We start from the raw sequence: 72,089 nt of genomic DNA, 5'->3' as shown, positions 1-72,089 counted from the left end.
GCCCCAGATGAGGGAGAACACTGGGATCTTCTGGCAGCCGTGATGATAGAGAGCCCTTGAAATGCCGAATTCAGCTACTAGGGCTTCAGCAAAACTTGGAGTGAATGAAAACAAAATGGTTAAAGTTATTTTGTGATCAAAGTCCTTTAGGCTGATTTAATGCATTGGGTCCTTATTTGCTTCTACATTTAAATCTAAGGTAGAAATGGATGATAAGTGCTATTAATTCCTCTTCTCATAAGTTTCTCAGGGAATTATCCCAATGAAAAAAGGCTACAGGTAGGGAACTCTGTTCCTAGGACAGATTTCCCAGCAGTTTCCCACTGGTGAGACAATTTATATTTACAACAGTTGACTCAAGTCACTGATGTTCTTGCAAGTCAAGAAAATACTGCTGTGCCTTTGTTCCTTTATTAAAAAGGAGGCTTAGGACCTTATTGAATTATTGGGGTATTGGAGATCCAGCAACTTTCTTTTAACTGATGATATATTTTGTTGATTTTTATCTCTGAACAAACAAGATAGCTTTCAGAGAAAAAATTTCTTGGACTTTTGGAACTTAGGCTACTTTTGATATGGCTACTAGATCTGCTACTTTAAAAGCAGCTCCTCACTTTCTACAGTGCTCTTGTTGAAAAGCAGTGCTTGACTTACAGAGGCCTGACAACTTGGGGGTGACTTTAGTTAGGACTTCATGACTAGTAAAACAGGAACAGCCCCAAAAGCCTCATTTGTCAAATGGACATGAATAACTGAGTAATGTGGCTACCTAATCCTCAGGGAAATGATGACTTTGCGAGAAAAAATGGCAGCTATTTCTGCGGGTAAAACATGACTCCCAATTCACTGTCTAAAGCAAAACCACTGGCTCAATAAGAAGTTAGGTTCACCGAAGGGTGCCTTTCATACCTGTGTTTTGTTTAAGGATGTTAAGCTAAATGAAAGCCCAGTGGTGTCTGCTGTAGCTGTTTCAGCCTCATCACCAGTTATGCTGGGATGTAAGAGGGCAGTCATTGTAATTCCCAATTGGAAGAACTCAGGCAGTAATATTACTGAAAATTATAGACACCCCTTCCTTACACTATGAACCATGAGACATCATGATTGCTGATCGGACTATCTGGGTTACTCTTGTAAATGACCATGGGAAGGGCCCATTCTCTGATGAGATTGAGTGGAATTGATAGCTTTCAGCCTGTGCTGTCCAGACTGTCATGATCATTCCATGGATTAATCACTGTACTAGACATGGCAACCTCTCCACCATCATAGACTCTATGTTTCTGATGCAGAGGCTACCACTGCCTGGCAGAATTGTGTCTCCTGCCAACAATTTGCCTGGTTATCTCAAGGTTGGAGAGGCCACATTCCAGATAGTGTGACTACCCGCTAACACACACGCTTATTTTGAGCAGACAACTTACATCAGATTGTTTCCATCTCAGGGCTATTGGTGGTATGTTGCTGTTATTAACACCTTTTTGGATTGTGAAATTGCTGTCCTACTCCAGACACATGACTTATAGTTGCACTATTGCAGCTCTGGAAACTATCTGAGTTTAGCTTTCTAAACTCTTGGAAGTCTGTCAATAATGTTTATTTTATAACAAAAGCCACTCAAGACCTTAGGCTGAAAGTCAAGGTATTCAATAGATATTCTGGGTTCATTACTATTCACAGACATAAGATATTATTGAGCATTGGAATGCTGCCTCAAAATTTCACCCAATATTATTTCTGTCTATACTTACTATGCATTTTCCTGGTAAACACAGACTAAATTAAGGCAACTTAGTCATTAAATGAAATCGTCCCCCAAAGGAGGTGATCTTTTCTAAGCTGTTTACTGACTAATAATCAGGATCATAAAAGTCTGATTTATAATGACTTATGTGAAAATTCAGAATTTAGTCCTAACCATTCCAGAGCATCATTTGCCATTTCTTATCTTAGAGGCAAATCTAAACCTAGCTATTTGGTAGCTTGACTAAAAAGGGCTTAGTGGATTTAAACCTAATTCCAGTTAAATCATCTAAAAATATTTTTGGTCCTCTTCTATTCAGCTATTCCAGATGAAAGGTCTAGGTAAAAGTTTGGGATGATTCTAAAAGAGGAGCAGGTGTAGTTACTAAAATGATACCAACAGAATTTGTACAGATAGAAGTGCAGAAAAATCCTTTGCAGCTGGGGAAGGATTATCATAGATTTTTGAATTATGGGGAAGGGGAGAAATTAATTCTTTTAATCTTTTAAAACCCCCTCTGGATCCTTCTTCTCAAAGGAAAACAGTGTGGTGGGACTCTTGCAAACTGTTGTGGAGACCTGTGGATTAAACTCTCCACTGAGTTTCTCATTCATAACCAGATGCCGCTGATAACAAAATAGCCTGTCCTGCACAAACAGTATCTCTACGTTGTTCCTATATTCATGCTTAGTTATTCCATGTGGGTCAATAAGTTGGTGTACTGGACAAGAAGGACACATTGAACTGACTGCTTTTAGATGATACCCTGCTTAAAAAAAACCCCACTGGAAGCATGAGAATGGCACTGTGAAGCTGTGGATATGGACTGATGTATATTTCACTTGGAAAGAAGGAGGAGACAGTTATAAAGAATAATTATTTCTAGAGCCACCACATATATCCTTGGGATTGCCCTTCTTGTATGAGAGTCAGTATTGACTTGCTTCTCTCACAAGAGATATGGTGATTTGTATGTTAGGGCATGTTAGTGACATTGGATTATTTAAAGAAAATGTACAAATGGATCATGTAGCCTACGGATAACTGAAGAGGTCTCTCAAAAATGAAGCTACGCTCAGATATTCTGGGAACTCCCCACATAGTACCAGACTCATTACTTGTACTATGTGGGCAGTTTTAACTACGATGGGAATCATTCAGTTATAAGGATATCATAAAATATGTCTGTGACTTAGGTAAAATGATCGATGACACCCTCCTAGCCATGGAAGGCATTTAAACCATCTTCAACTCATTGGACAGAAATATTATGAATGATATCAGTATTCTCACCTTCCACCAAAATGATCAAGAGGGAAGTAGCTATCATGCTATGACTTTGTTAATGCCTCAAACAAGTTGGAAAACTCATTACAGAAATCCATATGGAAAACTACCTGGCTTTCTGAAGTTGACCCTGAAGGTGTATGGTATTTGTTCATCTGTCTATATCAAGGCCCCTTGACATGGTTGAGTTCAATAGTATACGTTTGACACTAGTCTTAAATAAGTGTTACACAAGACAAGCTGATGAGCAGATTTGGTACCAGCCAGGGCAAATTATACTAGAGTAGTAGAGAGAGAGGGAAATAATTAGAAAAATTTGCCATGAACCAGGGCATTGTAAAACCAGGGCATTGTAAAACCAGGAAGTGGACATTTGGAGAGAAAATTCTTCTTGGGTTTCTCATATTCCATGCATTCTGGGCAGAGGAAATTGACAAACTATAGTAAAGATAGAAAACATCTACCCACACACTCTTTGGAACTGCATTTCAGGATTGTAAGAAACTAGAGACCTCCCCCTAGACTCATCAAAGAGAAATTGTTTAGTTTATAGAAGTAAAGATAAGGTTTTCATATATTTCCAGAGAAAACGGTGACAGAAATGCCAGCAGCCCCTATGTTAGCTCTGAATCTCATGATTTTGGAGTTCCTCCTTTATGTACAAACCCAATACATGTGCTGAACATCCACTCACCCTCACTGTTACTCTGTTGGAAATTGGGTGTGGGGAACTAATGACAAATACTACCCTGTCTTCTTTTTGTGCTCTGTGTAATAAAATGTTTGTTTTTTATAGAAACACAAGACCACTATAGAAGATAAAAGACTATTTATTACTCACAGCCAAAGAGTAGCTGGAGTGTGTACACAGGCACATACATAAGCATGTGAGTATGTGTATACACACACACAGTTTTGGTTAGCAGAATAAAACCACTTACATTTAAAAAAACTTTACATATAATTATAGGCATATATATTTATAAAAGATGGTAGAATTTAGCCAATTTTAGTGTGTACCTTTAGTTTTGAGTCCTTTGAAATTATATTTTAAAACCAGCTATCACATGAAACATATAGTCTCTTCTTAGCTAGGTATTATTACATTTCTGACAGATATATTTACACTTTTTACAAGATATGTCATCATATAATTTAATCATTAATTATTTGTAGGCACCCATTGAAATTCAAAAATATATAGCTACATTGATTATCTATTGCAGACTGGAAAAACATACAGTAAACATTGGAAATACAATTAAATAATTCACAAAGAAAATTAAATTTATAATTATTTCAGCTTGAGTCTGATTTCTTGATTACATTTTATTTGCTAAGAATAATGCTTCTATAATTAAATTTGTATTTTAAAAAATTCTACTTGATCTATCTTTACCTGTAAAGAACACGTAAGCTTTTTGGAAGAATTGTGTGCATCATTATTTATGTTTTTGAATCAACTCTAATTATAATTAAGGCTTTAATATATAAATGGTTATACAATTACCTTTTGCATCTTTCTAAATAATATGACCCCTATTCCCTGATCAAGGTCAACCTAATTATTACAGAAATTACTTTTTTGTTTCTAAGTCATTTTATATAAAGAAAGTAATGATAAATATTATTGACCTTCAAGAATCCATTTTGATTACTGTACAAAAATATTTTAGATGGCATAATTATTTAAAATTTCTTAGCAAAATATTCTATGCCATAAATCAATGCAATGACAAATATATCAAATAAGTTCAAATGTCCTAAGAATCCTCATTACAATTATCTACAAACTCAATGATTATCATGTCAAAGCAAATCACCCATCACATTCAACATTTTTGAAAATACTTAATTCAAATTTGCGCTCTTGCATGTCTATCCTAAAGAAATAAAGACTCATGTTCATACAAATACCTGTACACAAATGTCCATAGCAGCTTTATTCATAAAAACCAAAAACTGAAATCAGTCCTAATGTCTTTTCAACAGGTGAATGCCTAAACAAACGGCTGAAAATCTATAACATGAAATACATCTCAATAACAATACAGGAACTGGCTATAATTTGTACTCTACGTGAATGACTCGTCAGAGAATTATGCTGGTGAAAAAGTTTAATACCAGAATGTTACATAGTGTATAATTTCATTTACATGAATTTTTTAAAATTATAGTATAAATAAGAACCTAAGAAGTTAATTTGAAGGTTTTAGAAAAGTGTAATATATTTTTAAGATTTTTAAAAAGCAGATAATGCTTATGTAAACCTAGAAGTAGTATAGGTGTAGCAATGGTATTGTAAGTAGTTCTGAGGTTTGTAGCAGAAAAACCTTCCTCAATATTAAGATTTCCAGTGATCTATTCACCACCATGCCTCACTTACTTTTTTTTTTTTTTTAATTTTCGGCAGAGATGGGGTCTTGCTTTGCTACCTGTAGTTCTTGAACTCCTGGCCTCATGCAATCCTCCTGCCTCTGTCTCCCAAAGCACTGGAATTACAAGTGTGAGCCTCTGCACTCAGCCCATTTTCAAGAGATTTATGTCATATGATGCTTATATTAATTAATATTCACTCATAATTTCTAAAATTAACTTCTATTTAATAAAATAAATATAAAATGTTATTTTCAAAGATCAATATTAGAAATAGACTTAATTATTATTTTTAAATTACATTGTCATTATTCTTTTCTGCTTTTGTCCTTCCAATAATTTGGATTTCATAAAGAGAGCTTCCCTGAATGTTTTCAAAAGACAGATGGGAAACGTTGACTTTTTTTGCTCACACAATTTCCTATTGAGTGTGAAATTAGAAGGAACATTCTAAATTACTCTGCCTGATTATCAGTGGAACGTCATCACAGACAACCTTGAATAATGATTGGATATTATTAGTTTTAGGAAGTCTCAGAATAACTACATCTCTTCTAATTAAATTTTAGTTGTGTCAACTCTCTTATTCCAAAAATATAATTTTAATTTTAATTTTTTTCCAACCAGATAATATGTTTGAAGAATACACAGACATGTTTTATGACTCCTACATCTTGATACAAATATACTGAACTAAAATATTACAGCTTCTCAAAAAAGTAGATTTAAACCACAGTCTTGTTGCTGAGTGTTGACTGGGAGATTAGCTTTGGGGATGGTCCAGGCTGATTCAGCAGTCTTTGCAGATATGTTTTACTAGGGGGGTTGGGAATTAAAGACGAAAACAAATTATTTGTCACTTCTCTCATCAAGAAATGAAAAATATTTTTGCTTTCCTTAAATCTAGGCCGGACTTGTAACATACTTTGACTAACTGAATATATCGAAAGTGAAACTGTTTAACTTCTGAACCATTAAGAAAGATGAGGCTTCCACTTTTGCATGTTTGGAACCCACCTTTAAAGCTAGGAAAAGCATAAAAGACATGGTAGGCCGCAAGGAAAACAACAAGGATCTCTCGTCAACAGCTCTAGCTCAGTTCCTGGCCTGTGGTTAGCAACACCTGACAGTGATATTCAAAGTTATCTTGATCATTCTAGCACAGTTGAGCCTCCAGACGATTGCAGCCTCATTGAATAACACTTGGAGCAGAAGAATTGCTTAAGTGGGGCTAATTAACCTACAGAGTCATCCATAATAAGTAGTTCTTGTCTTAGCCTACTTAATTTTAGGGTAAACTGTTATACAGCAGTAGACAACTAGAACTGGAGAAATTGATTTTCTAAATTTCAACAACTCCTTTTATATTACTGGATACACTTGGACAACTTGGTTAATAGAGTGTCATAATGGGCAAAAGGCAGAAAAATCTAGAATATGAAATAAAGCATTCCCTCTCATAAGAAGACAACATACCCCTTCTGATGAGGTGATGGGTGCAAAGGAAAAACAGGGTAAGAATCACAGGAGGAGGCAAGGTAAGGGGCACTTGTAGAAACACTCAGGTCAGTTTAGCTCTCTGTGCACCTAATACTCAAACATCCATCATAAACACAATAGAATGGCACCAATCAAGAGAGATTTCTACAAAACAGGATAATTCTGCTGTTATTGTGCGTGAGACCAGTATTTTCTTACATACCCACAGGGGGTTATCAGAGAGCTAAGAGACAAATAAACAAGGCTGGGATCCAAAAATGGGGGATCCAGAAAGTGAAATCTCACCACCAAGAACTCAGGCTGAGAGAACAGGAGATACAGGTACATATACAGATGCTGAATGGAACCTGCTATGATCACCAGTGAACTCAATTAAGACATAGGTTAAAGCTCAGAGAAACAAGGATGACAAGGCAGCACAACCAAAGACCAGACAACATCAGGAGAAATGAGCATAAACAAAAAAGATCCTTCTCCTCAAAACTGCTATCATGAAGACATATAGACATTTTTCAAACACAGATTATGTCAAGGCATATTCTTTGTTCATTAGTTTCTGTATCACACTTAACTTACCTTAAAGAGATTCTGTTTATTTGACAGAGATGGGGATGCATTATGCTAAGTCTTGGCCACAACTGCTGTACATTTGTTAATACAAAGAAATCAAATCTAGAATCATTTAACTGGTGCAGTATTGGAGCTGCATAAACACAGGTGGATTCTTGAGGGATTCTGTGCTCCCACCTCAATTTAACACCGCAGAATAAGCAGAAGCCTCTGGTATCAGCCTTTCTCACCTTGGGTTTTCTCACTCCCTATAGACTGCAATAGTCATTAAAATGAAACATACTTAGGAAAAAAAAGCACAAACTTAGTCCACTCAATTGTCTATATACCTTTGTCATACATTTCTAAAGTGCTTGTCACCTTATGTGTAGTAAGTTAGAGCAAAAACAATTAATCCAAGTACTGGTCATCATTCTTTCCAATCATTGAAGGGAGGTAATATCTTTATGGTGTAGCTGAGCTTGTACTTTTACTGGTTAATATTAAATACTTCATATAACTTAGTATACCTGGAATGTTTTAAGAAGTTAAAGAAAATGATAAATGCTACATTTTTGTATTTGTACCTCTGAATTGTTCAATGTGATCTTACAGCTTATAAAATGAAAGTTCGTCACATTCTTTCAATATATACATTTTAAGTTTTGCAAACTGTATGATTCTTGCACTAAAATAGACGACCTTAGAGTATATAGCATAGAAGGCTAAAGGTTATAAGGCTAATGTTAACAAAGCCAAAATTCAATTTTAGGTTACTACATTCTAGGGTTATAATTATGAGTTTATTTTTCATCTGTAAGTAGAGGACAAAAATGTCTGTTTTTTGTCTCTTAAAGAGTAATGACAACATTTGAATAAGATAATTGATAACAACAATTTTTGGAGAACTTCTTAATAGGCGATATACTGCAGGAAATTGAGGCAGCAGAAGGTTAGAAGCCAGGAGACGGGAAGCAACATGACAGTGAGAGAGAAATTGTAGTCAGAATCCTCAGTAATCAGACATTCCTAGGTAAAACAAAGAGTAGGAAAGGCATCAGTAGTTGAATTGTGGAGAAGAGAAGCGGAGGTCTGAATAAACTACATCTCAATTATGGCATATTATTGACGGGGCATTGTAAGGAGAAATTCAGTTACCCAGGATATCTGAAGCTGGCACCGGAGAAAGATTTCTTCACTGCATTATTTCCCTTAGTAGCCTCAACATATATTCCCCTTCACATTATGTGAATGTAGAAAAATATCACATGTACACCAAAAATATATGTCTATTATATATCAATTAAAATGTCCATCAAGAAGAGAAGTGTGCCTTTTGCTTGCATAGAATTACAAAAATGTAATGTTGAGGGTAAGAAATGTGTAAATTATATATGTTTTAATAAGTTCTATGGCCTTTGACTTCAAAACTCATTCAGACTTCTATTAAAATTTTAGTTCCGTACTTTTAATTAGCTGGTTTAATGTGTATTTAATCCAGACTTAACCATAGAGTAGAAAAAAATTCTTGAAGCTCTAATAGTGGTTGTTAACAGGATTTCTGATTTGAATACAATCTTTCAGTCACCACCTTATACCATTACAAAAGCAACAAGGAAAATGACGAAATAAACTAAAAGAACATTTTCAGAACACAGACAAATCAAATACTCCAAATTTTGGTAGATTATTGAAAGAACTAAGATCAGGTAGAACTTCAGAAAGAAGTAAAGAAAACATGCTAAAGTGTTTAAAAAACCCAAAGGTAATGAATTTTAGAAAGAACCAGAAAAAATATACTTTATGAAGGTAAAATCTTGTCATGAAATGACCTTTTAATCCCTCTTTTCAAAGCAAGTTGAAAAGCGATGTGAATTTGAGCACTGTCAGAATGTTCCTGGGACCTTCTTTGGTTAGATAACAAATGGTTCAGCCTTATACTAATAATGACTCAGACAAGGTAGCTCAAATAAAAGTAATCTGTTTGACTCTGTAATTTGAAAGAAGTTTGCCTTTGGATTATTAATACTGAAAGGCTACTCTGCCTCTTCCTCTTCATGATTATCCCAAATTGCCTTCAAATATCTACTTTGAAAAGAATCTATTTTATGTATTTATTAGTAAAAAGTAAGATAAACTAGTACACATCGATACAGTAACATTATAAGGAAAAACAAATTTTAAATCATACCTGTAAATCATGCACACACAGTAGAAAAATGCTGAACTATTACCACAAAATGGTAGTTTTGCTGAAATAGGTTGCCATTAATGTTGATTAAAGTTAATGATGTAATGTTCTCTCTGAAAAATTACAAAGCAGACTAACATGAATGTAGCAAAAAATTAGTGAGACAAAGGGGATTAGAAGTGAGTACACAGAATTAAGTGGCATTAGAAAAAATATTGTTAATCATAAGAAGGGCAAGACAAAATGTAGGTAGAGAAATATACTGTGAGAAATGAAAATATAAAAGAGAACAATTTAAATAAATGGACTAAGTGAAATTGTGAAATAGAATTAAAGAGAAGCTTTACTTCAAGCAGTGGAGTGGTTTGTAAAAGAGAAATATTCTTGTTGAAAACAAAGTAAACAAAAATGAGCAACAAGAAAAAAACAGAAGAGAGAAGAGGAAGGGTACAGGGAAGAGAGTTCTTCAGAAAGACGAGGAAGAAGAGGAAAGAGCAAGGAGGCGATGAAGGTCAAGGACAATCCCAACAGCACCACCAGGTACACACACACACACACACACACACACTCTCATACACACACACACTCTCACACACACACTCACACATTCACCCTCACACACACAGATTCATGTTATGCATTAACTTATCTCTGCAAATGTTCACATGGAATGTCTGGCACTCAAAGCAAAAGTAGGTAAGCATAAAAGAAGCAGCAATTAATAAAAAATTTCAGAGATTAGCATAAAACTAAAAACCATAGAAGATGTAGATATTGGAGTGGCCAGACATGTAGATTAAAATAACTGTGAATGAAACATTTTTTAAAAAGACACATTAGATATCATAAACAATTACAGGAGATTCTGTAAGAATCAATGTTTAAAAATGGCAATTCAGCATTATTTGAATGGAATCGGCAACACTTAGAAAATAATTTAAAGAAAGTTAGTGATATGGAATACAGGTCAAGAAAAAAATCCAGATTTAAGCATAGAGTAGTATTATAATAGAACAAATGTAAAAAAGAAAAATATAAAACATGATGAAAGATGATTAATATATTTCTATTGAACGCTACAGAGAAAAAAAAAAAAAAGAATGGGGAAGTATCAAGTAGCCAAAGAGATCCTGGGTGTAAATTTTCAATACTAGTGAAAATCATCTGTCAACAAATCCTATACTCCCTTGCCTTAGTAAGGATAAATATAAAGAGAATAACTCATAGACATATGACAGAAAATGGTTAATTATTTTGATATTTACAATGAAAAAATCTTATAGTCAGAAAAAAAAATCCTTAAAGGACTATAGAACAGGAAGCTAAACTTTAAAAATATATATTAGTTTTTTCCTTGAAATATTGGTATGTAACCATTTCATAAAATCAGTGGTTTATTGCAACCATTCTTTATTTGTTCATTTCATGTGTCTTGTAAATCAGCTACAGTTCACCTAATCTCAGCAGGGCTTATCTGTTGGACCAGTGTGGACTGAAGACTTGCAGACAGGTAAGATCTACGCCCTGTGTTCTTTCTGGAGCCTTGTAAGAAGCAACAGCAGCTACAGGGAACAGATTTTTCTTATGATGGACCATTGAGGCAAGCCAAATCACACAAGTATTTAAAGCTTAACTTGTAGTCTTACTGGCTGACATTCGATTGGCTAAAGCAGACCTACATTAAATAGTTGGGAAAGTATACTTTGCCTACTGTAGTTGGGGGAAATTGTAAAGTCACAGGCAAAAACTCGTGGATGTATAATTCTACAGAGAAAGCATGTGAATTAATGGGAATAATTTCTCCTAACTACCACATAATGGAAGTTCTTAAACAATGAAATGAAATCTTTAATATGCTAAAAGAAAATGGCTTATAATTTACATTTCTTCTTTCATAGAACACGTCAAGAATATTTTACCTATTAACTCTTTTTGAAGAAATTATTTCAGATATAGTTTAGGCAACCAAGTAGTTACTAGGATACCATGACAGAAATACTGGCTTTGAACCCTGTATATGTTTAATCAAGTATATTTAAGTATAATATTTAAGTATAATAAAATTTAAATACAATACTTAAGTATAGTAATGTGGGAGTTAAAATTACTGAGCAAAAATGTAAATATTTAAACTCTAATTTTTTTGAAAACTCAGTAAAACCCTTTATTGAAGAAGAGAAAATAACTTGGCAACTATAATAAGTTTTATAACTGCCTGCTTTGTAATAACGGAGTATCAAAAGTATTAAAGCTGACAAATAAAGTATCAGTATTACCATATAGAACCATGGAAAGAAAAACAAATATATTATTATTGACAAAACATAGGTAATGGAAAAGAATATAATGATCTTCAGGGATAATTATAGATTATGCCTTTATAAACATAATATTAAAGGTATTATAGAACTTTATAATAAAACACAAAAACAAAAATATAAACCTTAGTAAATACAGAAATAAATGACTATGTTTCAGAAAAAAACAAAGAGATCAAGTCACAGACTTTGAGAAAAACAGTACAAGAGAAATAAAAGGCATAATGTGATATAATATGCCCCAGTACAATTATTATGTCATATACATAGAAACGAGTAAGTAATATTTAAAAAAAGAAGTTTGAGTCATGTAACAGAGACAGCTAGCCCCTCTCCAGTCTTACCTGTTCTATAACTCTTACGGGTGTGGTTAATGTTATGACCAATTGATGGGCAATGGAATGTGGGCAGGAATGATGTATTTCAGTTTCCAGCCCTGTTATCAAAAAGCTTCCATGCCTTTATTTGTTGTCTCATTCACAGAGCAACTTTGGAGGTCACATTTTCAAGATGGTGGAGCATTGTTAAGCCAATAAATAAATATAGATAATATATCATCTTCATAAGTAGTCCTGAAGCAATCATGAAAACTGATGAATTATTCCTATCTGGGATAAGCTTTATTAACTACATGGGAACTATTTGTAATGTCTAAAATGTTGTAACATACATTATTATTTGACAATTTTAGGAGAATAATTTACATGCAGGTCCATGAAAGAGGTTTCAGTCGCTTAAACATTGACCTTCCACAAATGTAGCAACAAAAATTTTTTGAAAATATGAGAAAATACTTTTATGGGCAAAGTATAGGAACTTTTTAGTTGGTTAGTCATTAGATCATATAAAGCAGATTTCTAAGCCTAGACACTAATATATTCAGTACTGTCTTGTCATATGCAATGATAGAAATAATGCTGCAATGACAAATTACTAAGAAATACAGACAGTAAAACAGTCTCAGTGCCTCCAACTCAACTGACTTCACACTATCAGATGTCAGTGGACACATGGGTTTGTAATTTTACAGGTTGAAAGTATAATTGTAATTATGACACTTGATTCTAACCAGTATTATTAAGTCTAACCCTTCAGTCATTTGACTTTTAGAAAGAATGTAAATAGCATGCAGATTAAATTGCATGCTAGTCATGCAAAGTAGGAAAATATAAGGAAAATTTTCTGAGGAAAAAGGATGGAAAGCCAATTAATTTACTTCACATTGAACATGAAAGCAATAGTAGCTACAGATGGAGGTAGACAAAACAGCATAAGTGGCTGAAAGTGCATGACTCTAAGGAGGAAATTTAAATGAGAAAAATTGGAGTTTAGGAGTATTCTTTTTAAGCTTTACAGAACTTGGGGGCTATTTCAAATAGCTTATTTCAAAAAGTCCAACATTAACAATTTTTTTAAAAAAACATTAACTTGAGATACAAATGCTTACAATTTTTTATCTTTGATGGCACAGTCTCTGGCACACACTGCAATTACAATTCTGGCTTCTTACCTCAGCTTTGTGAATATGGGCACATAATTAATCTTCTCTGTGGCTCAATTATCTTAATTATACCATTACAATAATAATAGTACCTACCTCATAGAATCTCATGCTTGAGTTAATATGCATATAAGTGATTCAAACTGTACTTTGCAGGTAATTAAGTTCTCAATAATTGTTAAACCTGTAATTGACAATGGTATTGATAGTTATGTAAAACATCTTTCTCTTACAGTTACAGTTTTCTGGGAGAAAAATAAACACCATGAAGACACCATTTGTATCCCCATTAATATATGCATTAATGTACATATATTATTCTTATACATTTGTTTCAAACAAGATCAGTGAGCCACATCTTTCTTTTTTCTTTTCTTTCTTTTTTTTTTTTTTTTTGAGACGGAGTTTCGCTCTTGTTACCCAGGCTGGAGTGCAATGGCGCGATCTCGGTTCACCGCAACCTCCGCCACCTGGGTTCAGGCAATTCTCCTGCCTCAGCCTCCTGAGTAGCTGGGATTACAGGCACGCACCACTATGCCTAGCTAATTTTTTGTATTATTAATAGGGACAGGGTTTCACCATGTTGACCAGGATGGTCTCGATCTCTTGACCTCGTGATCCACCCGCCTCGGCCTCCCAAAGTGCTGGGATTACAGGCTTGAGCCACCGTGCCCGGCTTGAGCCACATCTTTCTATAAGAGCTTCTTTCTTGCGGGTGCGGTGGCTCACGCCTGTAATCTCTTCTTTCATAAACATGATTCCATCTGTTTCTCTAGTAGGCCTAAATAAGGAGTATTGCTAAGAGTTTTGCAAGCGGAAGAGGAGACTGAAGTATCAACAAACCTTGGCCCTGGTGTCCAAACAGATTATGGTTCATATACAGTTTGGAAAAAATATATCTATTTTTCTTATTTTTTTGGTCACACTGTACAATGAAAAGTTTCACACTTTATTTTTAAAAAACAGGGTGAAAATCATGAGAAGAAATTGGCACAGGTTTAAAAAAGAAGTGTGTTTAAATCAATTAGAATTGCTGCAGTATGACCCTTATGCTCCTAGGAAGTTGGAAAAAATCACTTCCTTAAAGTTAATGACATAAAGATAGCTAGATAAATATTTAAAGAAATTCCAAAATAAGTTAATGTATAGCTAATTAAGCTACCATGCTATAGATGTTGTTGTTAAATAATACTCAGATTGCTGTCATACACATCAAAAAAACCTGGAGTCATTATTTGATGTCACATTTAGCTTTTTCATGATCTTTGGAAGCAGTTAAAACCTTTTTATACTCAGAAAAGAAAATGTAACCAAAACAGTGTGAATGTGAACCAAATGTAAGATATGGGGCATGACTTTAGAAAATAAAAAGATTTATTTTAATCATTATAATGTTAAAAGGCTAATTATATATCATAATAATTACCATAATACAAACAAATATATATATGTAATATGTATAATTTTCTGCTGAAAATGACAGAGGATACTGTTTAATTTATGATATTAGCGGACATTAAATTTGCTTTAAGTTCCTTTGAAACTGTCTTTACATATATATATATATATATTTTTTTTTTTTTTTAATTGTACTTTAGGTTCTGGGGTACATGTGCAGAGCATGCAGGATTGCTGCATAGGTACATACATGACAATGTGGTTTGCTGCCTCCATCCCCCGTCACCTATATCTGGCATTTTTCCCCATGTTATCCCTCCCCAACTCCCAACCCCCCACTGTCCCTCTCCTAGTTCCCCACTACAGACCCCAGTGTGTGATGTTCCCCTCCCTGTGTCCATGTCTTATTTTTAAAAGTAATGTTTTAAGCAACGCTTTCTTTCCTCACTGAAATTTTAAAAATTTCAGAATTTCAGAATTTTTCTTGGTCTATGGATTTTCTAAACTATCATTCTACTGTAAGAATATTTAAGAATCACCATTAGTATTACTATTCTAATTTTTAACAATATTTATTTTACAAATTTTTTACTGCTATTATTTTCTGCTGTGACAATGGATCAAACTGGTCAATTAAATTGTAATTGGCTCTCAGAAATAATTATGTAAAAACCAGAACTGTAACATATGCGATGAGTAAAAGCTTACTATTTCAGTAAAAATGGAAATGTGGGAAGTCCAATAAGAATAAAAATCTTATCAAAGTGCAGTTAGAATTGTATAACCATAGAAATTCCTCAGAACTTCAAACAACAAATGGATATATCTAAAACACCTTCTTAACTAACAAAAGATCAGGCATTAATACAGTATTTGTTAAAATGGGATTAAGGCTTGCTCTTAGCAAGTCTGAAAAATAATATAATTACAGTTTGTTGAGTACAGAAACAAAATGACCAGAAGAACCATTATAAAGGCAATAATTAAATAGTTATATAAAAACAAATAGCATTTTACAGACTTCTAGGAAAGAAAGAGCCTGTGAGTTCTGTTACTAGAATCGTGAATCCATCTATGCTTCTTTAGCAAATAAAACTATGAAATATGTTACTCTTAGAAGCGGATTCCTCCAGGCACTCTCTAGAAATCTTTCTCCATGTTTTGGACTATGAAATTGAATATATATATAGTTAGTCACTTCATTCTGTATTGTAAAGTTTAAATATTATCACTTCTTTTAGGTTCATTCTGAATACTCTTAATGATTCAATTATTACATTATATCCAATATGAAAATAACTATTATATATGTCTATAGAATATGTGTATATATTTATCCAAACAACTCAACTTTACAGTTAAATTTATCTTTTAGTGATACACTTATTTGGTGTAAACATGTCTTCCCAAATCTTCCTAGAAGGAAAAAAGTCACAGAAATCATGAACATATTAGTCTAAACATAAGTTAGACGATCTAGAATAGAGTCAACTTCCTTTTCTTTCACTATTAGTAATGTGTTAGAATATATAGATGTGATAGACTCACAAACAAGGATATTTGCCATGCTATGTTGTAAAGTCTAATAACACTGAAGAAAAGAGTCTGATCTTTGAAATTGTGTTACTACTATGAAAATTGAAATGACCTTGACTAGGGCTTTTAACATTGCCACACTTTGTTAATGTGCTTATAAGTTGCAAGATGACTGTGTCTTCTTTCCTTATGAATATAGCTACAAGCATATTACAGAGAGATTGTTTTGAATGGATTTTCAACTGCTAGCTTTGATTATCTTTGCCAAATAATCAACCCAATTGTAAAACTTACTTCAAAAAAGCTGAAATTAAAAGACTGACTTTGAATTAGTGTTTTGGGTTTAAAATAAGCAGAAAATAATAGGAAGTATTCCTCAGTAATAGGAAAAGAAATACAATAAAATATTTAGACAACATGTCTGACTAAATTGAAAAACTGCTAATATATCCAGAAACCTTGCTATCTTGAACACCTCAACTAATTTGTTGAAATATGGTTAACTTTAGTTAACTATGGGATAGTCCTTAATGTAAATATATACTTTTACTCCATATATTCATTTGTTTCAAACAAGATCAGTGACCAAACCAAGATTTTGATTATCGTCCAAGTAGAGTTCTACAAATAGAAAAAACAATATATACAAAATGTTGGCTTAATAATAATTCAATCAACTGAAAAGAACAAATGCAAACAAAATAAACCTAATTTTAAAATTTTGATTAACATAACTAAGAAAAAAAAAAGTAGAAACAGTTTCCATCTTTGCCCTGCATTCATTTTCTCTTATTGCTCCACTTTTTCCACTTGGTGATTTATACACCCATGTTAGTCACTGATTCCTCTATGCACAATCCCCAGAGAGAGGCATACCTTTAGACTAATTACATTGACTACAATATTAAACTAATATGTTCAATTGTGTGTGAATTACATAAGTGAATCTGAGACAAAGAGGCAAATTATAATTGTCAAACCCACAAATAAAATGGCAAAACCGGAAGTGGGCTGGAAAAAGGAAAACAATTACTAAGTGAAAAAATAAAGTCTCACAAAAGGAGTTACATCAGCTATTATATTTTACTTTATCTTAAAAATACTAGAGGAGCAAATAAGATTTTATTAAAGTTGAAATAGCACTTTAATGGAGAGAAACATTATTTTCCATTTACATGTCTGTTTCTATCTAAATTAGTTAGATGATAGGACATTTTTAACAAAATAGTAGACTTATAAGACATTTTTAATTATTTTATGATACTAATATATATACTTTATCAGTAAACATAAATGGTTGTTCACAAAGCTGAAAACAATGAGATATTAGCGATATCAAAAGTAAACTGTAATACCTCTTTAGAAAATTTTTTAAAAAGGCCTAAATATGTAAATGAACTAAATGTTCAAATTGTTTTTCTTTTTTTCTTCTTAAACATACAATGAGATTGAATATTATAAATTTCTTCATCTGAGAATGAAGTACCTAAAGGAGCATTTTTGTAACTAAGAAAAATCACTATATTTGCACATCAAAATAAAAACATAGAGAATATTAAAAATCATTTTGGGAAATAAGGGTAAAAGATCACTTAGGGCTTATGATATAAATACTTAACACTAGCTCTCATGAAAAAATGTAGGTAATTCAACAAAGTACATTTCAGAAAGAAAGGGAATCACAGCTATATTTAATAAGAAAAATAAAAACAAAAAACTCTTTTCCTATATGAAATGAACTGGCTTCTTGCAAAGGTCATCCTTTATTTTTCTAAGCTAGATCTCCTCCTCTTTTTTCCTTTAGATATAATTCTAGTGATGTTGCATTACATAGCCATATTATCAAATTTCTCAAGCAACACATTGCCCAGGTACTCACAGTTGTCCATTTCCTACCAACTAGGTTGTCTTGACCAAACTTTACTCAGCCTCTGTCTTTCCTATAAGCATCTAAACCAAGATTGAGCAGATTTACAAAAACTGAAATATGTCTCCCTTATCAGCTTTCTCTAAGAATCGGCTGGCCACAAAAAGCCCCTATTCCTGTTGACTCCACTGGTCATTTTCCCCTTGCTTGTCCAGCTTCTTCTTCATAGGTTCTGCTTATTTTTGCTTGCCATCTTATTAAATGAAGGAAAATCCATTTCTTTTTTTCTTTTTTTTACTCTCCCCCAAATAAATGGAGTCTCTCTCCCCATGCTGAACTGCTTGGGGTTGTGCAAGGGGTGAGACAAGCAACCTCTTGGTCACCACCACAAGGACCACACTGGGTAAGAACCAAAGCCAACACAAAACTGGATATATAGATGCATCATGCTAAGCCTTGTTATTATTGAAACTTTATACTAAAATAATTCTGATGAAATATGCATCCTGGTAGATGGAAATGCAGATGGCTTTGTTTGAAAATCAGTGTCATTGGAGAAATGTTCCAGATTGACAGTAAAATGTGTTGATAGAATAATTACCATTTGAATAATTTTACTGAGCAAATAAGAAAATGATAATAGAAAACTAAGAACTCTGATTATTTATTTATTTTTTGCACAGGATATTAATAAGTGAAATATTTTGTGCATATGATTGCACATGTATAACACATAAACATGAATGTTTTATCATAATTGAAAGAAGAATCATATATGACTCCTCACTTTATTATGAGTGCTTTGTTTAACTCCTTCATGCTTCTTGTGCTTAGATATATTTTCAATCTTGAAAATGTATGTGGTATCCTATAGATTGCTGCTTATCATGTTGAAAAAATAATAATTCTAGGTATATTTGCAGATTAAAAGCTATAGAGCAACTATTTGTAGAACATTGTAAGACTCAATAAATAAAATAGCTTCAGGGATAGATTGTGAATCTATATTTCCCTCTAATACATTTTACATTGTCACTATTTTGACTTAAGGGTAAGTCCTTTTGATACTTCTATATAAACATGTCTGGGCAAAGTTATAAGAATCTTTAGACAACAAACTCTGGGTATGGAAAATACTTTTGTTTCCAGCCATTGTAGAATAATGAAATCTAGACTGTCATCCCACCATATGCAACAACAACAACAACAAAAATCCTGGACAAAATATATGAAACAATTTTTACACGCATTAGGGAAAAAGGATCAGTTGTGAGATCCATAAAAAGAATAATCAAACAGGGTTAGTTATAGAGTCACTCTGGCTTTCTTCCTGAGGACACTCTTCCGATTTCAGTGCACAGATGGGAACTTGAGCAGAGCAGCATAGTTTGGATGAGGAGATGCAGAGGTCAGAATTCAAGGGATCTAAGGTGGCTGAAAATTGAAGGCAGAATGCCAGACAGGAGGGAGCTACTCTGAGAAAGAACTTGAGACATCTGCATAGAGGACAGCTTGTGTCTCTGGCTCATAGAAAATGGAACTATGTAAGGTGGTATTTTACGAGGCCAGGCAAAAACAGCAATGGGGGAAGAATGAGTACCAGTGAGGAAAAGCTAAAAAAAAATTCCAATACCTTGTAGGACAGGGAGACAAACAAGTTCTGACTATGCAGCATGGAGAGATTTGTTAAAACCTGGAAGTTTTAGTAGAGAACTGAAAAAGGTCACACTTATAGTAGAGGTTAATTAGACTTAAATTTAAGGCTATTACATAGGTGCTTCAGGTTTTCTAAATATGTGATAATGTCATCTGAATGCATCCATAATTTTACTTCTTCATTTCCAATTTGTGTATCTTTTATTTGTTAGAGGTAATAAACAAATTCAGTAGCATTACAGAATACAAAATCAGCATACAATAATTAGTTGAGTTTATATACCCTAGCAGTGAATTATGCAGAAAGAAAACAATTTCATTTACAAGAGCATCAAAATAATAATTATGATTAAACTTTGTTCTTAAGAACAAAGCCAGAGGCATTATACTCCATGATTTCAAAAGATAACCCCACACAAATACAGACAGCTGGCCTTTGCCAAGGCTGTCAAGACACACTATGGATGGAGAAAGGATAGTTTCTACAATGAATGATGTTGGAAAACTTTAATGTCTGCATGCAAAAGAATGAAAGCAAATACTTAGCTTATACTATACTCTAAAATCAACTCAAAATGGATTAATTACTTGCATGACCTTAAAATATAGTACTCCTAGAAAAACAATATAGGAAAAAAGCTTCTTGATGTTGGTCTTGGCTATGATTTTTTCGATACAATACCAAAAGCACAGACAACAAAAGCAAAAATAAACAAGAGAGAGTACATCAAAATAGAAAGCTTCTGCACAGAAAATGAAACAATCAAAATAATGAAAAGGGAACATATGGAATTGTAGAAAATATCTGTAAACCATATATCTGATGAGTATTTGATATCTAAAATATATAAAGAACTCTTCTAAATCAACAGTAAAATAAAAAATCATCTATTTTTTTGTAATAAATGGGCAAAGGACTTACTTCAAATAAGACACGTAAATGGACAACATGTGTATGAAAAGAAGTTCAGCCTCACTAATCATCAGGGTAATGCAAATAGAAACCATAATCAGATATCAGCTCAAACTTGTTAAGCTAGCTATTATTTTAAAATAAGAAAGAGAGAGAGATAAAAAGTGTTTATGAGGATATATAAAATTCAGAACTACTGTATATGGTTGTTGGAAATGCAAAATGGCACTGCCCCTATGTAAAATAGTATGGAGGTTCCTAAAAAATTATAAATAAACTTCTTTATGATCCAGGCATCCCACTTATGGGCAATAATTCAAAACAATTAAAATCAGGATCTCAAAGAGATATCTGTACTCCCATATTATGGCAGCATTATTGCCAGCAACAAAGATACAGAAACATCCAAAATGTCCATTGCTGGGTGAATGGATAAATAAAAGTAGTATGTAAATACATTGAAATGTTATTAAGCCTTAAAATGAAAAAATTGTGCCATATGCTACAACATGGATGAACTTTGGGGGCAGTATGCAAAGTAATACAAGTCACAGAAGAATAAAGGGGCGATTTATCCACACATATGTGAATGGTTCCAATTATATAAAAAAGTCAACAAAATGATCTAGTGTTAATGCTATTCCTATCAAAGTACCAATGACAGTCTTCACAGAAATAGAAAATGAAAACTAAAATTATAGGGAACCACAAAAGACCCCAAATACCCAAAGCAATCTTAAGCAATAATAACAAAATTGTTGCCATCACTCTACCAGATTTTAAAACGTACTACAAAGCCATCACAACAAAAGCAAATGGTACTTCCAGAGAAAGAGATACATAGACCAACAGAAAATCTTTAAATATATCAATGCATTTACAGGCAACTGAGTTTAGGTAAAAGTGTTAAATATACAGAATTGAGAGAGAAAAACCACTTCAATAAATGATGGTGAGAAAACTGTATATCCACATGCAGAAAAATAGAATTAGATTAGACCCTGTTTTCTTACTACATGAAAGTCAACAAAAATGGAATAACGATTTAACTGTAAGATCAACAACTACATAACTATTAGACAAGAACATAGTGGAAAAGTTCCATGAATTGGTCTAGGCAAATACTTATTTGGATAAAACTCCAAAAGCAGGTGCAATAAAAGCAAATATAGACAAATGGTGTTACATCAGCAAATGAAACACTCAACAGAGCAAAGAGACAACCTGTAGAATGGGAGAATATATTTGTCAACTTTATATCTGATAAGTAGTTAATATTCAAAATAGGTAAGCAGCAAAACAACGACAACAAAACAATCCAATTATAAATGGGCAAAAGACTCAAATAGATACATCTAAGAGAAGACATACAAATGGCCAATGGATATATGAAAAAAAGAATGCCCAATATCACTAATAATTAGAGATATGCAAATCAAAACTATAACAAGGTATCACCTTATCTTAGTTAGAATGACTACTTTTGAAAAATAAAAAAAAAAATGTGTTGGAGAGGACATACTAACAAAGGGAACCCTTACTCACTGCCTGCTTGTAGGAATGAAAATAAGTATAACCATGATGGAAAAAACTATGTAGCTTCTTCAAAAAATTAAATATAGAACTACTATGTGATCCAGCAATCCTACTTCTCAGTATCTCTCCAAAGGAAACACAATCACTATATGGAAAAGATATTTTCACTCCTATATTTATTACAGCACTTTTCACATTGGCCAAGATATGGAATCAACCTAAGAGTCCATCAACAAATGAATAAAGAAAACATGGTATATTTACACTATTGAATACTATTCAGCCACAAAAATAAATGAAATCTTGGCATTTGTGGGAACATAAATGAACCTGAAGGACATTGTGTTAAGTGAAATAAGCCAGGCACAGAGGAAGAAATACCACGTGATCTTATTTATATGTGAAATCTAAGTAAGTTGAATTCAAAAAAGTAAAGAGCAGAATAGTGATTACCAGAGGATGGGGAGGAGAAGGGAAAGAGGAGAGATTGGTCATCACGAAAAGCTACAGTTGGACATGAAAAATAAGTCTTGGTGTTCCATTCCATAGCAGGATGACTAGAGTAAATAATGTGATATATTGTATGTTAGTTTTGTAAAATCATGCAATATACAATACAATATATAATAAAACAGACAACATACAACACAATTTTAGTATTGTACAACCATCCAGTCATACAATTTAGTATTGTATAATCATATTGGATACTCATACACATGATTTAATTATATTGTATACTTATACACATGATTTAATTATATTGTATATACTCATACAATATAATTATAGAATACTAAACAGCTATTTGTATATTTCGAAATAGCTTTAAGAGAGGTTCTGGAATGTTCTCACTATCAATAAATGATAAATGATTAAGGTGATAGATATGCTAATTACCCTTATTTGATTTTTAAACAATAAATGCATATATTGAAATATGAAAAATACCTCATAATTATATACAATTATTATATGTCAATTATAAAATAAAACAACAGAGAGAGAACTCTATTGTAAACTTAGATTTTCTAAAGATAATATATCTCATGTTAAATGTAATTTCCACAATAAAAAGGTAAACCTATTCTAACTACACCTGAAGAAATTTAAAAGTCAGATTCTAAAGTATCCAATAAGAAATTTCCCCAATTTGATTAAAAATACAATGTTGAGAGGTTTATCACTTTTCCACTAAAATTTAAAAATAGACAACTTGCCTGCTTTCAATATCCTGTTCAGTTTTGTACTGCAGGTCCTTGAAAGTGAAATAAGGTAATGAAAATAAATGCACTACATACACATTTACAATAATTGTTTAAAGTGTGTCTACATATAATAATATATTTTGTAGAAAAAAACTAATAAGCAAAGAAGTGACTGAAAGGTGAATTTAGGACATATTCAACGTAAAAGGTGAACACTAAAATGTCAATTGCACTTCCATATGCTGGTAATTAATTGGAAATTGAAACAAAGTCTGCTACTGAAATAATATTGAGAATGGAAACACACACACAAACTGTGTACAAGTTCTATACATTGAAAACTACAGGACACTGCTGAAAGAAACTGAAGATTATAATTGAAGAGATATACAATGCTAATTAATTAGAAGGCTTATTTTTAACAACTTCATTGAGGTATATTTCCATACCATAGAACTGACACATTTACAAAGTACAATCTGCTGGTTTCCCAAATTTTCATAGACTTGTAAATATACCACCATAAGTAATTTTAGATTATTTTTTCATCTCACATTAATTAGCAATAATTCTGTACTTTTCATAACCCCAACTGTTCCTTACCCCCTTTTATAGTCCCAGTAATCTAATCTAATCTAATCTACTAATTTCTCTCTTTCTCTATAATTTTGTCTATTCTGTACATTTCATGTAAATGAAATACAATATTTGATTTTTTTGTGTGACTGGATATTTGTTAATCAATGTTTTCAAGGTTCATCCATGTAGTTTCTTATAACAGTACTTCATTTTTTTATTTCTAAAAAATATTCAATTGTATGGATATGCTACATTTTATGTATTTATTCACTTAACTATTAGAAATGGTGTTGCCATGATTATTCATGTACAAATGTCAAGGGTAGCTTTTTCCAATTATCTTGGGTATACGCCTAGGAGTGGAATTGCTGGATGATATATTAACTTAAGTTTAGCCTTTGATTTGTTGCCAGAATTATTTTACCAAAGTGAATGCATCATTTGGTATTACCACCAATAGTGTATAAGAGTTTCAGTGTAACTACTTCCTCAGCAATAGTTTTCTTTTTCTTTTCTTTTTTTTTTTTTTTTTTGAGATGGAGTTTCACTCTTTCACCCAGGCTGGCGTGCAGTGGCACATGGCACAATATCCACACACTGTAACCTCCACCTTCTGGTTTCAAGTGATTCTCCTGCCTCAGCCTTCCAAGTAGCTGGGATTAGAGGCACCCGCCACCATGCCCAGCTAATTTTTGTATTTTTAGTACAGACAGGATTTCACATCTTTTCGTTTGCTAATAGCCATCTCTGTGCATATGAGGTGGTATCTTACTGTGGTTTTGATTTTGCTTTGCATTTCCTTGATAGCTAATATCTTTTTAATTTCTTTACACAGTGTTTCTATTTTGCAGATTATATGTTTTGCACTTCTTTGGTTAAATGCATCCACAGTTACTTTACTCTTTGTCCTGCTATTATAAGAAAATTGTTTTCTTAATTTTTTTTCAGATTGTTCATTGTATGTAGAAATACAGTTGGCTTATTTATATTGACCATGTACCTTGAGACCTTTTCTAAACTCATGTATAAGTCCAATAGAATTTTAGTTGATATTTAACATTCTCTACATCCAAGATTATGTTATCTGGAAATAGAGGAGCTATTTTGTGTCTTTACAATCTATATGACTTTTAGTTCATCTTTTTACTGAATTGCCTTGTTGAAAACCTCCAAAGAAATTTTGGCTAACACTTGTGAAAGCAGAGACAATCTTGCCTTGTTATTAAATTTATGGACATGGTTTGAGGCTTCCCAAAACAATTACAGTAGTAACATTAAAGATCACTGATCACAGATCATCATCCCAGATATAATAATTTAAAAGTTCAAACTATTTCAAGAATTACAAAATGTGTCACACAACTAGTGATATGGCTTGGCTGTATCCCCACCCAAATCTCATCTTGAACTGTAATGTCCGTAATCCCCACATGTTGTGGGGAAAGACCCAGTGGGAAACAATTTAATTATGGGAGGAGTTGCCCTCATGCTGTTCTCATGATAGTGAGTGAGTTCTCACAAGATCTGATGGTTTTATAAAAGGCTTTTCCCCCTTTCAGTAAAGCAATTCTACTTCTTGTCACCTTGTAAAAAAGGACATGTTTGCTTCTGCTTCTGCCATGATTTTTAGTTTCCTGAAGCCTCTGCAGTCATACTGAATGGTGAGACAAACCTCTTTCCTTTAACAGTTACCCAGTCTTTTATATGTCTTTATTGGAAGCCTGAGAACAGAATAAATCAATAAATTGGTACTGATAGAGTGGGGTGCTGCTGTAAGAATACCTGAAAATGTGGAAGCAACTTTGGAATAGGCAAAGGTTGAAACAGTTTAGAGGTCTCAGAAGAAGAGAGAAAAATGCAGGAATGTTTGGACCTTCCTAGAGACTTGGAAGGCTAAGGAAAAAGGAATATGTAGGAAAGTTTGGACCTTCCTAGAGACTTGTTAGATGGCTTTAAACAAAATGCTGACAGTAATATGGACAATGAAGTCCAGGCTGAGGTGTCTCAGATAAAAAGGAGGCACTTTTTGGAAACTGGAATAAAGGTCGCTCTTGTTATATGAAGAGAAATGTGGCATTTTGCCTCTATCCTAGATATTTGTGGAACTTTGAACCTGAGAGAGATGATTTAGGTTATCTGGTGGAAGAAATTTCTAAGTGGCAAAATTTTCAAGAGAAAGCAGGGAAAAATAAGTCTGGAAATGTTGCAGCCTGATGACGCAATAGGAAAAAACAAAAATCACTTTCTGGGGAGAAATTCAAGCTGACTGCAGAAATTTCTATAAGTAATGAGGAGCCAAATTTTAATCGCCAAGACAATGGGAAAATGTCTCCAGGACATATCAGAGACTTTCATGGGAGCCCATCCCATCATAGATCCAGAGGCCTAGAAGGAAAAAATGGTTTTGTGAGGTGAACCAGGTCCAGGGCTTCCCCACCATGCTCTCTGCAGCCTCACCACATGGTACTCTGCATCCCATTGCTTCAACTCCAGCCATGACTAAAAGGGGCCAAGGTACAGCTAATGTCATTATTTCAGAGGGTGAAAGCCCCAAGCCTTGGCAGCTTCCACAAAGTGTTGGGTCTGCAGGTGTACAAAAGACTAGAACTGAGGTTTGGGAACCTGTGCCTAGATCAGATAACGTATGGAAACACCTGAATGTCCAGGCAGAAATGTACTGCAGGGGTAGAGCCCTCATGGCAAACCTCTGCTAAGGCAGTGTGGAAGGGATATATGGGGATGGAGTCCCACACAGAGTCCCCACTGGGACACTTCCTAGAGAAGCTGTGAAAAGAAGGCCACCATCCTCCAGACCCAAAAATGGCAGATCCATCAACAGCTTGCACCATGTGCATGGAAAAGCTGCAGATAACACCGGCCATGAAGGCAGCCAGCAGAAGACCTGTACCCTGCAAAACCACAAGGGCAGAGCTGTCCAAGGCTGTGGGAGCCCAACTCTTGCATCAGCATGACCTGGATTTGAGACATGAAGTCAAAGGAGATTATTTTGTAACTTTAAAATTTAATGACTGCCCTATAGGGTTTCAGACCCACGTTGTCTCACATGAGAATTTCGGGTTAAACTTTTGAGTTAATGCTAGAATGAGTTAAGATTTTGGGGGACTGTTGGAAGAGCATAATTGTATTTTTAAATGTGAAAACAGGAGATTTGAAAGGGGCCAGAGGCATAGTGATGGGATTTGGCTTCGTCCCTTCTCAAATGTCTTCTTGAATTTTAATGCCCATAATCCCCACATTTTGCAGGAGGAAACTGGTAGGAGGCAATTTAATCTTGGAAGCAGTTATCCTCATGCTGATTTCATGATAGTGAGTGAGGTCTCGTAGATCCGATGCTTTTATAAGGGGCTTTTCTCCCTTTTGGCTTAGCACTTCTCCTTCCAGCCACCACGTGAAGAAGGACGTCTTTAGTTTCCCTTCCATCATGATAGGAAGTTTTGTGCGCCCTCCCCAACCCTGTGGAGCTGTAAGTCAATTCAGCCTCTTTTCTTTGTAAATTATTCAGTCTCAGCTATGTCTTTATTAGCAGTGTGGAAATAGGCTAATACATATAGGAAATGAGCACATGTTGTTGAAAATCGGCTCCAATAGTCTTGCTTGATGCAGGAGTTGCTGCGAAACAATTTTTAATAAATGCAATATCTATGAAGCACAGTTAATCAAATTTAATAAGCGGAGGTATGCCTGTATTATTATTGAAGGCTGTAATTACTATTGTTGCCTTGTTCTTTTCACCCTTTATTTATGTCAGTTTTGCTTTATGTATTATGGAGTTCTATTGCTAGATACATGTAAGTTTGTTGGAAAATATATCATTTTTCATTTTAAGATGTTTTTCTTTGTTCGAGTAACAATATTCATCTTTAAGGCTCTGATATAAATACAGCCATTCCAGGTTTCTTTGGGTTTCTTATTTACTCTTTTTTACTTTTTGAGACTGGATCGTGCTCTGTCACTCAGGCTGAAGTGCAGTGGTGCAATCTCAGCTCCCGCAACCTCCACCTCCACGGCTCAAGCGATCCCACCACCTCAGCCTCCCAAGTAGCTGAAACTACATGCATGCACCACCATCCTGGCTAATTTTGTTGTATTTTTGGTAGAGACAGGTTGTTGCCATATTGCCCAGGCTGATCTCTAATTGGCGAGCTCATGTGATTCATGTACCTTGGCTTCCCAAAGTACATGGATCACATGCATGAGCCACTGTGCACAGCCTTTGTTTATTTTGGTTCCATGTTGCATGTTATGCATTTTTCTATCCTTTCACCTAGAACATATTTGTTTCATTAAATCTGAAATGTGGCTCCTGTAGCATATGGTTGAAACATATTCTAGTCTTTATTTGTTGTTTGAAACAATTTCAAAATCTCTACTTTTTGTTATATTTCTTAAACCATTTGCATTTAATATTATTGATATATGTGAGTTTAGTTTGCTATTTTTATCTTTGATTTCTCTATACATCATATTATTTTCATAAGACTTTATTTTTTTTACAGCAATTGTAGGTTTCACAGCAAAATTGAGAGGAGCGTAAAGAGATGCCCCATATACTCCCACACATGCATACCTCTACCATTATAAATATCTTTCACCAGAGTAGTACAATTGTTTAAAATTGATGAATATACATAAACACACAATTATCACCCAAAGCCCTAAGTTTATATCAGGATTGACTTTTGGTGGTATCTTTATATCATGTTTGTTTTTCTATTATTTTACTGCTTTATTATTCCTTAAAATAATATATTCTGTTGTATCATTATAATTTCTTAAATTATATTTCACTATCTTTGTTTGAATCTTTTACTTAGTGGTTGATCTTTAGCTTAAAATATACATTGTAAATTATCAGCTTCTGTTTTATACTAACGTAATTCCAGTGAAATGTATAAATGTTAATTCTATATAGCTCTATGTCTTTTTTCCTCTATTAATAACAAAGTTATTTATAAATATATAAAACTTGCATAGTCATGGCAAATTCAAAACTACAGTATGATTATTACTTTGTAAAATTTTATGCCATTTAAAGAAGCTCAAATTAGAAACAATATTTTTTAAATTCACTTTTAATATTTACTTTTTTCTCTTAATTTCTCTTAATTTCTTCATGCATATTTGAGTCAATATCTCAAACATTGTCATTTTTTTAATTCAGTTTTATTCCCACCACCTTCTTTGTACTGTTTTTGCTAAATATATTGTGTGTCTACACATTATAGACTTAATAATACATTCAGTGTAAATTATTTTATACAATTGCTTTCCAAATACATTAAAGATAGAAGAAATATACCTTTATGCCATCTTTCATTATTACAAAATTGTCTTCACTAGTGTTATGCTATGTGTCTTTTATTATATGGAATTGATCAGCCGTGAATAATTTTATTTTAGCCTGAAGAATTTTGTCAAGTATTTTTTGTAAGGGATATCTCCCAGCAACAAAATTTGGTTGTGCTTTTATTTTGCTCCCATTTTTGAAATATAGTTTTTCTAGGGTTTTTTGTTTATTTGTTTGTTTGCTTTCAAACTCTGTGTGTGTCAACTTACCTTTTGTAGCTTCCATTGTTTCTGATGAGATGTTACTTGTAAGTTTTACTGGCCTAAGTTTTATGCCATCAGTGACTGTTGACTTCATGCTTCCAAGATTTTTTTCTTTGCCTTTCACTTTTAACATTTCCACATTCAGATATATCTGAGTTTGGATCTTTTTGCTTTTCTTGGAGATCACTGAACTTCTTAGGTATGCAGATGAATGTTTTTCATCAGATGTTCATTTTCTGTCTATTTGTTTGAATACTTTTCTAATCAATTGCTCTCTTCATTTTTCATGAAACTCCAAGAACAGTTATATTAGTGTGCTTAATAAAGTACCACATTTTGCAAAGGCTCTGTTTCATACTCCTTGATTTACTTTTCTCTTTGTTGTCAAGATTGTATAGTTTCTATTAATCTGTCTTAATCTTTGCTGGTTTTTTCTTCTGCCAGTGCATTCTACTGTTAATCCTCTCTCATTTTTTAAATTTTTTAAATTTTATTACTCTGGAGTTTTAGTTTTTCTTTATCATTCCCATCTTTTTTGGTAATATACTCCATTTAATTGCACATTGCCATTGTACCTCTTCTTTAAGTCGGTCTCCTTTTAGTTAACTTACACATAATAGCTTTCTGAGATATTCATTTATCTGTTAAATTTGACAACTAGGACTTCTCAGTCATAGGGTTGACTGTATCATTTTCTTTGTGTATGGTTTATACTTTTTAGGTTTTTTCTTTTTGGACTTGTTATAAATTTGTGTTGACAATTGGCCCTTTAAATACTGCTTTGTAGCTACTCTGTATACTGATCCTCTTTTCTCCAAGACATCTTATTATTTTTGGTGACCGTTTATAGTTTCAGTTTCTTGGAGGGACTGTATCAGTGATTTCTCCAGACTATGCAGACTCTGATGTTCTTAAAGGCACAGTCTTGAGCATGTGTACAATTTCCTTGAGATGACAGTGGTCTTAGCAGAACTCTTGGTTTGTTTGTTTCTCTGATTTTATTTGTAACAGTGTCTCTCCTATTGCTATCACACCCAACTGAGAGCCATTTCCAGTTGAGTATTCCAATGTTTTTACTACTAATAATAATAATCTGGGGGAATAAATTTCCCATCAGTCTGTTCCAATTAAATGCAGTCCTCTTTGCAGAGATAAATATTAGGTCTATTCTCTTTCAGATCCCAGCAGGGCTTTTCTGTTAAGTGTCTAAACAGTTTAGGGTTTAGCTTCTAACTCTCATTTTGCTATAAGCCTCCTTTTAGTTGATTCTCAACAAAACACTTACTGTTTTCCACACCACACTTAGGTAGGTGTGAATTTCTCCATGATCTTCAAATAAACACAGTTCCTTCACTGAGGACTTTGGAGCTTATGGTTTTCATGTTTCCCCTCCCCTGAGCAAAACCTCTGTACCACCATTCCAGAGCTGAGTATGAGGGTAGTGGCATACTTATCTCAGAGTGACAACCCTGTTTTATAAGCAGAGTGCTGAATTGAAGCAGCGGCCTTTTAACTCTTGGCTTTTCTATTTGGGCATGAGACTTTCACCTTTAAAATGAGAATGTGAGAGGACAATTAGCACTCTAGTATTATTTGTCTACCATGCCTGGGACAGAGCTTTTATGGAGAAAGCGGGGCTGGATAGAGGAAGTAAGCCCCAGAAATCCCAGCTGTTTTTTTCCAGCAATAAAGGTTTTGAAATTTAAAACAAGGGGAATGTGAGAAATCTTGGTGGCGCATCTTTCCCAGGGACATGTCGTACTGCTAGAATGAAACCTGTGAACAGAGTGAGGCCTTTGTTCCTATCTGCATCAACCCATAGAGGAAGTTCATCACACTGAGCTGTGGCAAAAGAGAACAGGTCTTGTCTCAAGTGACATAGACTTTGGATGCTCTTTCCCAATTTAGTGTACATTCTTGAATAAATGTTTCTCATTTTCTGTGGAACAATAGGATTTCCAGATATTTTATTTTGTTTTATTGTTATATTCATGTGTAGTGATGGTTGTTTGGTTGGGGAGAGGTTAGATGCCACTTCTCATGCCACCTATCTACAATGCATTCTCCAAGATTAAATCCATAGTTTAGATGTCAGTAATATCTGCTCCAACTTAATTTTGTGGAGTTTGACAAATTGATTCTAAAAGTACTGTGTATAATAAAAACGACTAAAGTAGTCAAAAACTTTTAGAAAAAAGGACAAAGTTGGAGTAATTACTTAGTTTTAAGACTTGAAGTTTTAGTATTCAAGGCAGTATGTTTTTGGTATAATCATATGCATAAGATAGCATAACAGGATAAATGATGCAGAAATAGACCCCAAAAATATAGTCAACTTTTAATTAATGGAAGTACTAAGGTAAGCATTTTAAACAAATATTGCCAGAGCAAATCAATATCCACTTGGAACAAAATGAATGTCAACTGTTTTTACTTATAATATACAAAATTAATAAGATATTATTTATAAATCTAAATGAAAATGTTGAAAATGTTTACTTTCTAGAATCTGGCATAGGAGAAAATTTTAGTTACCTTAAAATGAGCAAAGCTTTATGATATTACATGCATACAGAAAGAACCTTCTGCTCTTTGAAAGAGCTAAGAAAATGTAAAGGTGCATTATGGCTTTATTGATGATTTATAATTTAGTGGTATGATTTCTCTATATATTCTAAGACCAATTTTTTTCAGATACATGTATTATCAATATATCCTCCAATTCTGTGTGGGAAATTCAAAATTATACACGTATTTTCTTAAAATTAAAATATATTCTTCAAAAAATGCACTTAAAATTGTTCAAATCAAATACTGGCACAAATGTGGAGAAAGATAAATTATTGTACACTTTTGATGGAGACATAAATTAGTACAGCCATTATGGAAAACAGTAAGGAAGTTTCTCTAAAATTAAAAATAGAACTGCCATATGATGCAGCAATCCCACTACATATTCAAAGGAGATGGTATCAGTGTGTCAAAGAGATATCTGCATTTCCATGTTCACTGCAGAACTATTCACAATAGCGAAGATATTAAATCAACCTAAATATCAACATGATAAAGAAAATGTGGTAAGCATGCACAAAGGACTACTATTCAGTCATAAAAATAAACAAAAGTTCTCATTTTGGGCGACATTAATGAACTTGGAGGACATTATGTTAAATGAAATTAGTCAGACAGAGAAAGACAGATACTAAATGATCCCACACATATATGGAATCTAAAGAACTTGAATCCATAGAAAGAGAGAGTAGAACAGTGATTACAAGAGGCTGAGAATGGTAGAGGACAGGATGGGAGAGGAAGAGATTGGTTACCAGGTACAAAGTTACAGTTAGATAGGATGAATAGACTCTGGTGTTCAATTGCTCAGTAGGGTGACAGTTGTTAATAATATTGTACTGGCCAGGCGCGGTGGCTCAAGCCTCTAATCCCAGCACTTTGGGAGGCCGAGGCAGGTGGATCACGAGGTCAAGATATCGAGACCATCCTGGTCAACATGGTGAAACCCCATCTCTACTAAAAATACAAAAAATTAGCTGGGCATGGTGGTGCGTGCCTGTAATCCCAGCTACTCAGGAGGCTGAGGCAGGAGAATTGCCTGAACCCAGGAGGCGGAGGTTGCGGTGAGCCGAGATCGCGCCATTGCACTCCAGCCTGGATAACAAGAGCGAAACTCTGTCTCAAAATAATAATAATAATAATAATAATGTACTGTGCATTTCAAAATAGCTAGAAGAGAGTGTTTTGCATATTATCACCTCAAAGAAATCATATTTGTATGAATATGCTAAAGACCTTGATTTGATCATACATATCAAAACACCACAATGTGCCCCATTCATATGTATAATGTTGTGTCAATTGGAAACAAAAATAAAAGAAATTAGACTACAAAAAAACCTTTGTCATTTAAAAATAAGAATCATTAACTCACAGGTGTTCATAATCATAGCCCCAAACTGGGGAAAGACAAACTATATCTTCATCAATTGATGAATGAGAGATCGTCATCCTATGTATTCACAATATGGAACAAAACTAAGCATTTAAAAAAAATAAATTAGAGATCTATTCAACAACATGAATTAATCTCAACAGCATTATTCTGAATCGAAGGATCCTTATGCAAATTAACAAATACTTATTTATTCCATTTGTATGAAACGTTAGAATAGTCAAAATTATGATAAATTAACAAAAAGCAGTTATTTGGTGGCTTGAGCCTGAGATGTGGAGGACTGACTCGAAAGTAAACTTTTGGTGATAGTGAAAATATCCTGTATCTTTATTATTGTGGTGATTAAAGGTTATTTACCCAAAGCAATTGTCAAAAACAAATGGGACTCCACAATTAAAACAAGTACATCTTATGTAAGTTATATTTCAATAATGATATTTCACAAAGAAAAAAATTAAAAAGTAAAAATAACAAATACTATGTCTAGATTACTTTTGGAATTAGTAGTGAAAAAAACGATAGTTATTGAATGTGTTACCATGTCAACAATATTTAATCGCTATGATTACAAACCACATTCAGAGAGAGAAAATTAACGACCATGCAATTCAGTGTGAGGAATTGAACATGAACACAGGAATTGTTTAAGCACACTTATGCGAACACTAAAAATATAAATTGGAACTTTGATTGAGTAAAGGAGTAATAAGATGAGTAAAGTGTTACAGACTCTTTAATCAGATTTCTCTTCTCCCTTTCTCCAAATATATAACTTTAAAATAAATAGCCAAAATGAGCTTTGAAACTTCAATGTCCTTAAAAATAATAAATATGAAAATAGTCAATGGTAACAAATTATAAAACAGCAATTTCATCATATTTGTATATAATTCAAAACATTTCCTTAAAATGTGTGACAATTTTAGTAAGCATATTGATTTAAAGAAACATAAATTATCATTTCAAAATATATGTCAAAGTACATCAAATTCTTAGGAGGAAACATGTTCTTCTGCTGAAAGGCAAAACAAAGGGATTAGTTTTATTTTCAAACAGAATACTGTTCCATTCATTTTACTTATAATGTCTAAGCTATAGTTCTTTGTTTTCAGTTTGGATGGTCTCCGAAATTCAATAACCAAGAGGGAAGTTTGTCACTGTCTTTTGAAAACCAACTTAAAACCTTTAGAAATGAAAAGTTATTTTTGCACTGAAGGTGGTAAGTAAAAAAAGTATTAATCCAAACAAGAACAAATTTTGAAATTGAATTATAACCATGATTGTTTATTATATCAGTCTTTCCATTTTTAAAATTATTTAATTTTGCGGTATTTTATTCAAACAAATGTCCAAAATATTTTTAAATAAATGACAATAAAGTATATAATAGTATAATTTAATATTTTAGAAAAGTAAAATAAAAGCTCTTACGTTCAAAATAATGAATGTGTTTTTAAAAATTCTATTTCAAAGGTACTTAAGACTTGGGAATAATTATCTTGCCTTACATGGAAACAGTAACTTCAAAAAAACCTTTTATCAGCAATCCACCCAGCTGTCGTCCCCACACTGAATACTAAATACCATTCTGCCACTACAGCATACATACAGCAGCATTAACACACTGCTTTCTGACTAGCAATATTATTCATGACCTTTCCCAATTAGTTGTACTTAAAAGGAAGACAGCTGTTAAAGTAGATTCTTTCATCATATACATATATTATTAAATTTGCTCCAAAATGGCAATAAAACTGTGAGTGATTTCCAAGGTGGAAGAACTCCTTAAGGAAACAAACACACACAGAAAACAAGCATTTATTGAGCCCTTTCTCTTAACCAAGCATTTTGCTAAGTATATGAGAATAAATTACCTCTAATCCTCAAAACAATACTTCAAGCCAGATATTTTCTGCATCTTAGAGAGAAATACTGAAGTGTTAAACAGAAATAGTTCCCCAATTTTAAACAGCTAGTATTGGCAAGAAAGGATGTATCTTTAGCCAGTTGGACTTCAATATCTAAGAGGTAACCACCATCCCTTGACCCCCTCCCCTTTTTCATTTCTCATGTATGGCTTGAAAGCTTAAAACCAAAAACTGAGAGAAGAAAAAATAACCAAGTAAATTCAGATGCTTCATATTTAGGAAAAATAGTAAAGATATTTATCAGACTGTGAATTCTATCAGAACCTGTTATCTCCTATTATTCATTTAGAAACGAGAGAAACATTAAATTTCGAATTTGGGGTTGAGTATTGATGAAAATATTATTGTGTTTCTGGATTAGTCAAGGAAAAGTTAATCATTTTCATCAAATGTCTAAGAAGTTAAGATTACAGGAAAATAACTGAATAGTGAAGATATCAAACAAGATTGAGAAAACTAAGTGTGTCGCATTAGAAAAATAGGTAGCTAACATTTATTATTTATATGCATGCAAGTAGATATTATCTATCTGCATAGTTAAAACCTTTTATTCTTAAAATACTTTATGTTGAAAGCATATAATAGAAGTAAAAAATGGGAGTGAAATCATTTGTTTGCTATTGAGAATTAGCTTAAAAGCAGAATTTAAAACAGAAAATTAATAGCCTGATTAAACACTTCGGTTTAATATGGTGTATTTTGGAGATCAGAAATTGTGCTACAGCATAAAACTTTTGAATTTGGCTGCTATATTTTATTACTGATAACACAATTATACAATATGCAAACATTTGGGAAATTGCCAATATTGTTATCAGTAAAAAAATATATATTTTAAAGCTGTTTTAGAGACAACAAATAAATATCCCACATATTGGTTTCCAAACACTTCACAAAACTTAAATTGCTATAATGAGTGTTTCAATTAAAATTTTCAAAGTCATTTTATTCTGTTAATACTCATTAAATAAACACTATTCTTCCTTATCTTCAATTTAGCAGGGAATAATCTTGGGCTTTCTATGTGAATTATGAAAAGGCCCAGAATACCTAAGACACCATATTGATTTCTTCTTAATTGGTATTCTTAAGATGCCATACTAATTAAGAACTACATATATGCACCCATTAGTGTGTGTGTATATGTACATACACTATATTACATATAATTATATACACTATGTGATTGTGTATATATAGATATATATTTTTTTATTTTTAGCTTATTTCATTTGTGTGTGTGTGTGTGTATGTGTACTAATGGAAGTACCAAATCTGCAATTGTCTAGTAGATGAGTTCATATATTAAGTACTCAAGACTAAAATTTTGATGAGAAAGATCTTAGCAAATGAAAACATTGTTCAAACTGTGATATTACTTTTCCTCTACATATATAGAAAGCCATTAATACCTAGAAAAAAAGTATTCCTATATTTTTTTATGCCAGAAAAAAAGTATGCTTTTTTTTAAATACACATTTGGCCCATATATTTGAATCGATTTTTTTTTAGGTCTAAATTTTAGTAGTAGATTAAATATAATGTGGCCTGATACCAAAAAAGCAGCTAACATACTACCTAGCATTTTCTTATTGCTGGATTTTCTTGTGGCAGGATCCATAAGAACTCATCTACTCATCCACCGTATAATTGTAGATTTGGTATTTCCATTAGTATCTCCTTTGGCAATGTTGTAAAAGATAGTGGCACATGATTAAACATGAATTATGAAAGCATTATTTTAAAGATAATACAGGAATGTTTTCAATTGAATATATGTAAAAAGAAGAACTAACAACTATCTTGTGGTTTAATATGATGTGATTATGCTATGAAACATTCAAGATGGTCAAGCCATCTCATGTCTAGATAATTTGCTGAATGCCCTTAGACTGATTCCAAGTCCTAGTACAGCTTAAAGGTTTAGATAGATAGTTTATCAAAATATGTATTCTGTATTCATAATCACAGATTCCTCCTCATTTGTATTTGTGACATAACCCACAGGACTCAAGAGATAAGAGAACAATTATCAGATTCTTGCAAACCATGCTTTTTGGCCAATAGTAATAATGATGTTTTGATAAAAAATAAAGTAAATTAAATTTAGTTCAATGAACATTGAGCACTTAACAAGAATAAGACACATGACGCTCTAAGGAAAAAAAGAATATCATAAAGCAAACAATTCACAGTGGAATGCCACCCTTTAAATTAGTTGATAGGTACGGAGATGAGAAAGAAAGAATAACTAGCTAACAGGAAAGAGACATTTATTTATCAGTTCCCAAAGACTGAGTCAAGGAGATTGGGAGGTGCTTTTCTACTTTTGACAACCATGAAATCCCTACCATCTGAGCCTCCAAATTACCTTTCACACTCAACTATACCTCAAAGTTTTCCACACCATCCTCTGTTGGTCTGAACTATTGTCATTTGTCAGGTAGATATCTCCCTTAACCTGCTATCTAGTCTGCCAAAAACCTTCAGTCTCCCAATCTCCAGCACATTTCTAAATTGCCTCAAGAACTATCTTTCCTTTCATCTAAATTAAAACATATCCATCTTCATTGCATGATATACCATCTCATTTTCAGGAAAGACTGTTTTATCCTCCTTGACTGAATCAATTTCCCCTAAAAGAGGCTTTACTGCATTATGAACTTCCTTGAAATAACACTTTTTTAAGTTTATTTTTTATGAGTATTAGTCTCTTCCATTATATTATAATCTCAACACTGGCAACGGTCTGTTATGAACTCAACTTTGCACCATAAATGAGCCTTAAAATGATTTTTACCCTCATTGGGCTTATTGTTAATCAATTGTCAAGAGAAAAAGTGACTAGAGAGGCCCTTGCACTTAGCTATTACTAAATAAATAAATATATATATATATTTGTGTATGTGTGTGTGTATACACACACGCATATACACACACATTGATATAGACATTTGGTGTGTGTATACCTCCACTTCAATATATACACTATAATGAAGTAAAATAAACTAAATAATTCTAGCATATATCTACACACTAAACTGAAATAAACTAAAAATAAAAAATATATATACTATATATACACACTCATATAGTATTTATAATTATATATAATGGTGAGTATACATATATACACAAATGGGTGTATATATAGTTTTTTATTTTTAGTTTATTTCAGTTTATTATATCTATATATAGATAGATAGATATACTCATTTTTACTTTTTTTTTTTGAGATGGAGTTTCGCTCTTGTTACCCAGGTTGGAATGCAATAGAGCAGTCTTGGCTCACCGCAACCTCTGTCTCCCGGGTTCAAGCAATTCTCCTGCCTCAGCCTCCGAGTACCTGGGACTACAGGTGAGCGCCACCATGCTCACCTAATTTCATTTTTACTTTTATATCGTAAAATGTTTTTTTATTTAATATAGCTTACTAAGTATATATTATGAATGAAAAAAATGAATAGCCACTAAATACCTTACTGAAACATGGTATGATTTATGCAAGAATTTAGGCTTGACTTTTTAACTCATACAAATAAAACCCAAAAGAAAATTAATAATTTAAAGCTATCACTTTTATATATTTATCTTAGATATAACTGCAAGACCTACTAAAAATACCTTTACAGAAGCCACAATATTAGGAAGTGAAGAAATTGCTAATCAGCAAACTACAGTGACAGTCCAAGGTATGTTGAAAACATTATTTATTCCAGAGGAATATGAAGTGGGTGCTTTAGGAATGACAGTGGTGACAAAGTGACAAAGTACTGATATGGCTGGGGTAAAACCAGGAGCAAAAAATCCCAGGAAAGAAAGGACTAACATATTTTTCAATATTGTACACTCCAGGCACTACCTAAGTTTTATAACTGAGTTCCTGGCTGAAATAAAATACTCCTTTTTTTTGTTTTGTTTTGTTTTTCTTTTCTGAGACAGAGTCTTACTCTGTTGCTCAGGCTGCTGGAGTGTAGTGGCATGATCTCAGCTCACTTCGACCTCCACCTCCTGGTGGAGGTGAGATAATTGTCCTGCCTCTGCCTCCTGAGTAGCGGGACCACAGTGCCAAGACCCCTGACTATACATACTCTCTAAATCCCATTCTTAAGTCTTTAAATGACCAGCAATAACTAGAATTAACTGGGTGACTGCACAGAGTAATTCCTGTAGAGAGTTCAGGAAAGGAAGAGTTGCACTAGTGATAAGGGGCAGGAGACAGCCAAATGTTGTCCAGGTTATGGTGCACACAGGGCTTGCCTAAACATGCTCACAGTGAAAACTTCTGTTCCTTAACACATGTGCAGTAATGGCTCAAACTCACGGCCCACATGCACACTGGAAGAATGGGGTGTAACCACCAGGAATTCCACCTTATGCTGGGGAGGAGCCTAGCCTCTTCAGCTCATGTGTGGTAGTTTCGTGAAGTGGATAACCTGCGTGCACGATCCCTCTTTTTGTTGATAGTGTGCATTTCACTTAATAAATTCCGCCCTCCTCCTCTTTCAAGGTATCCACATGCCTAATTTTTCCTGGTCATGAGACAAGAATCCAGATTTTAGCTGAACCTAAGGAGCAAAAAAATCTTGCATCATTTTGTTGGCTTGTATGGGGACATGAGGAAGGGTGAGTAAAATGTGGACCCCAAAATCTCTTTCCCTTTTGCTTCTGAGCTTTCTCATTCACAGACATTTTCTGAGGGTTGGGTAAACTGTACCCCCCCACCACTGTCCCTCTCAGAGGCTGAGAATGTTGGCCTTGATCCAACCCAGTCTTTTATATGGCATTTTCCTTCTTTTAGGGGAATATAATGGCACCTGTGTTTTCTTTTACAGTATTTTGGGTGTTCCACCCCAACCGCAATGACAAGTGCATATGGTGGATGGATGGGCAAGGGTCAGCTCCCCACCCCCTTTTCCTCCCAGCTGTGGAACAGGGCTGTTCCTGCCACATGTGCATGCAGTGTCCAATGGCTACACAGGGCAGGAATGAGCCACAGCCACTGCCCAGACCCCAGGATGGCCTTGGGGACACATGCTCCACATGGCCGGCTGGCCACTGTTCCTTGCCATTGTCTACAGTGTTTTCCCCCTTTTCCAGCTGGCCTTGGGGACGCATGCTGCACATAGCCGGCTGGCCACTGTTCCTTGCCATTGTCTACAGTGTTTTCCCCCTTTTCCAGCTGAAAGATCCAGAATCCAGCTCAGTCTGACAGCAATTAAAAGTTTCTCTTCCTGTTGGAGAAGCCCATTTGCATAAGAATAAGAGATTTCTTTTCTAGGCATCTTTTTTTTTTCCCTCTCCAATCTGTCAGCAATTAACACAGCTCTGTACTTAAGCTGTTTTTTTTTTTTTTGTTTGCTTGTTTTATTTTCTCCATCCTGTCAGGAGTTAATACAGCCCTGCATTTAAGTTGTTTTTTTTTTTTTCTTCACCAGGTCAGGGAGTCATTGAATACGTAGAAAGTAGTTGTCTTTCTTCGTATTAATAAGAATGGCAGGGACCTCGATTACTCTTGCACCAACATAATAACACAGCCCTCTTCACTATGCTGGAGGCTTTTGTTTCTCCTTCTTTTCTTTTGGAATGTGTCTTATTAGGCTACGACACCTATTCACAAGACACCCTTTCTCTCCAGTGTTTAGGAGGCGGGGAAGGAGCAACCCCACTGGCTGCTGGCTTCAGTTTGCTGAGAGACACCTGGGGCTTGACCAGTCCATGCACCCCCCTGAGGCAGTTGTTTTATCCCAAACTAAATTCCAAGCTTCAGGTAGAAGCCCTGTGAAAGAAAACTGGATCTGACAGATCCAGAGGCAGACAACAGAAATTAATAGGTACAGCACAGCTGAGCATGGCTAATTCCTGCGGATTAAGCCAAGCCTCCCATTTCATGGATAAAGGTCATGCTAGTATCCTATCTGTGGCATAAATGAGGTCTAGGAAACTAGAAAGCTATTGGCAGCAGGAAGAAAGGCAGCACATGGGTAAGAGTGAATAATTGCACCCTCTAGGCCCCCTGTTAGCCTGGGTGAAAGCTGCATGGGCACCCATGGGCAACACCCTGTTGATTTCACTGAGACTCAAGGATATAAGAATGGAGGAAGGAAAGAGGATGTCTTTTCGTTCTCCCCCTCACGTACTCTGGGCATTCACTAGGAAGAGAAAGGAAACAGGGATTCTTGGCTCCCCTCTTTCTAGATGAGTAGCCATTTATGAGCAATCTGTCCCCCTTTCAAATGCATCTTGAACACCTGGAACATACAGAAAAGAGGTAAACTAAGATTACCTGATGTGTTCAGGTGCTTGGATTGCCAGAATGATGTTTAATATTCTTCAGGCTATATTTTAGTAAAATATATATATATATTACAAAATGTATGGGATTTCTAAAATTCTAATGTCTGAGCATATGCTATCAATCACAATTAAGGGTGTTAAGTTATTGTAAACCACAGAGATAACCAAATGTCTTTGTCAATTGTGTTTTTGATTGTAACAACATTGGACATTTTTTTTATTTGCAAACAATTGTTGTCTTGTTTTTATCCTCTTCAAAAAATGGTTTATAATCAGCTATAGAACTTTGACAGGTACTCTCAAATGCAGGTTTCTGATAACTTTAGAGATTTTGACATTGGAATAAAAGAAAAACAGGCAGGACTCATGAAGAGCTGAAATTTTCATAAATATCAAGCACAACAAGAGTTGACTGAATGGAGTGAACTAATAGAAAACTGAGATAATCTTTTTTTAACTTTTGCTTAAAACATTGCTAATCCTTGTTTTGCTTTTCAGAGCCAAGACAACTTTTATTTTGAGTTATTTCCAGTCCTTAATAACTGAGTAAGGTATATTCCTTTAAACAAAAGTTTGAGCATGTTTGCTTCTCTATGCCAGCTTCCATTAGAATTTGGAAACTATCATTGAGTATTCTAAACTTATGGCAATGCAGTTATTTGCATCAGTGCAATAAGAATTCATTTTCTTTGGCAGCAGGATACAATTGGAGAAACTTGTTGTTTTACCAAGGCTTTGACTAGAAGGGTGTGTTTTCCTTTAAGGAATCTGATTTGCAGAGCCAATAAAAGCCTCTTGGGAAAACTGACCTCATACATTGTTTACACAGTCTCTGTATAAGGTTTCTAATCTGTATGAGTAAAGAATGTGACTAACAGGCCCAGGAATCGCATGTTCTTGGGACCTCAAAAAGAAGAGTTTACTCAACTCATAGGTATTTGAGGGTACAATCCCATGGGGCTTGGCTTTAAAATATCTTATCTAACATTCCTTGTGGAAAAGACTTCCATCAAAGTTAATTTAATGGCCTATGTAAAAATAATTATTCTTGCTGTACTTTATGCAAATAAGCACGCTAAGTATAAGACTAAAGTTTATTTTGCAGACAACTCACTGATATCTTGATTTGTTATTTAAAAAAATGAGGACTGGAGAGAGAGAAATTATGTTTCAAAACTTACACATTTGTCATTAAATTCTAGACTCAGTTGTTTTTAAGTTTCTGTCCTACATTTTAGACTTATCCTGTTTATTCCTGTGAACCAACCAGTGATCTCTGACTGCAGCTCAGAAGAAACAAATGGGATGGGTAATGTAAAATTTGGATCAATATTCTAGTTCTGGACAATTATCCTACAAACTCTGCCAGGTGATAGGAATAAATATGGTGAACATAACCCAGAGGTTTATTTGTTGAGAAAATAAGACCAAGAGAGCTAACAAGAGCCAAGTCCCATGGACACTAATCTTAGCAAAAGTATAGCCAAGTATAGCCACCAGATTATCTGGATGTGATGGCAGCCTCGGGATTTCTGAACTATCCTTACCCACCCACCCCTTGTTTCTTTTTGACACATTTATTCTAATAACGCAGTTGTGTCTTCTCACGTTTATGTCATTGAAATCCAAACAGTCATGCAACCAGAGCCTCTAATAATTAGCTCCTTTAACCAGGGACCCTTAGATAGGCCTCTGAGGGAGATCTGACTGTCATTTTACTAAACAGCACCCCTGTCAGCAGGAAGCAGTTAAGATAAGCATAGTCCTTATTCTTATCCTTATCCTTTTGTCTCTATCCTTATTCTTATCCTAAAGGGAATTAGATGTACTAATTCAGAGTGGGGAATGATAGAGGCAGGAGACAGCCAAATGTTTACGCAGATAAGGAAGGGTCCCTGGAGAACCTCCAACCGCCCAGGTCATTGTGCACAGGGGGCTTGCCTGAACATGCCCATGGTGAAAAATTTTATACTTAACACAAGTACAGTAAGGGAATTAAATCAATGTGGAGAGTTCAGAGTAAAAGCCCAAATGTGCTCTGGAAGAATGGGGTAAAGTCATAGGGAATTCATGCCTTATGCTGGGCAGGAGCCTAGCCTCTTCAGCTCGTGTTTAGTGTTCTGGTATTCAGCTTTGTGAGGAGGAAAATCTGTTACAGAAACTCTTTTTGATGAGAGCTTTCCTTTTGTTTAATAAAATCTGTCCTCCTCATCTTTCAGCGTATCTGCTTGCCTAATTATTCCTTGTCATGAGACAAGAACCTGGATTTTAGCTGAACCAAGGAACAAAAGATACTACATCACTAATATCAAATACTATATGCATATGGGAAAGCCAGAGTGGAAGAATATGCTATGCACATCTTTCCAACTTCTTTCCAACTATATTTCTTCAAGTCAATGCTCTCAGAAGGTAGAAGCAGAAATCTTTAAGGAGGTAAAATTTCACATATATCTACATGTAAATTGTATATTTTTCCTATAAAAAAGTCACAGATACAAAAAATATTACACCAAATTTTCCCTCAATATTAATCATTATTAAAAATCATACTCATCCCTCAGAAGACTTACAAAGTCAGAAAAATATAATTGGTCATTTTGATGTTTAGTTTAATTAATTTGGTTAAATTAAATTTTCTAATCATGATAGGGAAATAGACAGCAATATTATCCACCATTAATTGCTAATTAGGGTTCATTTACTGTCCCTTTTGCTTTATAACAAAATTTGTTTTATTTTTTGTTTTTTTACTTTTTATTTTTCCTAGGAATCCACTTTCTCCCATAATCATATCCTCAGGAGAATCGTTTCTCACTCAGAGCCAAGAGTGGGACAGAGAATAAGCATGTCCACGATTTGAGAAACGAAGTGGAAGTAAATTTTGCCATTACATTTTGAAGTTAAGTATAATATATGCCTATAAAAACAACAATACAGGAGAAAAAAAAACTGACGACTTGACTGAAGATGGTTACAGTGGGAATACAAGAGAGAAAATGTAGGAACCACTAAAAAGGATAGATTTAGCAGAAAGTACTTATTAGTAATTTATGTAAGGTCTAAGGAAAGTGAAATATAAAGGTGACTCTCAGATTTCTCTCCATATGGCTAAAGTGATATCCTATCAAATAAAATCACACAGATTATCACAAGAGATTTGGGAATGCAGAATTTGAATATAAGAAATTTTCTAAAGATGATGATAAACCTTGGGATGTAGATGCTCTGTGTTGAAAATCAGCATTGTGGTAATGTGGGACATTAACATGAGATGTAGTAATAAAACAGACACAGGACACAATCATACAGAGAATAAAAATAATTATGATGGAAGAAGAGAGGAATGAAAAGTCTGAGAAGTCAGTTAGTCAACTGACAAAGAAATAAAAAAGATAAAGATGAAGAAAAGCAGACAGAAAAAATTATTTACTGAATTTGGAAATTGTTTGTTGATGGAAATATACACAAAATTCAGGAAGGTTAGGATGAGGAAAGGTCGTTGGGTTTCTTAGCTAAAAAATGAAAAGCAAATTTCTACTGTGTATTTCAGTTGAGGTTTTATGAAGACAATTTTACTTGCATCTCACAAAAAAAATGATTCTCATAATAAAATATGTTAGACATTTGGGGAATAAAATTAAGAAACACAGATGAGGGAAATGTGTAGAAAGTATATGGCATATTCTTCAGGTTTATAGTGGCCATATTTTGGACGACTCTAATTTTATATTGTGAACACAGAAATGTGTTAATCAGAAGTGTTATCCCAGCCAATATCCCCAAGCATGTGATGTAAACAAATGTGGAATTGAATTAATAGAAACATATTTTCAAACTTTGCTGAACTAGCAACAGCTGCATAAGAGAAATGGCTTGAGGAATTGTGGGTCATCAGCATTTACACTGTTGTTCCCAGAAGCAATAACATTTTTAAGCATTATATTGGGAGTGACACCCATGCAATTACAAAAAAAAACTTAGAGGAAAAAAATACAGTTTAAATGAGAATTTCAGCCTGAATTTTATTGCAGCTTTTGAACTTCTAATATAAACTGCTTTTAAAATAAATTGGTTCAATTCAGACTATGTTGACATGCTATTTTAACAAAGATTGTATCATTAAACTGTATTAAATATGACCAAAAATTGTGAATAAAATGTATGGGTATTTTATGCTGAGGTTTATCAGCTTTCTCTTTAATCCAGGAAAGTAGAGGGGAGTTGTTTACTAACTGGAGAGGATTATACGTTTTTTCACAGAGGAACACTTGCAATGAAAAGAGAAAACACAAAAGGCAAAGTTTTAGAAAGGGCTGAAAATGTCAAACGTTCTGTGTTCCATCATGCAAAATAATAAAAATACTAAAAATGGACAGAAAATTTGGATGAATATAATGTTTTAGGAAAATAATGGCATAATGCTTCGTATTCCCCAGGGAACTAATTATGAACTGTTTTGAATAGTGCACCTCAAATATTGACAGACAGACTGTTTATATTTGGTTCTTAATTAAAGATTCTCCCCTCGTACCCCAGAAACGGTTTATCAGACATCTTTCTACACTAACAAGCATACTGTGAAGCCACATGTTGGGAGTCAAATATAAATGAATAAAGATAAGGGAGTACAAATGTCTTCATAAGCCAGAAAAGAGAAACTTTTCTATAACTTTCAAGGAAAAGAATCTTTTCATTTGGCTGTCTAGGTTTCTGTCTTATTTTTTATATTTCCCATATTGCACATAAAGATCAGTCACACATTTTTAAGCTCCCAGAATAGCATTCCATAGTGGTAAATTTTATGAAAAAATTGCAATCTTGGGATAAATCTTATAAAAACAGCTTTATTCTTCAGTTTCTTTGACAAATACTTTTAATCTAATTTCCATCTAGAAATTTCTAATTTGTAGTTTACTTTTTTACTCTAAACAGGAAATTGACAATGTTCTAATTGTATCAGGCTTATTTTCTTAATAATGCCATCTCTTGGGATTGTTGGGAACAAAAAAGAAAAAAGAAAGAGAGTAACACTGACAACCTAGGCAGAATATTGATTTATTGAAGGGTTGAATAGCAAAGAACAGGAACATTAGAAATGCAAATCACTTGCAGTAGTATATTTCAGGTGCAGACAAGTTGTTACTTTATGTCAGTATCTTTACTAGGGACTTTGTAGGTGTATCATTTAACTGAGCTCCCATGTACAATAATTAGTATATTTTTATCCCCATTTTATATAGAACAGAACATGAAATATTGAACTAAAATATTGAAATAATTCTGAATGTACAGATATCAAAGAAGGGCTTTTATAATTCTTACTACTCAATGTTTAGAGCTAGCCCTAAAAGGAGAAAGCTTTCTTACAAAAGTGTGGTTCCAAAGTGTGATTTCCTGGAGGAAATATTCACTTTGGTTTCCTCTAACTATACTGAACATTAGAGTTAGTTAATTTGTACTGAGCATTAATTAGTTATTTTTGCAGAGTTCTGGTTTTCAGGGCTGCTATTTAGTCAACCACACTTGTCTAACTTGGATTTTTAGCAAATATATTTTTTGTGGCCTTGTATATTCTATTCTATTACTATTCTTTGTATCTCTTTTGCTTTCTAGTCTTTAATTACTTACTCAAGAATTTGCATCCTTCCAAACATGTTTTATTTGCCCACATTATTTTAAGAGTTTAAAGTTTACTTTGTTCTACTAAACATAAAAATATTTTAAACATTACAAAAACATAATAATATTTAGAAGCTGTAAAATATTAATAATTTCCCAGGAGATGCACTAAAATATTGAAATAATTCTGAATGTACAGATTTTGAACAAGACAATTAAATATTATGTTTTTTCACTTTCTTTGGAAAAATAAAGGCATATTACAGCCAAATAATCTCATTGTTAGAACCTACATTTCAGATGATTGAAAAATGTTTACTAAATTATTACATTTTCTAAATAAAAGACAAAATCCAGAATTATGTTCCTGTGTAAAAACTAAACCATTTTGAATAGCAAGGCACTCTGCTCTTCATTGCGGAAGTTGTGCCACTGTGTTGTTACTGTGGTGCCATTTGACTAACATGGGACCACTGAGATAAAAACATACTCCCAAATGTGAATAAATTTTTCCTTTTAATGTTAATGTATTTACCATTTATTTGAATCATGTATTGCTGAAAAATAAATGCCAATTTTTCTTGACTTCTTTCCTATTGAGGGACTGTGTTAAAGAAAAACTTCTCTTCCTGGGTCCACCAGGGGCATGAGTTTCCCAGCTCCAACCCTCCATCCGGAAACCAGAGGGGTTTCAAGTGTAAAGTTCTTTGTCTATGTTTCTTGCGTGGGCTAGGAGGAAAATTCCAGGTGGGCTTCTTTGTCCAAAAAGCCCAGAGCAAGCTCTCTGAGGAGGGGGCTTTGTTATGAACCAAGCAGCCAAGCTGGTATCAGAGTCAAAAATCAATCACTCCGGAGGAAATTTAAAAGAAGTCTTCTCATTGGATGAGAACATGAAAGGGGAGGGAATAAATCGAGGGTTAAAATCCCACTGTTCCCTTTCAATGCAGAATCCTTCTCTGGATCCCCTCCCATGGCAGAGTGGGGGCTGTCTCTCTCTCTCTCTCTCTGTCTAATAAATTGCTCTCTGAAAAACTCTTTGGGTCCACCATATTTATTTGAATGGCAAACTCACTGTGCCTCTGGGGCCCCTTTCCCCATTATTCTGGGTAAGAAAGGTCATGAACCTCCAATTGGGGAATTGGGAGCAGGACCTAATTTTAAGTATATAATTATGTGAATATACAGTATTCTTCTAATGTAAATACTAAATTAGTATAGTAGAAAAAAATAGTAAAAGGTCTGTGAAAGGTCACCAAACTTACCTGCCTATGACAAAGAGGTAGGTCTCATCAACAATATAGGCACAAAATTATCCGCATTCTTTTAAAGAAAACATCTCTGGAGAAGAATAAACCAACAAATCTCGTTTCTGAAGGATAATCCCTGAGGAATTTCTATGATTCATATTTGTAAACCACTTTATATCATAGGCTTTCAAAATATTTCCACCAAAGCTTACATTAAATCAAAATAGAACAATGACAACAACAACAACAAAACAAATGAAACCCAGTATATTGTAAACCAGTTCTCTCTCTTTCTTATACACATACCTTCCCACTCTGCCACAAACACAACCTTTCTAAGTTGTATTCTAATGTTTTCCCTTCTCTTGTTCTTCTCTCTTACCTCATTAATTTGATATAGTAACTATATAATTTGCAGCTTACCTCTTTAAATCAGAGGCAATAATGTCCAGCAATCCGAGATGGATCTGTTTACAGCTTGAATAGTGAATCTGATGTTTTATGCCAATCTTAGCATTTTCAGCTAACATATTAATATGCTCAATGAAAATGTTTCTTTTGTTGTTGTTGTTGTTTGTTTTTTGTTTTGAGACGGAGTTTCCCTCTTGTTACCCAGGCTGGAGTGCAATGGGGCCATCTCGGCTCACCGCAACCTCCGCCTCCTGGGTTCAAGCAATTCTCCTGCCTCAGCCTCCTAAGTAGCTGGGACTACAGGCGTGTGCCACCATGCCCAGCTAATTTTTGTATTTTTAGTAGAGATGGGGTTTCACCATGTTGACCAGGATGGTCTCAATCTCTTGACCTCGTGATCCACCCGCCTCCGCCTCCCAAAGTGCTGGGATTATAGGCGTGAGCCACTACTCCTGGCATGAAAATTTAAAAAACACTTTTCTTACATTAATTTATTTTGTACACGTTAGAACTCGAAACTTGTTTTTGGATTTACTTTGAAAAGTAACAGTGAACAGGAAAATGGTAACACAGGAAAGGTTAAAGTAGGATTGTTTTTGTGCCATGTCCTTTGAATAAGATTTACAAAACCATGTGTTTAACTTATTCAATCTAATAAAAAGTAATTATCAATGAGTTGAGGGATTGACTACTTATTTGAAGTTGCTCAGAGGTTATTTAACTAATAAACTCAGCAAAACTTTTGTTTACATAAATTTGTATATGTTAATTTCCTTAAAAAAAGTACAAAACCATAAGCAGAAAGTACTTGTGGTCGGGCTCGGTTGCTCATGCCTGTAAGCCCATTACTTTGGGAGGCTAAGGCAGGCAGATCACAAGGTCAGGAGTTCAAGACCAGCCTAGCCAATATGGTAAAATCCGATCTCTACTAAAGATACAAAAATTAGCTGGCCATGGTGACACATACCTGTAGTCCCAGCTACTAAGGAGACTTGAATCTGGGAGGTGGAGGTTGCAGTAAGCTGAGATCACACCACTTCACTCTAACCTGGGTGGCAGAGAGAGACTCCATCTCAAAAAAAAAATTCAAGTTTTTGTTAAAGAAATCATTTTCAAAATAATTTTCTCATGGACAATAACTCCAAAGATAACACGACAGCATTAGAACTTTTAACATATTTATACTTACAATCTTTTAATGTCAAAATGCATCTTTTGGATGTAATATTTTACTTTCCATAAAACACAAAAATTATTCCAACATATATATATACAAGATTATTTTTGTCAGATTCACAACACCTCTTCAGAGATAGACATTATTTGAAATGTATTAAAAATATAAAAATGCTATTATAATTAAAAGTTGAATTAAGCTTTGCTTTTGAAAAACTTAATACAGCACAGAGAGCCATGGCAAATCTGCCCCACCGCCCTGGATGAAAGGACTTGGGGATGAACCCACTTTTTACTGAGTATTGCCTTTTCAGATGTTCATTATGTATATGTTGATGATCTGCAGGGGAAAGGTAGTGAGAAAGATTGAGCAGCCAGTAGTCTGAGGCCTCTCACCATAGAAATGTGCCCGCTTGTCCACCATCCACTCCTGTTCTTGCCCACTTTGCCCTTTTGCCAATTCTGCATCTGGTTTCTGATGATGCTAGAACTGTTCTGTGTCATTCTACCCAGTGTGACTCCATGCCTGTCTTAGGTAGTAGCTTTACCCAATGAGACATATTCCAGCTTCTGTCATACATGCTTTCTGATGGAAAGGTGACTGAGTCATTCAGAGGATGCTCTTTAGGATACTCTCCCTAGCTTTGTTGCTAATCCAGGGCCAACACTCTTTGCTATGGATTGTGTGAAAAGATCCATGCCACTGGCTTTCAAGAGTGAGCTGAAGAGATGAGGCCTCTTCCTTCCCACTGTCCCACTGCCACTCTCTTGCTCCATCAGGTCCTGAGCAGCTGGGCCTGTGAGATTCAAAGGGCCACCTGTCCTATCTCTTTGTACAGTAGAAGTCTAGGAGTTCCATGTGTGGTCCCTCTTCTGTAAATTTCTGCCTCACCCTTTCTTCTATTCTGCCAGCTGTTTTACTTACTATTGGATTGGTACTATCTATGTAAGCAGATAATATGAAAACACATCTACAATATATGTATATATATAAAATAAAAATAAAGTTTCCATATCAGTTTCAATGAAGTGCTATCAGTTCTTTTTGTGGAACATAAAATCTCAATTATAAAAATTATAAAACTTTCTTTATGTGATTAATTTTTATAATTGTTACTAAGGATCAGTATGCTATTATTTTTTTCCATTTGCCATTTTCACTCAATAAGCCTTGCTGTAATTTTGTTTTCTTTTATCATTCAATTTCCAGGTCAAATTCTTGTTTTCTCATGTGTCAGCCTATGCTGATCTTTTTCTTAGTTGTTTTTTTTATAGCCCTTGCTGCTATCTTTGAATATATTTTGTAATTAGATAAGGTAAGAATCATTAAGAATAAATCTTGTGAAAAATAATGAAATCACATTTTATATGTTCCTCTCCTTTCTTAGGGCTGTCATTATTATTATTGCTAACTGTTAAGGCTCACTGTCTGAGCCTTTAATTAGGAAAGATCCCCCAAACTAATACTAATTAGTCAACACTAGAACACATGGTGCTTCTTGAACTTTGGTATCAGAAGAAATTGATAATTTACCCTGGATGACATCACTAGTCATATCAGGCAGGAAATTTCTAGTTTTACTGCCCTCTCTGTGGATTGTGGCTCTGAACTACTAAATCATGGTCACTTTAGGTTATATGTCTTTGTATTTTTTTAGAACAACCCATTAAGCAATTCAGTTCAAATTATGTGCCATTCTAATTGGAACTGGAGAGCAATTAACTTTTCTGTGGCAAAATGTCAAGTACTTTATTCTTTTTTATCATCAAAGGGAATTTGTCAAGAGAAGTCTGGATCTTCATATAAATTATAATTGTTGCTATTAATTGATCTCTGTTGCAATTAGCTTACTAACTGCTTTATGACTAAAGACAGGAACTAGGAAATTCAATAGCTAGTGACTATTTTGCCACTGGACATAGTATCACTTCTTATGAGTCAAGATTAGTGCAAGTTCTAATACAAATAATTATTTTTCTCCATTATATAAAATAGAGAAAAGTATAAGATGTCCTTTTTATCACTCTAGCAGCAGTTTCCTTAAACTTAATGAAAATGACTATGTTTATGAATTAGAAAAGATTATAGGACATAAGACAGCACCATAAGTCTCATACCACAGAACTAAATAACAGACAAGAAGTTGCATAAGCAGAATTTATATTATCTTCCTCCACATGCATAATTGGATACATTCCCTGGCTCTATTGTAAATTATAATTCAACCTAACTCAGTACAAAAATGGTAGATTTATCTATTTGTTTCTGTTTCTTTTTCTTTCTCTGCCCATTTTCTTCTTTCAATGTAACATCAAAATGCTTAATTATTGAATTTTGGTAACGAGCTAGAAAAATATACAGGGGTTAATTGTCAAAAATAAAATATAAAATAAGATAGTATAGAAATGTGATAGGAAAGAGCCATGCAATTTCACACATATTTGATAATCTGAAGAGACATTTCAACTTAAAATTGAATGTGAAATACATGTGAAAAACAAAGTATGAGATTCTGTTGTACTGCTAAACATATAGGAGAATCCCCAGGTAACTGATTTATAGAGAAGCACCATATATATAAATAATAGAAAGGCCAAAGTCAGAACATACTTCAGTTCTCTGTTAAATATTATTTTAATTTATATCAAAAACTCCACATTGTCAACTTAACAAGTTATATATAAGGAAAATATGCATTTTACAGCTGATAGTCTGATATTTAATTGGAATTATAGGCACTAAGTATATAGTTATAGTCCAGTATATAGTTAAACATTTTGGGACATATTATATAATCTATGTACTTTAGGAAAATACATGGAAAAACTTACATTCATCTATTGAAGGAATACCGAATAATCACCATCTTTGGCCAAGTTTTATGTAATGGATAGCGTTAACAACATGTCAAGATGCCTCACCCCTAGCAGGATGGATAAATATTTAATAATCAATTAAACATTTTCATTTTGATTACAAGTCTGATGTGGTATTTATCAGAAAAGTTTAAGTTCATGAAACAGTGTATAATAGGGATCTGAAGTTATCCTAAAGGTCAATGAAAAGCTCTCTTAAGAAAAGTTGATTTACTCTGAAAGCTCAAGAGAGTGAAAGAGTTAACTTAAAAAATTATAGTGATTAATTGGGTAAGGGAAGCAGATGTGTGTACAACAATCCTGGAAAAACAAAGTTGGAAAGCAAAATCCCTGAGGAAGAAAAATACTCTGTTTATTACAGGAATTGAATGAAAGTCAAGATGACAGTTGAATGCCTGTGAGTTGCTGATAGTGTGATGCTGGAATAGACTAGAGAAACAGAAGCTCATTATTCAAGGGACCACAGGGCATGTTGATAATTTGCGCTTTATGCTAAGAACAATGTGAGGGACGATTTCATACTAGTCAGACTTCTTCAGGCAGCTGACTCAAACTCCCCTCAAACTAAGTGTACAGAGATTTTATAGACTCACATACTGAAAAGCCTATGATTAATATTTTATTGAGATAGATTGAATATACAAATAGACAATAGCCAGAACATATATAAAAATAGAACTCTGCCCTATAACCTGCGTCTACCTATCCAGGAAATCCTCTATTTAAAGGCACCAGCCCAGGAGGCCAGCCTGCAATAAGTTTTGCAGAGAGTCATATTCTCAACTCTACTGACAATCTAGGAAGCCAAAAAATAATCCCTGTAACAACGTGCTCCAAATAGTCAAGATTTCGTGAATCACTAGCAACTTCCCTAATTTTTGTCCCTGCTTCCAATTTAAAAACAATTAGGGAACTTTAAACATTCACTTCAATGAATACTCTAACAAAAAGAATTCTCTGCTATTAGTCTGCCTACATTTTCCCATGCCAACAGCCGCCAACTTGGGCATACTAAAGTCTTCTCTTTTTTCCTATTATAAAACTTTCCCACTTCTCTACCTACCTTCGAGTCTCTGCTGAAATGCAAGTGAAGGTGCTGACTACGTTGCTACGACAATTTCAAAATAAATAGCTTTGGTTTTGTTCTCATTTGGTTGGTCTTTATTTCCACAACTAAATTCAAAGCCTCACAGAAGCTATTCGTCATCTCTTGCTCCTTCTCTCTCTCTCTCTCTATCTTCCAGATCAACTTGCCTCTATTGTATTTTCTTTCATAAGGTTTATACCAGCAAATCAAGGTTTATACCATGCTACAGAAGGAAACTGCAGAGAAAAAAGTACATATGGTATAGACAGAGGTAGGAATATGTCCAGGGTAAATCTGGTCCCATCATAGGGCACAGGGCTATTTCTGCATCAATAATTGGTTTCAAGTGGGCAAGTTCATCGGATTTGTTACTGGACTCCATGAGATTACTTTGGGGTAGAATTGTCATATTTAGGGGGAAAAGATACCTAGTTGCACTTTTATTTCAGATAAACAACAAATACTTTAAAATATAATCATGGCCCATGGAATAGTATATGAAAATATTTACTGTTCAAATTTACCTGGACATCTTGTATATTGTATGGTAACCCTACTAGTATGGCAATGAAGGAAAAGCCATTACAACTCGTCCAACCAGATGTGAAGTTGTGCAGGGACACATCCAGAAAGAAAACATATTCAACTGAACACAGTGATAGATACCATTAAATATTTTAAACGAAAACAAAAAAGAATCAGATGATTTGAAAAAAATAAGCCTGTTTGCCACATTGCTGAGAAATTAGAAGAAATCAGAGAATGTAGAATTATCCTAGTGCAGTTGAAAAGATGAGATAATATGTAAATGGTTTCAACTGGAATGATGGCACAGGGATTAAAATAAATACATCAGACATGAGTAACAGAATGAGTAGAGGTTTATAATTGTTCATTGTTAATTAAAGTAAGTAAACTTGATAAGATTACAATTTAGCTGCTAGAATTTTTTAAAACTTTGCAGCTGTAATGGATGTAAGCTTACTTTGTAAATTTAATTTTATTTTTATAAAGCAAATATAAATCACTCAAAAATAAAGCTTAAAACAATAATATTTAAATCACCACATGACTGAAACATTATAATCACGACTGAAAACAAATTTAATAAAATCTGTGTAAGATCACTACAAAGTAAATTTTAAAGCTATTAAGAGTAGCTGTTGAATACCAGAGTGTACACCTATAGGCGTACACTGTTTATTGATTAGAACATCAATATGCAAAGTTGAAAATTTCCGCAAATTTGTATATAAATATGATGCAGCCACAATTAAAATCCCAGCAAGTGTTTTTGTAAAAATGCATAAGTTGGTTCTAAAATAAATATGGAAATACAAAGTGCCAGATATAGCCAAGGCAATCTTGGAAAAGCACATGGTAGTTGAACATACTTTACCTTATTCTAAGACATGTATTAAATAAGTTCAGACAATTGGCATTGATACAAGGATAAACAAAAAGACAATGAAACAAAGATGAGTCTTAAAGCAGAACAAAGTAAATATACCTAATTATTTAAAGTAAGCCAGACTTTCAGAACAAAGTTAACATTATTCTTTCCAATTAAGAATTCTGGCTCAATAAAAGTTTAATAAAGAGTTGAATATCTATATAAAAAAAACATGAAAAAATATGACCTTTCTTTCATCACAAAGTCAAGAACCATAAACAGACTTGCAGAGTGTAGATGTTTATGTGAAAGGAAGAAAGAAGCAAATATGTGGTGGATAATAGGTGAGGGTATAACAATGACATCTGTGTTAAGAATGATTCTTAAATAGAACACAAAGTATACTACAGATGAAATAATTTAAAAGTCTGGCATATTAAACTTAAGAAATTATTATTGAAATATCACATTAGCAACCAAAGTTATACAAAACAGAGTAATAAAGACAGAGAAAATATTTGAAACACATATATCCAAAACAAGCTTATGTTAATACATTTTTAAAACCATGGGAAATGGAATGATGGAAAGTATTCTGTTTTAAGTGAAGTGATACAATACTAACTCTAAGTAGACTGTAAAAAGTTATGCATGCAGTTGGGTGTGGTGGCTCATGCCTGTAATCCCAGCACTTCAGAAGGCCAAGGCGGGTGGATCACCTGAGGTCAGGAGTTTGAGACCAGTGTGAACAACATGTAGAAACCATGTCTTTACTAAAAATACAAAATTAGCCGGGTGTAGTGACGCATGCCTGTAATCCCAGCTACTCTGGAGGCTGAGGCAAGGGAATCGCTTGAACCTGGGAGGTAGAGGTTGTGGTGATCCAAGATTGTGCCATTGCATTCCAGCCTGGGCAACAAGAGTGAAATTCCATCTCAAAAAAAAAAAAAATTATAAATGCAGATCGATATGTCTACAGCATCACAAAAATATGTAAGCTTATATAACTAAAACAATAAATATATTAAAATTAAATTCTAAGAAAATCATTTAATTCAAAAGAGACAGGTAAGTAAAAGAATAAAAATTAGAGTGAATAAATAGAACACACAAATACTAAAAAGATAGACCTATATCCAATTATATTAATAATTGTACTAAATGTTGCTGAAGAAAGAATCCAGTTAGTTACTTTTACTCTCAGGTAGCACCAGTGGCTTCCTTTTTTTCCATTAGTTTTTTCTTCTTTCAATATATTACAATGTTTGTAATGAAGACATTTATTTGGAAGAATTGAAAAAAAATTACCTTGCCACTTACATTCTTTCATTCTCTATACAACAATGATTTATACAGATGTAAGCACAATGGGAAAAAAAAAGAACCCTAAAGTTTAAAAACTAAACAGCATTTGTTTCAAACAGGCAGCATGTTTTCCCCCAAATTCAAAGTCAATTGCTTCCTGCTCAGCAATTATGCTAAGAACTTGGGTGATTTACATTTTTTAGTCAAAATACTGTAAGCAAATAATGTACTTTGCTTAACAAAATAACATGTGGATGAGTAACAGAATTTTGTAGAGAATTACAAGAATCTAGAACTAATTATCATGTGATTATCATGAAACAGTTGAGAAGATAAGCCTGTCGCTGGGCATAGAGCAATCTCATCTGTTCTTCTAACCTCAAGAAAACCTTATATTTGAATTTCTTCTCCAATTTTCTTCTTTTATATAGGAATTATATCTCCTATCCTGATAGTATAAACACTAATTTGTACTGATTTTCCTGCAATTTCTTCTTCCTCTCTCAAAGTGCTTAATGAACATCATCATTGTCAGACATAAACTAGGCCTTAAAATTCTTTTACTTTTTTTCCACTCTCAGAAATTTGTTTTTAATGCAAAGAGAAAGAGATAAAGAGCAAAACTGTAGAGACATCAGGTTCACAACTCAACTGGAAAACTTAGCTGCCCATGGCTGGGGATCCAAACAGGGCCAGAGAGACTGGGGAAGTTGAGGTAAGAGGAAAGCCTTGCCTAAGGTCTGGGCCCCCTATTGGGACACTGCTAACAGGTCTCATGAGTCACCTATTTTTAGAGCAACATTGACACACACCAGCTTGGACAGAGAACCATTCCTTCTCACCCGGAGTATCAGATAGGACCAAGAGCTCGCCTGCCAGTGGGTGGACCAATTCTCAAAACATAAAGTGTCTAATTCTTGACACTGGAGGAAGAGTTCAGCATACCTTGCTTTCTTCTTGGTGCTCGCAGTTGCACTGATGTATATCTGGTCTTCCGGGAAAGAAAAAGAAGGTGAAGAAGTGTGTTTCGAGGTCCCTGGAGGACTAGGACCCAGATTAGACCTTAAAATTCTTATTCCAACTTTGAACAGATAATTATCTTCTTTAGGTAAAATATATAGTCCTTGAGGTTTATCTGTTTGATGTTTTTGGAGATCCTTTTGGTATAAAATATACATATACATAAAAAAGGAACTGTTTGAGTTTGAATTTCTCAGTGCTAGCTTCTTGAAATAAAGACGAGGAAAACAAATGGAAAACTACAGTCTTACTTCAGATATGGTTCTGGATGCAGTGTCTCTGAAGTATGACTGTAGATAAAGTAGTAAAACAAATATTGCAATAATGATAGTCACAGTTTTTTTGTTTCTCAGTGTATATGAAACTTAGGTTTCATATACTGTAGTCTATTAAGTGTGCAATAGAATTACTTTATGGCTAAAAATATGCTAAACAAGCATGGTCATCTGAGCCTTCAGTGAGTACTGAATTTTCGCTGGTGTAGCACTTGCCTCAGTGTTGATAACTGCTATCTAATAAGGATGGTGGTTGCTGAAGGTTGAAATGGCTGAGGCAGTTTTTAAAACAGTGAAGTTTGCCCCATTGACTGACTCTTCATTTCATGAAAATTATCATGCACTGCTATTTGATAGCATTTTACCCACAGTAGAACTTCTTTGAAAGTTGGAATCAATCCTCTCAAACCCTGCACTGTTTCATCAATGACGTTTATGTAATACTCTAAATCATTTGTTGTTATTTTAATAAGGTTCACAAAGTCTTTACCGGGATGATTCCATCTCAAGAAATTAACTTTCTTTGCTCACCCTTGAGATGCAGCTCCTTGTCATTTCAAGTTTTATAATGAGATTGCTGCCAATGCGGCTCATTTTCAGAATCTAATTCTTAATTCTGGTTTTCTTGCTATTTCTACCACATCTGCAGTCACTTTCTCCACTGAAGCCTGAATACCCCAAAGTCATCCATGAGGGTTGGAATCAACTTCTTCCAAATTCCTGTCAATATTGATATTTTGAATTATATCAATGAATCACCAGTGTTCTTAATGGAATCTAGAATGGTGAATCTTTTCCAGAAAATTTTTAATTTACTTTGCCTGGTTATGTCAGCAGAATCACTACCTATGGCCCTCACAGGCACACAAAATGTCTTTCTAAAATAATGCTTGAACATCAAAATTACTCCTTGATCCATGGACTATGGCATAACTGGTTGTGGGAGCTGGCATGAAAACAGCATTGATCTCTTTGTACATCCCCATCACAGCAGTTACATGACCAGATGATGTCAATGAACAATAATATTTTGAAAGGAATCTTTTATTTTGGGCAGCAGGTCTCAAAATACTGAGTCAACCATGCTGTAGATCAATGTGCTGTTCCATTTTAGAGCGCAGGCAGAGTAGATTAATTATAATTCCTTTTTTCTTAAATTGCATTTTAGATTGAGGTGGTACATACACTCGTTGTTTACCTGGTTATATTGCATAATGCTGAGTTTAGGACACAAATAACCTTGTCACCTAGGTACTGAAAATACAAATCAATAGATGACAGTTTTTTAAGCCTTTTGTCCTCTCTTTCCCCTCTGTCCTTTATAACCCTCAACTTCTATTGTTCCCACCCTTATGTAGATGAGTTTTCAGTCTTTAGCTCTAACTTATGAGAACATGCAGTATTTGGTTTTCTGTTCTTGTGCTAATATGCTTAGGATAATGGTCTCCAGTTGCATCCATGTTGCTGGAAAGAATATAATTTCATTCCTTTTTATGACTGCATAGTATCACGTGATAATATGTATCATATTTACTTTTCATAATCCTCTGTTTGTTGGCATCAAGTTTGATTTCATGTCTTTGTTATTGTGATGAACACGTGAGTATGGGGTTTTTTTGTTAGAAAGGTGTGTTTTATTTTGGCTATATATTCAGTAATGAGATTGCTGCGTTAAACAGTAGTTCTGTTTTAACTTTTTGAGAAATGTCCAAACTGCTTTTCAAAATGGCTGGAGTAATTTACCTTCCCATTAGCAGTATATAAGCATTTCCTTTACTCCACAGCATTGCCAGCATCTGCTGTTTCTTAACTCTTTAGTAATAGCCATTCTGACTGGCATGACACGGTCTCTCACTGTGGTTTTTGAATTGAGATTTTTGACAATTAGCGATATGGAGTATTTTTCATATTTGTTGGCCACTTGCCTTCCTTTGAAAAGTGTTCAGTTTTTTTGTTCATTTTTTAAATGGAGTTATTTGGGTTTTGCTTGTTGGTTACTTACAGATTGTGGATATAGGCCTGGGTTGAATGTGTATTTTGCAAGTATTTTTTTTTTTTTCACTCTTCTAGGTTGTGTGTTTACTCTGCTGAAAACTTCCCTTGCTGTGCAGAAGCTTTTTAGTTTAATTGGGTCCTTCTTGTCAATTTTTGTTTTTGTTGCAATTGGTTTTGAGGAATTAGTCATAAATTCTTTCTCAAGGCCTATGTCTAGAATGATATTTTCCTTGGATTTTCTTGTAGGATTCTTAGAGCTTGAGATCTTACATTTTAAAAATTAATTCAAGATGAATTAATTTTTATATATGGTAAAAAGAAGGGGTCTAGTTTCATTCCACTGTATATGGCTAGCCAGCTGACCCAGCAACACTTATTGAATAGAAAATACTTTCCCTGTTGCTTATTTTTGTTAGCTTTGTTAAAAATCAGGGGGCTATAGATGTGTGGCTTTATTTCTGGGTTCTCTATTCTGTTCTATTGGTCTATGATTCTGTTTTTGTACCAGTGCCATGCTGTTTGGGTTAATGTTGCCTTAAGATGTAGTTTGAAGTCAGGTAACGTGATGATTCCAACGTTGTTCTTTTTACTTAGGTTGACATTGACTATTTGAGATAATTTTTGATTTCATATGAACTTTAAAATAGTTTTTCCTAATTTTGTGAAAATGATTTTGGTATTTTGATAAGAATAGCTTCATATCTGTAGATTCATTTGGGCAGTGTAACTATTTTAATGACACTGTTTCTTCCAATCCATTAGGATAGAATGATTTTGTTTTTGTTTATATTATTTTGGATTCCTTTTAGCAGTGTTTTGTAGCTATCCTCGTCAAGTGTTTTACCACCTTGTTTAGATGTATTAGGAGGTATTTTATTTTTTGTGTGTGGCTATTGTAAATGAGACTGTGTTACTGACTTGGCTCTCAGTTTGAATACTGTTGGTGTATAGAAAAGCTAAGTTTTACACATTGGTTTTATATCCTGAAACTTTACTAAAGTTGTTTATCACTTTCAGGAGTCTTTTGATGGAGCTGTTAGGATTTTCTAGGCCCAGAATCATTTAATCCATGAACAGGGACACTTTGACTTCTTCTTTTCCTATTTCAATGCCTTTTATTTCTTTTTCTTGCTTTATTGCTCACCCAGTACTATGTTAAATAGAAGTGATGAGATGGACACCCTTGTCTTTTTTCAATCCTCGAGAGAAATGCTTCCCAATTTTGCCTGTTCAGTCTGATGTGGCTGTGGTTTCATCATAGAAGACTCACTTTAAAGTATGTTTCTTGGATGTCTAGTCTGTTGAGAGTTTTTATCATTAGGAATGTTGGATTTTATAATAACTTTTGTTTTCTGTGTCTGTTGAGGTGATCATATGTTTTTTGCTTATAATTGTGTTTATGTGGTGAATCACATTTATTGATTTCTGTATGTTAAACCAAATATGCATCTCAGGAATGAAACCTACTTGTTCTTGGTGAATAAATTTTGATATGTTGTTTGAATTTGATTTGCTAGTTATTTTGTAGAGAATTTTTTGTATCTATGTTAATCGGAGATATTTGCCTGTAATTTTCTAACTTTTTTGTGTGTGTTTGCCAGGTTTTGGTATCAGGGTGACGCTTGCTTTCTAGAATGAATTAGAGAGGAGTCTCTCCTCCTTAGTTCTTTAGAGTAGTTTCAGTAGAGTTGGTGCCAGGTCTTCTTTGTAAGTCTGGTAGAATTTGACTGTGAATCCATCTTTGTCTTTTTTTGTTGTTGATGTATTTTTTAAATCATTGATTAAATTTCAGAATTCAATATTGGTCTCCTCAGTGTTTCAATTTCTTCTTAATTCAATCTTGAAAGATTTTGTTTCTAGGAATTTATACATTTTCTCTAGATTTTCTAATTTGTGTTCATAACAGTCTCTGAAAAACTTTTCATTTCTGTGGAATTGCTTGTAATATGAAACTAGATTGTGTTAAGACGTACATGATAAGCCCTAGAGCAACAACTATGTATGTGTATATGTAAATATATATTATATATATATATATTTAATAGCAACTGACAAATGGGTTTCCTATGTACCTTTAACAATATTCCTGGAACCCTTAAAATGGTAATCCAGCTATTTCAAGTATTAAGTTATTAGAGAGTTGTATATTAATTTTAGCAGTATATATATATACAAACACACATATACATTTAGTGGTTGTTCTAGGACATATATATATAATATATGTACATACATAATAAATTATTTTTAAGCAGAAGAGATTCTCCTACTTTTCAGAGTATACTGTTGTTTTTGTTTATTTTTCAAATAATATTACAAAATAGAATATTGAAAAACACCTCATTCTGAAGCACTAAAATTTTATCATATCTCCGTATTTATGACTTATGACTTCCATATGACTTGCTCTTCATTATTAGCAGCCCAGCAAATCACATTTACTGAGGGAAAAATTATGCCTTGTAGACAAATCTCAATATCTATTTTAGAATACAGGAACTATTTATATTCTTCATGTATCTTATTTTACAAGCTTCAAAATTTATTATCAATAAAAACCCACCAGAATGGCTAAAATTAATATGCAACTCTGAATAACGGGTTGAAAAATACAAAAATAGTTTGATTATCGTCTTAACTGTTCTGGGAATATAACTGTTAAAGACATTGGAAAGCCATTTTGCAGTAACTATTGAAAGCTAGCATATTTATAACCTATCGCCAACAAAAATCACTCCCAGAGACATATGTAAGATAGGTTCATAAATATGTGCAGAAAAGACATGTACAGGAATGTTAACAGCAATACTCACATCTGTGAATACAGATGAAGGCCTCAAACTGGACTCAATTCAAATTCCTATCAACCTCAGAATAGAAAAAGAAAACAATAACAGGTTTATTCCTATAATTATATGTTGTTCTGATATATTAAAAAAATGTTGGATGAATCTCACACATAATATTGCCTGAGCAACACCACACACAAAGGAATATCTTGGGGTTACTAGATTTACAACGAAATAAGATAATGACATCGAGGGTAGGTGATGACTAAGAGGGGAAACGTTAACAAACACAGGGTGAATAGAAATACAATAGGTGTGCACGAGTGCCTTAGGTTTGTAAAATTTGTTTTACTGCATTCTTAAGATATGTGTACTTTATAATGGTTATGTTATATTTGAAAAATAACTTTTGAAAATATAAAATTTTATTTCTACTATGTATACTCATATCTTCTCATATAATTTATAATTATTCTTAATATTGATACCACTATTTTTACTATGAGAAACATTGAGAGGAAAGTGCTGTTCAGGGAAAAAGTCTTTTATATGGAAAGACTGTTAAGAGATAAAGTTTAGTGACTACTAAAACATATTGTTAAGAAATAAAATCAGCACAAAGCAAGCATTCTGTTCAGCTCACTTACTAAATTCACATTATAACCATAAACATTATGCAAATTAAAAACACAGTAAATGAAGACTATCCTATATAATTTAGTAAACTACAAAATCAGGGGAAAATAGAAACAAAAGATGTTTTTTGTCCCATTATTCTCTTCAGTACAAACACTTGTTAAGAACCTCCTATTTTATTGTATTATACCTATTCTAGGTGCTAGAGAGACAAGTTTTTTTTTTTTTTTTTTTTTTTTTTTTTGAGACGGAGTTTCGCTCGTTACCCAGGCTGGAATGCAATGGCACAATCTCGGCTCACCGCAACCTCCACCTCCTAGGTTCAGGGAATTCTCCTGCCTCAGCCTCCTGAGTAGCTGGGATTACAGGCACGCGCCACCATGCCCAGCTAATTTTTTGTATTTTTAGTAGAGACGGGGTTTCACCATGTTGACCAGGATGGTCTCGATCTGTTGACCTCGTGATCCACCTGCCTTGGCCTCCCAAGAGAGACAAGATTTTTAAAAATTGTTTTATCCTATCTCTCAGCCCCTGGCTGTACCATCTTCATGTCTTATAGATATCATCTCCATTTCTATTTTTCGCTTTGTCTTTTGAGATATCATGATGGTTGTATCTTCTGTAAGAAACTGTTTCATGATACCCACACTTTTGAGATGTATTTTTCTCCTCTGATGAAATTCTTTTTCTCTTTACTAACTCGCCACCTCTTCCCTATATTTCCTTGAGAGACAAGGATCTCTGTTATTTCTAAAACACTTCTGCAATAAAATAAGAAGTTTTGGACCTAGGTGCACAATATAATGAAATTACACCCCAGGAAATCATGCTGTGCACTGACAGAGTACATTTATATGGACATCAGCACAGGTTGGTTTTCTGGCTCCGCAGATCCTAGATCATCACATGTTTGTGGACTTCCCTAACGCTATTGACTCCCTATTTACACCTTCTTTATGACCAGGCACATCCCTCTAAAGTAAAGGTAAAAGCAGAAGAATTTTCTGAGTTAAAGGCTATCTACATTACTCTGAGCCCCATAGAGCAGCAGTCCCCAAGCTTTTTGGCACCAGGGACCAGTTTTGTGGAAGACAGTTTTTTCATGGACCAGTGGCTGGGGAATAGTGGGAGATGATTTAAGTGCATTACATTTACTATGCATGTTATCTCTATCATTATTACATTGTAATATACAATAAAATAATTATACAACTCACCATAACCTAGAATCACTGGGAGGCCTGGGCTTGTTCAAGCATTAGATCCTCATAAGGAGTGTGCAGCATAGATCCCTCACATTCACAGTTCACAATAGGATTTTCACTCCTTTGAGAATCTAATGCCGCTGCTCATCTGACAGGAAGAGGGAGAGCTCAGGTGGTAGTTTGATCAGTGGGGTGCCACTGTGAATACATGTGAAACTTCCCTTGCTTGCCTGTTGTTCACCTTCTGTGGTGCAGCCCTGTTAATAACAGGCCAGGGACTGCGACCAGTCTGTGGCCTAGGGCTATGCGACTCCTGCCTTACAGAATATATTGGAAGAGGGAACATCCATAATTTCTCATTGTGCATATCTGATATCTGAGTATTGTGATCCAAAATGTGCATATTTGATCCCAATGTGATAGTATTAAGAGGTAGAACCCTTAGGAGGACTATAGACCTCGTGAATGCGGTTAGTTCCCGTAAAAAAGAGGTGTGAGGTAGCTGTTCTCCACGCCTGCCCCATTGCCCTTCTGTCTCTTCTGCCCCATGAAGATGCAACAAGAGGTGCCACTCTGGAATCACCAATGGAGCTCTCACCAGACATTGAACCTGGCAATGACTTGATCTTAGAATTCCCAGTTTCTAAAGCTGTGAGACATTAATTTCTATTATTTATAAATTGCTTCAGTCATGTTTTATTCCGGGAGCACAAAGCGACTAAAACACTGAGGTTTTGGTTGGGTGTGGTGGCTCAGGTCTATAATCCCAGCACTTTGAGAGGCTGAGGTGGGTGGATCACAAGGTCAGGAGATCAAGACCATCCTGGCCAACATGGTGAAACCCCGTTTCTACTAAATACAGAACACTAGCAGGGCTTGGTGGTGCACACCTGTAGTCCCAGCTATTCAGGAGACTGACACAGGGGAATCGCTTAAACTGGGAGACGGAGGTTGCAGTGAGCCAAGAGCAGGCCACTGCACTCCAGCCTGGTGACAGAGCGAGACTCTGAAAAAAAAAAAAAAAAAAAAAAAAACCGAGATTTTATTTATGGGGAAAGAAACATGAGAAACCTAGCGCACTGATTAAAGCCCTGACAAGGCAGGAGAAGAGTGGGAACAGCCTGACTTAGAAGATCTCTCTTGGCCCACAGGTTCAAACCAACATATCTAAGAACATAAGTCCTTTTCCTACGTTATAGAAGGGCATCAGATTATGCAGAAAAACTCCACTGTACCATTTCTTTTCATATGTTCTATTATTGTGTAACTCACCAGGTTATATGTAGCTAATGATCAAATTACAGTTGTCTTTTCATTTTTTGTGTGTGCAGTTTTTTACATTGTAATTTTATTATCACCAAGTGTAGTTTTTATTGCTAAAACATTAAGAAGTAAAATATGGCAGCTTGGCCCAGGCTTTAATTCTATCTGATAGAAATAATGTTAGGACCTTAGCAACCCACATTTGTGTGGTAAAAACAAAACAATCTAAACGACTCCACACCTCTTCCTAGTTTCCCCATTCAGTCTTATTCTCTCTCTCTCTCTCTCTCTGTCACACTCTCTCTCTCTCTCTGTCTCTCTCTCCCTACACCAAGTTGCTGCTTTTTGTCTTGTTGATCTGTAACAATTTCTTTTAAAATTTTTTCTTTAAATCTTTCATTTTCACTCGATAAATGTAGTATATTACTTATATTCCCTCTGTCACAAATAATTCTTTCTGCAATAGCAATTTTATGTCATGTTCTATTCTTAAATTATACTTATTTTAATATGAAATTTCTATCTTGAAACATAAAGCACAGGAAAAGCAAATATGTGCTTTACAACTAAATACATTTTAAAAATGAGTAAATATACAATATTTGGCCATTGAGTGGCTTAAGAGAACATACTCAAATGGAATAAAATAAATTCTAAGTGATCTTTCAGTCAAGCTAGGTACAGGATTGTGGCTCACATTGGCTTCTGGTTTATGTTTGTCTATAATTGTGATTTACTGTGTACAATTGGATTTCTTCCAGTTGGGAAAGCCAACTGCACTGGCATTCTCAGGCACTGTTACTCTCTTCCATGAAAGTAATTTTCCATATCCCTATTATAATTAAGAACAACATTTCAAGTGAATTAGAGGAAATGTTTATTTCATTCCAGGCTTATATTGAGTTGAAGAGCACCATTCTAGAAACTGCAATGTTAACTAGAGGTTTCATAAATATTGAGATGGTAAAATGGCCATGCCTTTTTCTAGAAAATACTGTAGCTCAGTGTAATGATGGGACTACATCAAGGTAGCCAAGTACATATGACCATAGCTACCTATTTCAATACATGTAGAAAGATTCAGAAACTATATAAACAATCCACAATTTTTCTTCTCTGCTTATGAGTTTTATGAAATATATTATTGCAAAAATCTTATAGAAATAATGGATTTGTAAAATGGGATTTTAATAGCATCTTCTATGACTCCATTTATCTTTCTAGGACTTTTTCTATTTATCTCTTTATTTTTATAAGATTCCCTCTTAACTTATTGTCTGAACTTGACATCACAGCCAAGCCCTAAATCAAAGCATTTTATCAGTCTCTATTTTTACCAAAGCAGATACTGAATTCTTATTATGCAAGCAATGACTTATTTTATTTCCCTGACTTCTTATCATTTCTTAGGCCACATCATAAATAACTATAATTTTATGTTGGCAAAGAAAGTTCTATTGTACTTCTTTTGAAGAAACATGGTAAACAAATTGAATAACATTTCTTATTTGTTAGACATCTAAACATTTAACAACTTTAACAAAATTTTAAAAACATTTTGTTAAAATAGTACTAAATAATAAAGAATGTATAGGCAATAGCTTACCTATTTTAATAATTTGCATATATTTTATTTTTAACTGAAAAGGAAGAAGTATTACTTTCAAATTAACTTCTTAAGGGAAAATAAATAATAAAACAAATAGGCAGCATACTGTCCTTTTGTATTAATTTTTATGTTCCCTTGATCCTCCCTGTAATACAGCTTAATAAGCTTTGAAATCTATTAAAAATAAATAAATATGTCTTTAATTTGGGTTAATTTTTAATAGGATGCCATATGTTTTTTTCTAGCAGTTGAAAAATCCAATTGACATTTTCATCTGTTATTTATATAAAAAGATTTTATCTACCTTTGGAAGTATTGAGTTTTTCATTATAACACTTAAGGAATATTTGATGATAAAATTATAGCTAAAAAAAAATATCATTATCCAATTACATAAATTACTATAGGACTATCGACTAATCTGTTTAAGGACCAAGAAAGAAGAAAAACAAATTGCTGGGACAAAATTTATATTACAAGAATTGCCAAATATTATCTTTTAAATTTTTTTCCTAGACTCAACCAAATCTGATATTGCTTTTTTTTTTTTTTTTTAATAGACTTTAAGTTCTGGAGTTCATGTGCAGAAAGTGCAGGTTTGTTACATAGGTACATATGTGCCATGGTGGTTTGCTGCCTCCATCCCCCATTCATCTATATTCAGTATTTCTCCTAATGTTAGCCTTCCCTAATGACCCACCCCCTGCTATCCCTCCGCTAGCCCCCCAACCCTCCAACAGTCCCCAGTGTGTGATGTTCCCCTCCCTGTGTCCATGTGTTCTCATTGTTCAACACCCACTTATGAGAGAGAACATGCAGTGTTTGGTTTTCTGTTCTTGTGTCAGTTTGTAGAGAATGATGGTTTCAAGCTTCATTTGTGTCCTTGCAAAGGACATGGACTTATCCAATGCTATGCTGCATAGTATTCCATGGTGGATATGTGCCACAGTTTCTTTATGCAGTTTATCATTGATGGGCATTTGGGTTGGTTCCAAGTCTTTGCGACTGTAAACAATGCCACAATAAATATACATGTGCATGTGTCTTTATAATTGAAAGTTTTATAATCCTTTGGGTATATACCTAGTAATAAAATTGCTGGGTCAAATGGTATTTCTATTTCTAGATCCTTGAGGAATCACCACACTGTCTTCCACAATGGTTGAACTAGTTTACACTCTCCCCAACAGTGTAAAAGTGTTCCTATTTCTCCACATCCTCTCCAGCATCTGTTGTCTCCTGATTTTTTAACAATCTCCATTCTAACTAGATTTGTATTTCTCTAATGATCAGTGATGATAAGCTTTTTTTCATATGTTTCATTTGTTGGCTGTATACATGTCTTCTTCTGAAAAGTATCTGTCTGTTCATATCCTTTGCCCATTTTTTGATGGGGTTGTTATTTTCTTGTAAATTTGTTTAAGTTCTTTGTAGATTCTGAATCTTAGCCCTTTGTCAGATGGGTAGATTGCAAAAATTTTTTCCCATTCTGTTGGCTGCCAGTTTGCTCTAATTCTGTTGGTTACTCTATTTCTGTTGGTTGCTGGTTCTTTTGCCATCTAAAAGCTCTTAATTAGATCCCATTTGTCTATTTTGGCTTTTGTTGCCATTGTTTTTGGTGTTTTAGTCATGAAGTCCTTGCCTATGCCTATGTCCTGAATGGTATTGCCTAGGTTGTCTTCTAGGGTTTTTATGGTGTTAGGTCTTATGTTTAAAATTTTAATTCATTTGGAGTTAATTTTTGTATAAGGTGGAAGGAAGGGATCCAGTTTCAGCTATCTGCATATGGCTAGTCAGTTTTCCCAACATCATTTGTTAAACAGGGAATCCTTTACCCATTGCTTGTTTTTGTCAGGTTTGTCAAAGATCAAATGGTTGTAGATGTATGGCATTACTTCTGAGGCCTCTGTTCTGTTCCATTGGTTTATATCTCTGTTTTGGTACCAGTACCATGTTGTTTTGATTACTTCAACCTTGTAGTATAGTTTGAAGTCAGATAGGGAGATGCAGAAGATATTAATTTTAAATTTTTGAAAAACTGATTTGGTAATAAAATCTAGGAGCTAATTCCGCGTGGGTTTCATACCTGAATTCTACTATATTTCCCCAAGTTTTCTAACTAAGAGAGTTGTGCACACAAAGGTAATCACTAAAGAAAATGTGAAATTATATTTACCCTTAGGCAAGTGAGATATCTGCCTCATGACTAGTAGGTGTTTTGGCAGTTTGTTTTGAACAGGTGTTTTAGACCAGGATGCTTAAGTGAGCCTACCTATCTCTCCTAGGTTGCAGACAGATAAAAAGGAAGAATGAGGGTAGAAAAATACTGGACTTAAGCTAGCTTCAAATATTTTTATGTAACTTTTTGTTATCATTTTAAAATTTATTCTGTGGTGGTCAGGGAATAGACTATGAATTATGTCAATATTCTGGAATGTATTGATTTTTTTAATGGTAGTTACAATCTATGCTAAATATTGTTATTTGCTCTATGTAAACTTTGAACTAATGTGTATGTTGGTGTAGTTGAGGTAGTGTTTCATAAGTGTCAATTAAGGTAAGTTGTTTGATAACATTCAGATTTTTGTATACTTGGTATGTATGTGTGTGTGTGTGTGTGTGTGTGTGGTAGGATAGATGGATATGTATGTACACAAATATGTGTGTGTAAATCTATTAATTACTAGCTAGAATAAAACTTACAGATTTGCTCTATCAGTTATTGAGAATGTTACAATTTCTAACTGTAATTGTAAATTTGTATTTTTATACTCTAGGTCACTTAAGACTGGCTTAAGTATTTTGAACTTCCATGATCAGATACACACATATTAAGAAATTTTATGTCTTACAGATAAGTTAAACTTTCCCTAATTATGAAATATTCTACCGTATTCATTATATATAACCATCAATCATACTATCTGTAATAATAATATAATGACTTGAACTTTCTTATGATTAGCATTTATGATTCAAATATTTTTATGTAACTTATAACATATCTTTTTTCATCATTTCACTTTTATGTCATCTTTAATTTTACATTTGCATTGCATCTGTTGAAAACATCATATACTTAGAGCTTTGAGGTTTTTTTTGTAATACCAAGTCAAGATAATATCCATCTTTTAATTAAAAAAATTATTTCATATGTAACACAATTATAGGTAGGGCTGGCTTTTAGTGTACCACCTTGCTGTTTACTTTGATATTTTCTATCTCTTTATGTTCCTCATTTTCTGCCTTAATATATTTAGGATTCTCTTCTATGCCTTCTATTGCCTTATTAGCTATACCTCTTTTATTATTATATTATTTTATTATTTTAATTGATAATTTATGAAGAAGAAAATGTAGGCAATACCATTGAGGACATAGGCACAGTCAAAGATTTCATGATGAAGATGTCAAAAGGAATTGCAACAAAAGCAAAAATTGACAAATAGAATCTAATTAAAGAGCTTCTGCACAACAAAAGAAATTATCAACAGAGTAAACAGCCTACAGAATGGGAGAAAACTTTTGCAATCTCTGCAATGGTTTACTATTCAACCACTATAAAGAGCTTAAACAAATTTATTATAAAGCAAGTGGGCAAAGGACATAAACAGACACTTCTCAAAAAACAAGTCCTATGTCCTTATGTTCTATGTCAACAATCATAGGAAAAAAGGATCAACCTCACTGATAATTAGAGAAAGGCAAATCAAAAGCACAACAATATATCATCTCACACCAGTCAGAATGGCTATTACTGAAAAGTCAAAAAAATTATAGAAGCTGATGAGCTTGTAGAGAAAAAAGAATGCTTTTACACTCTTAGTGTGAGTATAAATTAGTTCAACCACTGTGGAAAGCAATGGTGATGATTCCAAAAAGACCTGGAGGCAGAAATACCATTTGACCCAGAAATCACATTGCTGGGTATATACCCAAAGGAATATGAATTATTCTACTACAAAGACACATGGACATGTATGTTTATTGCAGTATTATTTGCAATAGCAATTATATGGAACCAACCTAAATGCCCATCAATGATAGACTAGCTAAAGAAAACATGGTACATATACACCATGAAATACTATGCAGCCACGAAAAAGACTGAGATCATTTCCTTTGCCTGAAAATGGATGGAGTTACAAGTCATTACCCTTAGCAAATTAACACAAGAACAGAAAACTAAACACCACAAGTTCTCATTTATACGTGGAAGCAAAAGGATGAGAACATATGGGCACACAGAGGGAA

Source organism: Callithrix jacchus, chromosome 1 (assembly GCF_049354715.1).
Source record: "Callithrix jacchus isolate 240 chromosome 1, calJac240_pri, whole genome shotgun sequence".
Lineage (NCBI taxonomy): Eukaryota > Metazoa > Chordata > Mammalia > Primates > Cebidae > Callithrix > Callithrix jacchus.
Note: the sequence above shows the minus strand (reverse complement) of the source record.